This window comes from Artemia sp. Qi Xiang Cuo, chromosome 4 (assembly GCF_049724085.1).
Source record: "Artemia sp. Qi Xiang Cuo chromosome 4, ASM4972408v1, whole genome shotgun sequence".
Lineage (NCBI taxonomy): Eukaryota > Metazoa > Arthropoda > Branchiopoda > Anostraca > Artemiidae > Artemia > Artemia sp. Qi Xiang Cuo.
Window position 1 is genome coordinate 15,755,542 of NC_142797.1, and position 72,089 is coordinate 15,827,630.

At 33.7% G+C, this 72,089-nt stretch overlaps 1 protein-coding gene across 1 annotated transcript; it reads left to right on the forward strand.

Annotated features, from left to right (window-relative positions):
• Positions 1-16,837: 16,837 nt before the first annotated feature.
• On the forward strand, positions 16,838-43,713 carry LOC148952815 (transmembrane protein 230-like). Its single transcript, XM_089087433.1, has 3 exons — positions 16,838-16,966; positions 31,365-31,487; positions 43,466-43,713. The coding sequence occupies exons 1-3, from the start codon at positions 16,901-16,903 to the stop codon at positions 43,601-43,603; spliced, it is 327 nt and encodes a 108-aa protein (XP_088943559.1). The 5' UTR covers positions 16,838-16,900; the 3' UTR covers positions 43,604-43,713.
• Positions 43,714-72,089: the final 28,376 nt, after the last annotated feature.

Below are 72,089 nucleotides of genomic sequence, written 5' to 3' on the forward strand. Positions count from 1 at the left end.
TTTCTAAGGGATTGGTATCGTCGTAGATTTAAATTGTTTGGCAAAAAAGAATTTGGAACACGTTTCAATTGTAAAAGCATCAATAGAGTTTGGTTTGTACATCATAGTTGTGAGGACAATGGTAGCTATGATGATAAACCTACTGATTTTTATTTGGCTGTTACAGAAAGTGATTCTTCGTATGAGAATATCGTGTATACTTCAAATAGTTAGATAGAAACAAGTGAATTGTACAATATGAATCAAAATATTATGATTGACTACACAAAGAGGTTTAATAAAAATGAAGTTACATTATATTTTGAAAAGTGAGAACCTGACTTGACACGCCAGGATCAATAAAAGTTGAATCCCAATGATCTGCCATCACTATTCGTTGTCGACGACGACGACCTGAACAACTATGAAGTAGAAGAAATCTAAACGATGATGACAAAAGATTTTTTTATTGTACATATACACACTATATATATATATATATATATATATATATATATATATATATATATATATATATATATATATATATATATATATATATATATATATATATATATATATATATATATATATATATATATATATATATATATATATATATATATATATATATATATATATATATATATATATATATATATATATATATATATATATATATATATATATTTTCTATTATGAATTCACTTAATCATAAATTGTCTACATAAATGTTGAGATATTCACTACAAGTATAGTCACAACATCGAAAAATAAAATATTGTAATGCATGAAAACCACAGCTTTTGGTTGATAAATCTTATAATTGTTTTCCCGCTTCAATGAACAATTGTTTTCTCACTTCTTTCAAGGAAATTATGGTGTGAGGTATATAGAATGCATATGGTAGACGAAGAAGATCAAAAATTTATAGTTTTTCCGTTATTTGAAAGGTGCATAGCTAATGCCCCGTCTGCACCAGTCGATGGACTACTACTAACAATGATAATGGTATTTTTAGCTCAATAAATATGTTCAAGGAAATCCGAGGGCATGCAATAGGGTATGCAATATGTATATATATATATATATATATATATATATATATATATATATATATATATATATATATATATATATATATATATATATATATATATATATATATATATATATATATACAAGTGAATTGTACAATATGAATCAAAATATTATGATTGACTACACAAAGAGTAGTGACTACACTACTTCAACTTTGACAAGAGTGATGTCTTTCGTTCCAGACCTGAGTAAAGACTGATGAGTGATGAGGTGTTTCTCGACCTTTTTAAACTTTTTCCACTTTTTCGTGATTTCAGTTGCTCACCAAGGGATCGTGCGCTGGACCTGAGATTTTGTGAAACACTTTTTAAACCTTTGCCAGTCCCTCCATTCGTGTAGTGTAGAGGGTACAAAATCCTTTACAACCGGATCAATTTAGCCAGAGGTAGTGCAGAGCGAAACAGCTTAGCAAATCAACTGCCAAGACCATCACCCAACATTGACGAGGGACCTTTGTAATAGTCTATCTCATGACCAAATTTTCGTGGTTGGAGAGTAGTAACATTGCAGTCAATATCAGGACAAACAAATATATTTTTCAATTAGCCAATTTGTTGTTGTCGAATGGTTCAAAAATGACTTGTAATCCCAGCCAAACCTTTTTTTATTGCTACAGGATCACCGAATTCACTTCTTAGTATTAACTGACAGAGTTCCAAATATAATGGTCTACAGGAACATACTGAAGATGCTTTATATTATAGTAATGAACGTATTATAGTGATGGGTGGTTTTTCGTTCAAGAACACGTAGGAGGGGGACATTTTAATTACCAAATCTCGATGTTTCAAAAAAGGACGCATAAGAGACTATAAATCTGTCCGAGGCCAAACCGGGTCAATAGTCTGCAAAAATAACACGATTCATCCCACTGATAGTTCCAGCGTTTTTACCACTAATTATATTCTGTTTAAAGCCAAGAACATCTCTTAGATTATCATTGAGATAAATCATTTCGTTTTCAACGGGTGAGCTAATGTAAATCTTGCCGTGTTCCATTGAATAATTAAATTGGAATGTACCTTTCTTACGAGCAGAGATTTTCTATTGATTGTACGACACAAATCAGTCATACTACCAAATTTTTTGTATTTCAATTTAGTATGGGGATATTCACTAGATTTAAGTTTTTATACCAATTCATACTCCACAAAGAGTAACAAATCGAATAGTATAACTTTTGTATCATGCGTACAACCTTTTCTCAGGATATCATATGTATTTTTGAGAATACAGTCTACAAGAGCAACTTCATACTTTCCATTTTTGAATTTGGCGGTGGGGGAGAGTTTTGTTCAAAAATCACTTGTTTTATTCAAACCATTGTAGAGAGGGTTGGAGACATTGGACATAAACGTCACATAGGAATCAATTGGCATTGTGTACTTCCTTAGTGGGTATCCACGAATAAAAATTAGAGTTGTACCCTAGCCAACGAACAAGCAGCTGTCCCTTGCCCTTGCGAGTAGGAGTCTTCAATATCTTTTCAATCTGATACATTCTGGTGTTTTTAACTTTTGTGATTCATAATCATAAAAACCTCCAAGAATCTCATCATCTTTCATGCCACGTAGAGGATACGTTATGGTCTGTAGTCTCTAAGATTCTGAAGATTTTAAAAAACTCAGTGGACCATAAGTAGTTACCCTTTTCCGAAACATTAGTAGTTCGATTCATTCGAACAATATCATTAACATTGAATTTCTTCTTCTTCTTCACTTCCTTCCCACCACCATTCTCATTGGAATATTGTTTGAGCAAAATGTCAAGTGTATTGTCGCCAATACCTCGATAAACTTCCATAGAGGTAGAGTTGGACAGGAATCTGCCAGTGATTGTTGATTATAAGTCAACAGTGATTGTTGATGACTTTGATTATAAGTCAACACGATTTTATAGAAATTATGAATAAAAGCAACAGTATTTTTCAATGTGCAATATCTTGAAATTAAAAGTTGAACAGTTCTTATCAATCTTTCAGCCTATGATGCCTTTATTGTACTATGACTATGATAGAGCATTGTATTACATTTTAATAGAACCTTCTTTACATGAGGATGAACAAATTCACTACCCTGATCCGTTTGAATATTTTTATAACAATCCTGTCCAACGATGATTTCAAGAGCTTTAAAAACTTCATCACCTCTCTTTGACCGCACTGGAGTGGCATAAGCGTAGCAACTAAAAACATTGATTGCAAATAGAATGTACTAGTATGACGCCAATGAATTTCATCTAGAGTCAAAAGATCTGCTTGTAATATTTGCAATTTGAAAAAGGCTTTAGTTTTTCGATAGTGACTACCACAAATTCTATGATTACGAAGTAGGTTATAAATTGATTCACTCTGTAAATACTCTGCCGCAAGCTTCTTTTCAAGTCCAGTGACTTTAGCAAGTGTTATGGGTGAACTTAAACTTCCCACTTCACCAATATTCTCATAAATATGTCTCAAAGCCTTAAGTGTCCACTGCTCTTTTGCATACTAACAGTTGATGGTGAGGGAGATGCTGATGGAGATGCTGAGAACGGTTGATGGTGAGGGGTGAGACTGATATTAAGACTGTCTTCACTTGAGTACCCCCTATTCTTTTCAAATTACCACTTGGCGGGCTAGTATTTTCCGAAAATAATTTATATACATCTTTCGATATTTTACTAAATTCCTTTAATCATTTTAAAATATCTTTATTTCCAGTAAGACTTTGGGGGAATTTGATGAGTTTAAAAATTTATGCAACTGACTGTCAAATTATACAAGTCTTTTACGATTTGTGATCAAATCTGATAATAAATCAAGCAGAATTTAGGTTTTACCATGGATTATAACTTGATTCCCACCAATAGCACCAACTTGAACATGTTCAATTTCAGTGAGATAAGTCAAGAGTCTTTTACACTGCTCATGATAGAAATGTGGCATAAGATCTGCAACACTTGTCAAAACTTTAGACAAATCTTCTTTCGGAAATGCTGGTGGTGGTGGAGAATTATGAGTCATTTCCTTTTTGTGATCAATGACATTTACACTGACATGTCTCTCGTGGTAGGGTTTATGTTTGTCGACTCGTTGAAGTGCATTTCGATACCAAATTAACTTTTCATCGTTGGCGATTGTCTCATTGTTAATGAATTTATTGAGATTATTCTCGAAATGCTCCTTGGCGAAAGTGCGAGTTCAATTGGAGTCAATTTGTAGGGTTTGTAAATCTAAAACAAACTTACGCAAAGTGCTGTCGTATTTAAGTCATGTTGAAGTAGTTAGTCTCTATTGAGAGTCCGCATTTGAGACCCCACTTAGGGAGTCTGTATTGACAAGCGGATATATTGCTTTGTGTCTTGGAAGAATACAAGTAAGTTATTTTCTACAACCGTGTAGACTATTTTTTCTAGGAACCCATACAGGGTAAGAAGAGACCTTGCAAGACATACCGTCATTTATTGTATCGACAGGGGGATGGTCCATTTAACTTTCAAGGAGATAGCTAGAGATATTAGTGGTGACCCAGGTTGCATGCACCCTTGGCCTAGAGTTTGGCCGTTTGACCGTTGGATCACCTTATCTTACCCTGGAGCAGGGTATACCGTAATAGTGTATTAAGATACTCTATATTTACGGTACAGTAGTGGGGACCGCGAGCCATTCCAATACAATATTTGATGCCATCGTTGGTGCCAATACAATATTTGGTAGCAGACGGCTTACCACACTAATAGGGCATCTCAAAATTCTTATCGGATGCATCGAAACGTGTTTAGCTTTTCCTAATAGCATCACAGAAGAGGCAGTGATTAATAAAGGTGGTAAGTTTTTCTCGTAGGAGCAAACTAGAGATTCGCATACGCTATTGAACGATTAGTTATAACTTACAATAAAAGTCTAGCGCATGACAGACGTCAATAATAGGAAAAGATATAATTATGGGCGATATGTTTGATATACTAAAGGCAACAACCACCATATCGGAATCCAAAGTGAAAATTAAGATATGTAGATCATCTAAGACCCCTCAAGATGCCATGACAGTATTAACTGTTCACGTCATAGAGTACTCTGAAAAGATTGAATCTATGATGAATGAGCTTAAGATTTCGACCCACTCGAAGGAGAAATTCCCCCCCCCCCTCTCACCCGTTAACGAGCTGAATCGTATAACCATTAATATTATAACTACTGATCTAATCGACTCCTGTGCAAAGCAAAAGGCTTTTGGACAGTAGAATGCACCCAGGACCAGGCACTTTGATTGAGCAACGTAAGTCTGTCCTAGTTGCTCACTTGCAGTCTGATATTGCTGCGCGTGCGCTAGTGTAATCTCTTAGAAAGCTATCGGAGTTAAAAGCTAGCTACATAAAAGAAAAATTTAGTGCGATTGCTAAGTTTTTTCCCTTGGGAACTTCGGAGGACGAAACTAAAAGTGGCCTGTAGCCAGATTACGAAAGCTTGGCATTATGGTTCAACTAGACCCGTAAACTTACTTTCAGCGATCCTGAGTCTCGCAATCAGACTATCAAGGCAGTTTTTTCATACGATATACTTATATCCGTGTCGTAGAACTTAAACAAGTACCCAAAAGATATTTCAAACGTCAGTCCTTTGATCAGCTCGCGAAAGATTGCCAGAATGATGCTAAATGTGCACGTTGTGCAGGCCCATTTAGTTCTACAAAATAAGTCCCATGTGACTCACAAATTTTAAAGTGTACTCTGTGTCTAAACGGCAAGAATTCTCATTCTTCATATAGCCTGCAGTGTCCAGCAGTTTACAAAGCTATAGCCAAGCCTCGTGGCGGTGCCTATATCTTTACACTTCGAACGATCTTTCTATATTTGCAGAAACATTTGTGGCCACTTGTATTGATTATCAGATCTTGTGTCTACAAGAACATTTGTGAACAGCAGACGACACAGGTATGTTTATATTCCCAGGAAAGACTGTGCACCTTCATCCATCAAAGAGGTTTTACGCTCGCTACCGATCAAGCGGTGGACTAGCAGTAATAGTTGATCAGGCGATTGAGTAGTGAAAATTAGAATTGTGTGAATATTATTTAGCTGTGGAATTTTCAGGTCCAATCGTCCTCACACAGATTAATGTATACCTGCCGGCAAACCTCAATACCGAACATCCCAAAAAGCGTTAATACTGAAGCGTGCGGCCGTCTCTCTCGCTTATTGCAACACCTTTGTAGTAAATACCCGCCACAAATGTTGAGATGACCTTAGATTTACCCCAGCCAATCCGCTAAATAAAACTCCAAATCCCTGGCTTCTTTTGAATAGTATTATCTTTCAATGGCCCTGACCCGGAGACAAAAAATAGAATTTAACTCCAAAGCGAACTTATTGCGAGCGAATCTAGCTTACCAACCAGAGTTTAACTTATGATTGAAAATTATCCTATAGGCAAATTTAATAACAGGAAATAAAACAGGTCATTTATCTGAAAAGAAAATACAAGGAATGACCAACCAAATGCCAAACTGGTCCACCGGTACAAACATAAACACTGAACTTCAACTTCAACAAAATCCATTTGCCTTCTTCCTTCCACCAGCGCCGCTGCTACTGCTTCCACCGCTTGGCTCTGGATCTTTCGCTATCCACACGTCTCTACTGCAGAACCCCCTTGGACTATATTGTAAGGCATCAACGTGAGGTTTTGAAAGTTGAAGTCTCCAAGATTAGTAGAAAATAATCATGCTTAGTATGATTGACAAAAATTAATAGCCCTCACGAATTTACATTTGAAAGAGAGTAAAATCGGGCTCTGGCGCATTCGACGGTGCTACTCATCATGAAAAACTGCCTGAACTAGCCTCTTAATTTGCATCGGTGGAAAAAAAACACCATATCTCAATTAAAATGTAAATTGCCCCTTGACATAATATCAAATGATCTAAGGCAAAAAACACAGGCCTGTGATAACGATAGAGGCACAGGGAAATCAGCTAAAATTTTGAGTGAATCATCAGTTCCTTTTGGGCTCCCTTCCCTGGGACAATCAAACGAAGGATAGGCGTTAATACTAACTGAAGATGAAACTTGGATACTGAATAAGGTTTGCCGGAAATAATTTTCGATTCAAATGAACAGTAAAAACTTCGAATAGGGTTACTGGACAAAGGTTTGGGTGAAGTATGAAGTTACTGGGAGAGACTATCCCCAAGGACTCCAGATCAGAGAGGCCAAATCTCGGTAACAGGGTCACAACTAGCCAACCAAATTTATCTTGAAGAAAACGGCCATCTTTCACATCTTCTCGCATGGGATCTTCCCCAAGGGATTCCTCCATCTCATAAAAGATCAAAACCTTCTTGAGTTTAGAAGATTAATCTCAGATTCCTTCCCAAATTTTTTCAACCCAATCAGAAATTCAGTACCTCCCAACCCTTCCTTAACTCGTTATAGACAATTTGGTTTTATTTCATGATTATCTGCACTTTCTCTTAATAGGTCATGGGCCTTGTCCCTTCTAATCTTTTTCATCTTACTGTAGTTTTGTAAATTTCTGGGTGACCTCTTTGTCCCCCTATTATTTATTTTATTGATGTTAGCTGGGCATAGCCATCTATTTTTTTTTATTTTTCGCCACTGCAGGCTGAATCCGTAAATACTGTCTCTTGTTTGCATTTATCTTTTTATTTATATTTTTCTCAAATTTGTCAATCGGGCAAAATAAATCATCATTAAATTTGAATTGGACCCCAGTGTCCACCATCTTTGACTGCATTTCTTCATCGTATTTCCCTGTAATTTTTCCTTTCTCCCTTTTAGATTTCTTTACTTTTGTCATAGTATCAGTAATTAATTCGTCGCCAAATGAAAAATGAAAACTTAAATTGTAGTTTCGATTTGCATCTCTTTACTCTCTTTTTGTCTTCTTTATTTTTACCGCAGAAATGAATAATTCGTCATTAAATGGGGATTGAATTCCGACATTTGGTTTTTCATATTGTACTAAAAGTTCTCGAACTTTACGAGGAAAAGCGCGTACAATAAATATTTTCTCATTTTTCTCTGGCACGGTGAGTATTTCACCTTGATATGTACTTGTCAGCGTCTCATACTCGGTACAAGTGTTCTGAAGTTTTCTATTTTCTGAAAAATCTTCCGAAAAACAATTTTCGCCTGTCTTATTTTCAATATTATGTGGTTTCCACATCCCATTTTTCCGGATTCTCAACATTCGAACTAGAGTATCAAGCATTTCGTTTTTTTTTACAGGGTGGCTTAGTCTCCCCTTTTGTTTTATGAGCTGGTCCGCCTCCCCGCATAGTCAACGAAGTAAAAATGTTTTAAGTCTTAGTATATAATGTCTGATAATTCTTATTTTCTGGCAATCGATCCTTAGAGAAATTTAGCTGGCGATCCGACGGCCTATAAGTTACTAGTGGTAAAATATTACTATCCGAAATTCCCCAGCGTGCTTCTTTTAGAATTTTTACGGTTTTGGCGAAACTTCTTGGCGGTCTCTCTGAGAGGCCTCCATATTGGCCGTTCTAAGGGTTTCATTACTCCTTTCTAACTCCTCTCTATCTCTTTTAATTTCATCTATTTCAGCCTGTATATTTTCCATATACTCTCGGTGCTTTCTATTGGCTACATTTTCTTTGGCTATTAATTTGGGTTAGTTTAGGTTAACTTGGGCGACCAAGTTAACCTAAACTAAAGTAAAAGCAAACTAGACTAAAACTAAACTAAAAACTAAACTTAAAAGTGTTAAACCTAAGCTATGTTGCAAGCGGTAAACTTGAGTTAAAAGTGGTAAAAAAAAATGCTAACCAAGACTAACCTAGCTTAAAAAGAGGTAAACCTAACCTTAGTTTAAAAGCTCTAAACCTAAGATAACTTAACTGAGTCAGGGGTGTTAAAGGAGTGTACGAAAATGCACGCAAACTACCGTAAACCTAAGCTAAAACCAGTAAATGTTTCTTAAAATAGCCTAAAGTTAACACAAGAAAGCCTTTTGACTAATATAGCTTGGTGTATGACAGTAGGCAAGGCTGAAATTCTAATGTTAATTTTTAAAAAGAGCATTCGAAAATTTAAAAACAAAGTTAAAGATAAATAAAAGGATAAAAATATTTGAAGTTAATATAAGAAAGTCTTATGGCTAATATAGCTTGGCGTAGAAGAGTAGACAAAGCTGAAAATCTAAGTTTAGGGGTGTTAAAGGAGTGTATGAAAATGTAAAAATAAAGTTAAAGAGTAAAAAAAAAAACTTGTTTGAACTCAATATAATAAAGGATTTGGCAAATATAGCTTGGTGTAGGAGTGTAGTCAAATTTGGAAATCTAAGGTCAGGAGTGTTAAAGGAGCGTACGTAAATGTAAAATAAACAAGGATAAAGAGCATTAAAAGAAACAAAAACTTGATTGAAGTTAATAAAACAAACCCTTTTGACTAATTTAGCTTGTTTTAGGAGTGTAGGCGAAGTTGAAGATCAAAACTTCATTGTGTTAAAGGAGCCTAGGAAAATTTAATAAAAACAAAGTTAAAGAGAACTAAAAGAAAATGTAGGTAAAGTGTAGGCAAAGTTGAATATCGAAAGTTAATTGTTTTAAAGGAGCGTATGAAAACTACTACTACTACTACTAACAACTCATCGCAGCACCAAGCCGCCTGAGGCCAACACGGCTACGCACGCTCCTCCTCCACCCCAATCTATTCAAAGCCTCCCTTTTTACACCCGCCCACGAAGTTCCCATTTCCTTTAAATATTTCTTTATGACGTCCTCCCCACCCAGACGGGGACGACCTGCCTTCCGTTTAGCCCCAGATGGCTGGCCGAAAAGGCCAAAGCGTATGAAAAGCCAAAGAAAAAACACAGTTAAAGAGAAATAAAAGAAAATAAACTTGTTTGAAGTCAATATAACAAAGTCTTTTGACGAATATAGCTTGTGTAGGAGTGTAGGCAAAGCTGAAAATCCAATTTTAGGGATGTTATAGGAGTGTGCAGAACTGTTAAAACAAGGTTAAAGTAGAATTAAAGAAAACAAAACTTGTTTGAAATTAATTCTACTTGTAAGAGCGACTTGTAAGAGTGAGGCAAGGCTGGAAATCTAATGATAGGCGTGTTAAAGAAGTGTGCAAAAATGTGAAAGCAAGGTTGGAGACTAATAAAAGAAACGAAAAAAACTTGTTTAAAGTAAATACAACAAAGTCATTTGACTAGTATAGTTTGATGTAGAAGTGAAGACAAAGATAAAAATTTAAAGTGATGGGTGCTAAAAGATTGTACGAAAATGTTAAAACAAGGTTAAAGAGCAATTAAGAGAAAAGTAAAACTTGTTTGAAGTTAATATAACCAAGTCTGTTGACTAAAATAGTTTGGTGTAGGATTATATCCAAATGTCAAAATCTAAGGATAGGGGTTTTAAGGAGTGTAGAAAATGTAAAAACAAGTTTAAACAGAAATAAAAGAAAAAACTTTTTTTACGCTAACTTAACAAAGAGTTTTGACTAATATAGCTTGGATTAAGAGAGTATGCAAAGCTGAAAATTTAAACTTAGTGGTTTTAAATGAGTGTACAAAAATGTAAAAAAAAATAACATTAAGGAAGAACAAAAGAAAAATTGTTTTTACTTAATATAACAAAGTCTTTTTACTAAAATAGCTTGGTGCAGGAGTTTAGGCAAAGCTAAAAATCCAAGGTTATGGGTGTCAAAGGATTGTACAAAAATGTAAAAATAAAGTTAAAGAGCAGTAAAAAAATGTCTTTGAAATTAACATAACAAAGTCTTTTGACTAATATAACTTGGTGCGTGAGTGCGGGCAAGCCTGAAAATCTAATGTTAAGGGATGTTAAAGGAGTGTACTAAAGGCCAAAAACAATATTAAACCCAAATAAAAGAAATAAAAAGTGTTTGAAGTGGATATAACAAAGTCTTTTGACTAATATATCTTGGTTTAGGAGTTTGAAAATCTAAAGTTAGGGGGGTTACAGGAGTGTACGAGAAAGTTAAAAAAAAGTTAAAGAGGAATAAAAGAAACAAAAACTTGTTTGAAGTTAAAATAACAAAGTCTTTTGACTAATATAGCTTAGTGTAGGAGTTTAGAAAGCTGAAATCTAAGCATAGGGGTGTTAAAGATATGTACGAAATGGAAAAAACACAGATAATGAGAATACATAGATACTTGGTGTAGAAGTATAGGCAAAGTTGAAACTTGTCTAATATAACTTGATGTTGAAGTGTAGGTTAAGCTAAAAGCTAATGTTAGGAGCGATAAAGGAGTCTACGAAATGTATAAAAAAAAACATAATGAGCAATAAAAAAAAATGTTTGAAGTTAATATAGCAAAGTCTTTTGACTAATATAGTGTCGTGTAGGCACTGGTGTCGTTTAGGGAAGGGGACAAGAGGGGCAGCTGTGCCCCCAAAAATGTGTAAAAAATATTAAGTAACTTTAAAACTATTGCACGTTATTAGTTGATGCTTCGTTTTTTACTTTGAGCACATAAATGTTTTTTTAATTAATCCAACCTCGTTTTTAATATATAAACAACACGAAAAACAGGTGTTCAATACACTTCATAATATGTTCCAAAATAATAATTATACAAATATACCGCCTTCGAAACCTTATCATCATGTAAATAGGTGAGCCTAGTTAATGGCAAAGTTTCAATAATGTACTATACTTCCTGTTTTGCCATGTTTGCTCAGATCAAACTTTTTCCCCTCTTTAATAAAGGTGTTCTACTAAATAAAATCTATCATTTCAAGATTACATTTTCTTGTTTTAAAAGTTAGAAAAATGGACATGAATACACCCTCACCATCTGCGAATACAAAGAAATGGAACCACTAAAAAACAAGGAATCCTTGAAAAAACGGAATTTTTTCATTGAACAACAGGAAAAATAAATTATCTAAAAAGAAAAAAAAACTCAGTGTTTTTTACAATAATATTCTTACTGCAGCTTGATAGGTCAAATCGGTTCGAGTTAAATAGTCGCATTTCACGCAACACCAGCGTTACTTGTGTGACACTTATCTCTGCATCAGCATGCCACGCGAAGTGTATGCTGCAAGTAGGATAGAGTGAACCTGAAGAATATATGTATATTTTTCTCACACTTTAGAAATTTGATGCTCGTATATAAGTGGTACCAACCCGTACTTTTTATCTATTGTTATCAGAATGTTAGACATAAAACAATATTCAGTGCCCTCCCCAGCCCCCTATAACCTGATATGCAACAAAAAAAAAATTGTGTAATTTTTCTAGATTTCGACTTTTAACACAGATGCAAAGGGGAAGATAATTTTTAAACTCTATTTATCAATTTTTTCCACCAATCTCTGGAAAGTTTTAATTAATGTAAGGTTTCTACCACAATGCTGTCAAGAATTGTTCAGATTTTATGGATATTCTTAATCAAACAATGCTCAACGAGTTAGTTAATAATTCAGAATTTTGTTTTATTATTTTAAATTAAAATACTGTAACTATTTCAAATGCAAGGAAAATATCCAGGGGGCATTCTCCATGGAGGAAAATATCCGCAGTGGTGGTGGGAAATTTGTTCGGTGAGTTTTTTTATCAAATAATACTCTATTGTATTATTTTTTTGTTGAAAGAAACAACCCAAAGTAAACTTTTTGGGCACGATATAGCGCTTTATGATTGCCTTATTAAGTAAAATTTGTAGAGGAATTAAATATAAAATTAGTTCATAAACGAGCCCATAATTAGCTCTTTATGATGTCTGTGTATCCGGCCTAGCTTTTCCAATTCACAAGTTTCGCCCAAAATGCGCTTTTAGTGTACCATATGGTGCATTAGAACGGCCTTATCAAGTCTAATATACGAAAAGAAAACATAATAAAAAAGAATTAGCTTTTATGAGTCCTTAAAGCGCTCTCTAAAATGATCCAGTGCATCAATACAAAGAAAAATAAGAGGACATGTCACTGCTGCCCATGTAAAAAAGTGATTTATTGTTGTGGCTCAATGAGGGGGGGGTTGTAATTCTCCTGTATATGGTTCCTACAAAGGTAATTTAAAGAGTATACTTTTTGATTTGCTAAGGAGTAACTTTCAAATCAGATGCAACTGAATGACGCAATACATGGGGCTGTTGGAATAACACGTAGTTCAACTAAAAAAATTTAGTCTCCTATGATGGGTGCTGGTGTGGAAGGAAGTTGAAGGGGGATATGTACTTAATATTAGCGGTAAGGCTGGCAAAAAAGCAGAGCATACTAAATTCACCATCGCCCACCCGAAGTGCTTACAGTACACTACTGTCGTTTGCAACAACTAATTGCTGACAACCTTTGCAAAAGCTGAGACCACTGCTTAATTTATGTTTGTTCGATGCATGTGCATTGTTTATTTATGTATTCTGTAATGTTTTTGGATTTACCCGAGTGACGTCTTTGCTAAATAATTACTTTTCTGCGTAATCGCTTGAAGAAACGTGTCCTATTGAAGGGCTTAGGAAAGGAACGAGCTATCTTTACATTTTAGCCGCTTAGAACATATCTTCCCCCAATCATGTGGAAGAGAGCATGCACATGTTGTCCCAGGAATAGGACAGCTGAGCTGCTACATATTCTCTAAATTATTAAGTCCGAAAAAGCACCTCATCGGGTCAGCGATGTTTGATGGTCAAGCTTCCAGTTCCTTGACCAGTTCCTTAAAAACCAGCTTTGTCCAGCTTTCAACTTTGAAGTGTTTTATAATGTTAATAAAAATATAATCTGTATCAATTTTATTTGGTTATAAATGGCTAATAAAATCAATAAAGGGCAGAGCTCCTTACTTTCTTTTTTTGTCTCACAATCAACTTTAAAAAAGCACCAAAAAGTAGAATCAGAAGACGATGGTATTGAAAAGAAATTTGATTCCCATCTACGTCGTCTCATAGTAACAGAATCACAGAAAATGAATAAAATCTTAAAAGTGAAAGCAGCTCAACTTCGACCAAATTAATTAACAAGCCTTATCCAATTAATGGCCCAGCCTCAGCTTTGGCTCGTATTTGTGATAGCCCCTTTCAGCAAAGAGACTTGATTTTCCCTTAGACTTAGACTAACGGGAGAAAATTCGGAACAGAATCATCATAATTTTCAGCCATCTTTAAAACACATTTAGGTTGCTGTTTTTCACAAGTTTTCCAACACTCCTTTCCCCACAGATGGTTTTAGAGGAGAGGAGTTAAGAGAGCACTCCCATTGGTTGCAGCAATTTCAGGAGCGCAAATCTTAAATAAATATTCTAACATTTATAATCCTTTTGCAGCTTTTGAAATTTATCTTTATTAAAGTAAAGTAAAAGTCGTGGTTGGCAATAAGTTAGTTGTTTCCTGTAATACTTGAATAATAATACTTAATTCTTACTGTAAGTATAAGCAAATTGAAGAGGACAGAACCGCCACTGCTTCTCCTTGAAAGATAGCCCATGCCCATTGACTATCCAGATGTGGATCCCATACCCCCCCCCCCCAAATAATAATGTTGTAGCTACGTCCCTGGGCGTAGGAATATACATAAAACTAAAAATGTAAGGTTATGAGTATTAAGGATGTATACGAAAATGAAAAAAAAGATAATGAGCAGCAAAGGGAAAAATGTTAGAAAATAATAAAATAAAGTCGGGAGACGGGGGAAAGTATCTCGTATGTGTTGGAAAGTCAGAGGGAACGGCAGCGTCCCCTAGCCCTCTATAAAGCCCCCTGAAGTAAAGTGAGGAGAAAGGCCCGTAGGTCTGGAAAACTTAGAGAAGGTGACGGTGTCTCCCAAAGCCACCTTGAAGTAGAGGGATAGGAGAAAGAGTCCCATATGGGTGAAACGCTCAGGGGTGCGAGATGCAAAAATGTCAGTTTATGAAAAATGGTAAAAAAGAAATATGAAAAAGGTTTATAATAAAAAAAAAAGAAAGCACGGTCAAAACCTAAAAGGATTAGCACCCTTAAGAGGAAGTCATATTGTACAAGCTTGATCTGAAAAAAGGCTAAGGTGGACAAAGTAAAATGAACAGGTGGCATTAAATTTTCGAACTTAACAAAATAATTTGTTTTGACTAATATAGCTCAGTGAAGGACCATACGTAAAGCTGAAAAACTAATGTTAGGATTGTTAAAGATGCGTACGAAAATGTTTAGAAAAACAAAGATAATGAGCAATAAAAGAAAGAAAAATGTTATAAAATAATAAATGAGGTCTAGTGACGGGAGAAGAGATCTCGTTTGTGCGAAAAAGTCATTGGAGATGGCTCTGTCCCTCAAAGCCCCGACCAACACAATTTTACCCTTTCGATCCGAAAAATAACGAAAAATGGAAAAAGGTTTATATTAAAAAAAAACTTGAAAAGAACAGCCGACTTCAAACCCGCTAATTCCTTCGAGCCTAATTCCAGCTGTAATTTACCCCTTTTTGAAATTGAGACAAATTTTCCCAGGCTCGTAGCCTTTGAAGGGTACCATCAAACTTAATTAACTTTATATATTTGTGATTAGCATATAAATTGCTTGTCTCACGCATCTCATGTTATCATAATTCAGTTTATATTAGAGCTTCGGTTGCTGTTGGTCAGAGTCACTCCTTACTTACAATTTCTTATCACTAACTCTTTGATAGTTTTCCGAAACGGTGGGTTTATAGCCTTTTATTTGGTATTGTAAACGCTTGCGTTTCAAAGTTATTAAAAGAAGTTATAAGAAATAGTCTAAAGGAAATTTTTAAGTTAATGGGTGCCTACATAAAAAATATACCCAGTTATATATTATTTGTAAGTAACTGAGTCATGTTTAACCACAAAACTGAGTATAAAATTTTTCATTTAGGTCATGCTGGGTTATAAGTGGTATCTAAGGATATTGAAATAATTCTGAATAATGAATTTAAATAGAGGTTTCCAGTTCCGGCAAAACGAAAAGCAAAAACCTAAAATTTTAAAGCAAAAAAAGAAAATTTATTAGGAAAGGTTAAAATCGATATTTAAAGAAAAATAAATTATTTTTCAATTACAGATTAAATTTTTTTTGCATTACCACTTTCTGTCTGGGTGTCGTTTTTTTTCTTTCTTTATATATTTGGTGGACATTTAGACTAGTGACTCATATACAAAGCTTACTGATTAATTTGGTCTCAAAGGGACGATAAGGATTTTAAAGTACAAGTTTTTTTACAAGTTCTATTTATTCCATTTTAAAACGGCGTGTTTCTGGCTTTTATTTTCGATTTCATCTCTCTTTCAGCTAATTTGAGAGATAAGAGCAAAAACGCCCAAGAACTAGCTAGTCTTTGCTATTTATATCGATTCTAAACTTAAAAACCCTACTTATGTAGCTTTTTTCGGCACTGATTTCAGCAGCTCAGTGGGTAAACGATAAGGATACATAAAATTTACCCTTTCCGGGAATTTTCCAAGATTAAACATCATGGAAAACATGATCAACTACAGGTTATCAATAGCTGTATGATTCATCTCAACTTGTTTTTTTTCTTTCATTTTTATCATTAAGTTCTATAATTAATTTCATTAAGTATTATCAATTTCATTAGAAATAATTACTTTAAGTTCTTTCAATATTAAATTATGCAGTAATTTCATTATTAAATGTTTAATTGTTTTTATTATTAATCAGACCTTTTGTTTTCCTGCTCAAGAAAAGGAAACAATTGACGATTTTTTTTATAATCCCAACGAAATTTGGTGCCTTTTCTAAATCGGCACCGAAAACAAGAAAATTTTTCAAGCTCAAATCGGCACCGTTTATGTGAGTACAGCGTCTAGTCCTCTAGCTTCCAAATTCACAGTCAAGATAATTTAGCAACGATTTTGAAATTTCAAAACATGTAAAATGCAGAGAAGGCTGAATCATAACAATATGGAAGATAAAACTGACGGATCTTTTACTGATGCTCAGGTGCTAAAAATGAACGTATCTAGTTTTAATTGGCATAATTCTAGCTTAGGGGATCTATGCTAGCTGATCTTGGAAAGTAGCCTATTGGCATGAAACTTTTAGGAACTGAATTGCCACCATTGGTTACTTATCACTAAATTAGCAGTTTTTTTTATTTCCTGGTGATTTTTGCTCTGGTGTTTCTAAAAAAAAAATTGATGGCATTCAGTGTGTGATTGGTTTTGCTGATATAGGCAACTGAGGTGAAATATCCAAGGCTAGGTTTCTCCAAAGAACTTAACAGCCTCTCAGGGGAAGAACAGAAAAGAGCAAAATAGGTGCTAGGTTATGAACACAACTTTTTTACTCCTTGTATTTTAAAGACACTAAACAGAAGAAATTGTCCTTACCTATTCTGGTTGTTTAGGTTTTTGATTTTACCATACCCACTTGGCTATGACATATGCCTACACTATACAAATCTGCATAGATCTCCTGTAACTTGACTAATATTTGGCTTAGCCTAATTATGTTTCTAATGAGATTGGCTCAAAAGTTAAACTCAAATTAAAAAAAAATAATCTGACTAGATAAGTTGAACTGTCTAATTATCAGAACTTAGCAAATGCTGAGTAGAGGAAAGTCTTGTCAATTACACTTCAGCTCAATGTTTATAAAAGAATAAGGTGCTCTGTAGAGAGAAAGAGTAGATATAGGTACTTAAAAATACCTTCCCAAGCAGTTTTAGGCACTGGATCTTTTTCTTGGATCCTGTTCCTAATGCAAATACTACACAAAAGCCCCTAATCTACAATTTTATCCACCTTTCATATGCCTAGGGCTAATAAGGAGCGGATGTTTGAAATAGATAAAATGTTTTATCAGTTTACTTGCTGAAAGATAATGATTAGGATATTGCTTTGCAGCCACCAAAGAGTGTAGAATCCTTCTGGTAGATCTTTCCTATATGTATCAGAATATTTTATTTGGATTTTCCTATATTACAAAGGTTAGTTTCCTGAAAACATACTTTTTCTACTTCAGATCAAAAAGTTAATGGTATTACCCTCTTTGGTTTCATATTGCTTAGAGAAACTACATTCTATTACAGTATAATTATTTTAGAGAGGTTCATTTTAACTGTCTGACCTACTTGTTGAGAATTGCAGTTCCAAGCACTGTAGTCAACATTGCAGTTACAAGTATTTATATTCATAAGTAGTTGCTGCAGTCACTAGTAGTTGGAGTCACATTTGCAAGTATTTGCAGTTGGAAGGAGATGCAGCAACTAGTAGTTAACTTTGCAGGCACAAGTAGTTGCTGTAGCAATAGCCCCAAAAGTTTCAATTTCATACCCTCAGATATTCCTGAGATTTTACTAGTACAACCTTTTGATAGCCTGCAGGTGCATAGTGCCTTTTGATTTTTGTTTATATCCCCATAAGCTTTCCTTGAAAGTTTCAGCATAATATGCTATTCTGCCATTTTGAGAACCTTGATGCACATAGACTCTTATAATCTAGTTCCAATATAGTACTAGCAAAAGTAATAGTAGTAGTAGTAGCTTTGAAAGTTCCAGCTTAATACCCTCAGCTTTTTGTGAATACTGCTGATGTACCCTTTTCACAACCTGCATCCACAAACTGCCTTTTAGTTTAGGTTCATATCCCCCTGAACTTTTCCTGAATTTTCATCAATACCCTATTCTGTGCCTGATGCACTTAAACTCTTTTATTTACTTAGTTAGTTGTAGTAGCAGTAGCACACTTGAGAGTTTCAACATAATACCCTCAGCTGCTCCTTGGATATTGCTGACATTATCTTTTGACAACAAGCATGCATATAGTACCTTTTGACTTAGTTTTACATCCCTGTCAATTTTTCCTAAAAGTTGCAACTTAGTACCTTATTCCAATCCTGAGATATTGTATATATGCCATTTTGACAACTCTGATACACTTAGACACTTTTGATTTAGTTCAATAGTAGTGGTAGTGATTCTGAGATACCTGCTTATACACTCTTTTGACAGCCTGCATCTACATACTGTGTTTTGATTTAGTCCCATAGTAGTATTTACAGTAATAGCTCTCAGAGTTCTGACTTAATATCCTCAGCTGCTCCTGGGATATTGCTGATATTGCTGCCCTTTTGACAACCAACATGCATATAGTGCCTTTTGACTAATTTTTACATCCCTGTCAACTTTTCCTGAAAGTTTCAACTTAACACCCTATTCCCATCCTGAAATATTGTATCTATGTCATATTGACAACTCTAATATGCTTAAACTCTTTTGATTTAGTTCAATAGTAGTGGTAGTGGTTCTGAGATAGTGCTTATATGCCCTGTTGGCAGCCTGCATCCTTATACTGTGTTTTGATTTCATTCAATTTACCCTTAAAATTTCTCTTTTATACCCTTAGCCTTTTTCAAAACCCAAGTATAAACATGCCTCCTTTCCTAGTAGCAAAACCTATATGTAAACAATCAGCAACTTGCATAACTGAAAATACTTACCCGAGAGCTTTGAGGGGGAGCATATCATCCTTGGAGTCATAGTTATTTGACCTTTCAACCATTTAGAAAAAACAGCTGTGTCAAAATTTGCATTGTCTTTTTTTGTGGGGTGGGTAGCTAAGAGAAGTGTGGGAGGGGGACTTGTGGCCCTCCAATAAGTTTTGGCTCATAAAAGAGTCCCAGTCACTTTCAATTTCTAATTGAATGAGCCCCTTCTGAAGTTCCCAAAACCATTGGTTTGTTAGAATCACCTATAAGGAAAAAAAATTCAAATAAATAATGCATGGAATCCATTTTTGTTCTTTACCTACCTTAGCTATTGTTCTACATATGATAGTTCCACTTATCCCACTTATTTAAGTTACTCATCAGTTGCTAAATCTTAGCTAGTTTTCTTTGGAATCTGTGCTTGCAAGTGTCTGTGAAGTTTGGGTCTTTTGTGACCCTATTGAATCTGACCACTTTCCTCAGTCATGTTTTGAATACAAGATGTGTATCTGTCTGAATTGATGATTCTACTAGTCTCATGGTAAAATAATTCCAGTGGAATGCTGCATCTCAGGTGCAGCTGCATGAGCATAATAGGCCTTCTGCCATGTCATAATGCCTTATGAATTTAATACAAATAGAGATATTATCAGCTGCTGTGATTGTATGGGCTCTTGTGAATCTTGCAAATTAAACATTCTTGAGCTATTTGTACCATTGTGATCTCTGTTTTGTTAGCTACTATTCCTTCTGTGTGCTATTGGGCTGCACTCAGGTGGGTACTGTCACAAGAATTGCTGATGCTTGCTAATTAGATCCCTGCATATTTTTTTAATAATAATTTTGGTGGATTTTGTTTGTTTATTTGTGCTTCAAATCACAACAGCAATTCCCTTCATCTGATGCCAAGGGAGATTCTCCACCTTTGTCAATGTTTCTGTTCTGGATAGATCTTTTGAGCTAATTTTCCATTATGTTGAAGATGCAGTGTGTTATTTTTTGATGCTAAATAGGCTATGGGTGACTTGAGTGTAGTGAATTTGTTGTTGCAAACGTTTTATTTGCCGTTCGAAAATTCAGTTGGTATATCTGATAATCTTCTAACCAGTTAAGAAATGGTGTGGCAATTAGGTTTCTGTTGCTAGCTTTTTATGACTGTTAGTCATGGACTACTGAATTTTATTGGTGGTTACCCTGGCTACTATGCAGAAGAAATATATGCACCATTTGAAGAAAAATCTGCTACTGTGGATGATTTTTGGACAATAGCCAATAAATTTCTGTCTTTTAAGTACAGCTCTGTAATATCTCTAGGTCTGTGTAATATCTCAATTGTTACAATAGTAATTATTATATTTTGTCTACAATCTAATTGTCTTTGCCTCCACTAAATGGTTATGAAACCACTATTATAAATATCAGACCTTGATTTTTGGCATGTGCCTCGCAGGTCCTTCTTATCAGCAAGATGTAAGGCTCATCGAAAATGTTCAGAGGCAAGCAACAAAATGCGTGAAAAGCCTAAAATCAACTTCATATGAGGACCGCCTCAAGCAACTTAAGCTATCTACCCTCCTCTACAGACGCATGCGTAGCAATATGATGCTGACTTACAAACTTCGAGAAGAAAACTACCATCTTTAGCAGCAGTCATAGCACAAGCCATCATTACACAAGAGGACACTCCAAGAAGCTGCAAAAGTTAAGTTCCCGATCGAGAACCCGTCAAATGTACTTTTCAAGAAGAGTCATAAACCACTGGAATCAATTAAAGGACTCAACTGTCAGTGCTCCCTCAATCCAGTCATTCAAATGCCACCTTGACAAGGAGTGGGAGAAGAGGCAGTGGAGGTTCAATTGGGAGTTGTCAACTCAAGAGCACTACAGGTCTGGCGGACCTTAAAGCTCTCAAATGGATTAAGGTGATAAGGATTTTGGATGGATTTTAAGCTATATTAGGGTTTTTTATTTCTAATTTAAGACACATTTTTACAAATTCTTCAAAACTCTATAAGTCAGGATTTAGCATAGGCTTGAGACTAAATAAAATATAAATATCCTTTCACCTTCCTTAGGCCATAGAGTTATTTTTAAAAGTTTTCTAATAAGAATTTATGCATGAGTTTTAATAATTTCAAAGCTTTGAAATTGAAACCTAGACAAAATTCTAGATGAAGGACTTTTCATTACTTCATTACAAAGGAAAGTAGTTGCCTTTGAAGAATTGAATGTACAAGAATGGAATCTGAGCCTAAATTACACTCATGGAAGGTATTTTTAAGGTCCAGGAAGAAACCTTTGGTAACAGTTGTGTTTTTGTCCTGTTCTGAACGAAATAACATAAAAACGAACTCTTACTCTAGTACATCCATACAATTTCTATTCATTTGATTTTCAGAGTTTTTTCCAGTTTGATTGAGCCCCTGCTCCTCCTAATGCCTGAGACTAAACAGTAAGTTTGCTCATTGTGTTGTTGTTTTTTTTTTTCATTTAACATTCATATGGTTTAGCATATAACTACATCCTGATAAGAAATAAGGGCAAAAAATAATTTGATGGTCAGAACACTGAGCATTTATCCATACATCAATGAAGGAGGGGGGAGACTGGTACTCAATTGAATCAGAAGTAACTCTAAAAATTCTATGCAATTACATTTTCTTAATTGTATCAGGTAAGAATTTTGATACTACTGTGGCTATCTACACTATCACAAAAACATCTTCTTTCATCTGTATTTTTATATTATTTTGAATAGTTTTATTTTCATTTATACTATCTTTATAAACGAGCAATAATTGTATTTATATTTATGTATGTATTTATATTTCCTCAAAAACGGCTCCATATTTTTTTGGGAAAATTGGTATTTTGGGATATTCTTGCATAAAAAAGCAATCTAGATAGGCAGAAGTCTGAGAAAATTCATTAAGAGCTTTAATTTTGGAAAAAAGATTCATGTCAGTGATGTTGTTGCACTGATGTGGAAAAATTGAAGATTTCCATGTATGGTAAAGTTTATTTTAAATTATTTGAAAAAAACTACGTTTTCTAAAGAGTTAAAGAGGCTGAGTCACAAGTTCGAACCTTAAAACGTACAGGGATTAGGAGGTACAGTTGGTTTTGCAGCCTCTTTTGTTAAGATTTTTATTTTGGGGGTATACCGCCCCCCCCCCGCAACCCCTGCGTTTTCCTTGCAAAGAAATGCTTTGCAACACGAACGAAGTCTCCTTGAATTTTTTACAGTAAGAACATCCTATTGCATCTATTTGATTAGAAACAGTACTGAGCCTGTTTTACAGGAGATTTTTCCCTAACCAATAACAAGCTATAATGTGATGAACTTGGTACGACCAACTGATTGCAGGCTACAGGACTTAAAAAACCTTTACAAAAGAGGCTGCAAAAGCTGGCGGTTTGGGGGGCGGCAGCCCATCAACTGTACCTCCTAATCCCTGTACGTTTTAAGGTTCGAACTTGTGACTCAGCCTCTTTAACTCTTTAGAAAACATAGTTTTTTTTCAAATAATTTCTGCACGTTTTTGTACAGTTTGTTACTTATTATTGCTTGACTAACTGTAAGCTGATCGTGTCAGGGGTTAAAGTTTGGGGCTGCCCCCCCCCCCCCAAACCCCTCGCTTTTGAAGACTTGTGTTAAGTCTTTTAATTCCTGAATACTCAAATCAAATGCACAGTAAGATTTTCTTTGAGCATGTGGGTATATGGCATGTTATCAAAGTAGTGGAGACTTACCTGTAAGCTGAACGCTGACTGTGATATTCTTCTGGAGACGCCTGTTGAGCCAAAGGATTTAATAGATTGGATTTAAAAAAGAAACTGAGTTTCTTTTTTAAACTTTAAATTTAAGAGATACTACTTTAAATTCAATCTATAAAAAACTTACTCTGAGACGGGGAATCGAACCCCGGTGTTCCGCATGACAGACAGGAATAGTGACCACTGTACTATCAGAGACATGTTAAATTATTTTTAGTCTCTGCAATCTATTTTTGACGCAAGCAAATACAAAGTAAGATTTTCGTTTTTCGACAAAAAAACTTCTGGGAAAGAGCTGGAAAGAGCTTTTGGAAGCTTGCAGTCGGTCTTGTCAGGTTAAGAGGACTATTTTGATCTAATTTAATAATGAAATACTGTGCTTTTAGGAACTTCAAAAATTAACATGGGCTCTTATAGGAAAACGAGGTTTTTCGTAAATATAAATTCGGGGGATAATTTTTTCGGTCTGAAAATATCAAAAGGCCCTAACAGGTCAAATTCCGGTTCGAATGAGTCCTCATTCACCCGGATCCGTTGCCAACTGTGGCCTGTAGGCGTGGCTGATAAAAAAAACTTGATATTTGGTTTTTGGAAAACAGGGAAGGAGTGATCGGATTGAGCTGAAATTTTGAGGATAAGTTCCCAGGCCCTAGGAAAGCTTATCCTCTAAATTTCAGCCCGATCGGACAACGTTAAAGGGGGCTGTGGTGGGAAAAATTAACATGGGCTCTTATAGGAAAACGAGGTTTTTCGTAAATGTAAATTCGGGGGATAATTTTTTCGGTCTGAAAATATCAAAAGGCCCTAACAGGTCGAATTCGGGTTCGAATGAGTTCTCATTCACCCGGATCCGTTGCCAACTGTGGCCTGTAGGCGTGGCTGATAAAAAAAAATTTATGAACATTTGGAAAACAGGGAAGGAGTGATTGGATTGAGCTGAAATTTTGAGGATAAGCTCCCAGGCCCTAGAAAAGCTTATGCTCTAAATTTGTCCCGATCGGATTGTCCCGATCGGACAACGTTAAAGGGGGCTGTGGTGGGAGGGTCGAAACTTCCGGCTCACTTTCCCCCATGAAGATAAAGTCGGAGGGGGGTGAAATTTTGCATGCTTCTTAGTTTGAGCTTATGCTACAAAATGCGATCACCGCCGTCTCTCTACGACCGCTAGGACGGGAAATCGCTTAACATTGTGGTGGATCGCCTCTTTAAAGAGGCACAAGTGTGCCTCCTTGATTGCTTAAACAGCAAAAAAACGGGTAATTGAAAAAATATTTGTATGAATTTTGACTAGAGATTACAACAATTCAACAACCATAAAAAAATAAAACCAAAAGTTTGGGGCTTAGTAGAAATCGGACTTGCTTGGATGATAAAATATCTTTGTGAATTAAAATGATGATTCTTTGGAACCACCTGAACTATCCAACATGATAATACCAAGAGAAAACCCTTAAAGATTAAATTCAGAATGGGTGAGAGTCAACAACCTTATAAAAAAAATTTTAAGTGTATAAATGATAATTTGTTGGAAGAAAAAAAGTTTTTGTCCTGCCACCTAACAATTAACAAATCTACAACCTGGACCGTCATGTAAAACTAGACCAATAAGGTTAGCTAAAGTAAAGGGCATTGTCAAATTGTCTGAAGTAATGCAAATCTAAAATGAAGAAGAAATAAAAAGGGGTTTAGAAGATAAGCGACAGTGGAGCTAACACGTGCCAAAATTGAGAATGATAGCCATGATAATTGGATTTGGAATTTTGACATGATAAGATCCTCAATGCTTGCCATGCCCTTGTTAAAAAAATTAAGTTTCTCCAATATGTATTTCATAATGACAAAAAACAAACTGGGGCAAAGGTTGACGTTCAACACTTTATAAAAGCTCCAAGCAATGAAATAGCTACACATTGAGAGTTCATACTGAAAACACCTCTTTTTGGATATAATCTCATTCATGCAGTAAAACTGTCAATACAGTAAGACATTTGTGATTCCCTATGGTTTTTATTGAATTAATTTCATAATCGGATTTGGACTTGAAAATAGTTCACCTTGAACTTGGATTACATTATTTGACCTACATATTAATTGACCTACTACATAAATATTTTGATTGGAATACTCGACTGTCCCTGGCTATGATAATTACATTGCGCAGTGACCGATCAAAATAGGAAAATTATTTTAAACTCATTACTGAACTTTGTCACCAGATCTATGCTTGATGGTGCGAAAATTCATCTGATTATCGGAAAAGCTGTGAGTTTTCTTGATCATAGTACTATTATCAGTGCTAAAGAGTTTCTGTATAAGGAGCTGAATATTCAGAGCCGGTGTGTGAAACATGCAAAGAATGAAGATAATGTATTTGACATTCGTAAACAGTTAAATCAGGCGGCAAAGGATAATTTGCCTGTTCCCACTTCTGTTATATTCTCACCTTCTGAAACACCAACAATCGGGGAGGCAGTCTTGGCTACTTTAATCTCGAAAGTTAATGGACTCTCTCGAAAAATTCACGACTTTTTAGAGAGTGTAACGCATTTGGGCCCTGTTTGGCCAGCTAGAATTGATACCAACCTAACAACTAACCCTACCCCAGCTCCTACGTTTGCTGTTGTACTAAAGAACTATCCTGCAAACCTGACCTCACCTAATGCTCGTAAGGACTTTGTCGATAAATTTTGCCCTGAGGCCTCAGGTGAAATAACTGAACTTAAAAACTTGGCTTCAGAATGGAAACTTGTTGTTAAGTTAAAACGTGCACCGAATAAAATTGCCGAGAATGCTAAAAACAGTACCTCAGGTATCTCGGTGAATGTGAAATCCCCACTGTTTATAGGGATCCTGAAACGCGTACCGATCGAATACGATGAGAATCAAGTAAAATCTCTTGTACCAAATTGCGTGAAAGTTTCACAGTGCGGAAAGTCCCGAGTGTTCAAGGTCTACTTTGAGTCAAAACAAAACCTGGATCAGTTCTTAAGAGTTTATGTGAAAGTTGGCTACGAAAAGCTTTCTGCACAAGCATTTGTATATCTCCCAAAGCGTTGTTTCTCGCGTCATAAGACTGGGCATCTGGCCTCGCATTGCTCTAATCGGGCTCTCTGCTCTCGCTGTGGATCATGCGATCACACCTCTAACAGTGCCTCTCCGTGTTCGAAAAAAATGTTCTGTCTAGAATGTAAAGTTACCGGCCATACTTGTTACAGTGTAAAGTGTCCTAATAACAACAGTCAACTAGCAAAGCCCATGGTATGACATGGATGTGTCTATTACTACGCAAGCTGTACTTTCGTGGAATATTAATGGTGGACTTTTAGTTAAAATTCCTGTGATAAAAGGTTTGCTTTCGAATTGTGACGTATTGTGCTTGCAAGAGCATTTTTTGACGAGTCATAGTTTAGGCCTTCTGAAAATTGACAATAATTTTGCTAGCTATTCGGTGCCCGCTAAACGATCCGCTTCTAGTAGCCGCCCCTCGGGTGGTATTGCGATGCTTGTTAGGACCTCGTGCCGGTCGAGTATTTTTGTTTCATGTGATTTTTTTCTTGCTGCCCGTGTAAAAGAGTATGTTATTGTAAACGTCTATCTCCCAACAGATTATCGCAATGACCGATTTGAATTTTTATTTACTTCTGCGTGTGAGAAACTAGGGTCTTGCCTTTCAAAGATTCGCCTGTTAGGTAAGTGTTGTATTATTATAGGAGGTTTTAACTGTAATTTAACTGACGCCTCGTTATTGCGTACTTCTATTTTGTCTTGTATTTTTGACGATTGGCTTAGGATATTGCCGAAAGATCTTGACTACACTTACACAAACCATTAAAGTTACATATCGAACCTTGACCATCCAGTTTCTTATGTAAATCTCCAAGTTTCTCCTGTTCACGTCGTTACTGATTTCCATCTATCAGACCACCTTCCAATATCTGCATCTATTTATTGTTCCTCTGCTGAGTCTACTCCCACTACACAACCATCTCAGCCCCACGCCCAATTTTACAGGGATTGGGAAAATATTCAAGATGACCTTTTTGCTGCAGTAGCTAATTCTGTCCTTCATAAAATTCATGTTCCGTTCCAGCTGCTCAAGGATAATCCCCAAGTTGATGCAAATGAAATACGGGTGTTGCTAGATATCTATCTTGCACAAATTTACCATGCTCTGCGATGCACAGAAAAAGCCAGTATACCTCTTAAACGTATACGTCGGGGTGTCACAAAGCACTGGTCCAGTAATGCGAGCCTAGTTGAAGCTTGGAGAAAATCCAAATTTTGGTACCATTTGTGGCTCCAGTGCGACCGTCCTCGCTCTGGCTGGGTTTTTAACATTCGTCTTTCTACCAAAAGAAAGTTTGCAAGAGAACTATGTATCCACATGAACCAGATAGTTTAAGAGACATCTCAGCAAGCTTCTCTGTCCCAACCTTCCTTCTGGAGAAATGTATCAAGAGATCCTCCTAGGGCCCACCTATCTGCTCAAGTTATTCCTGATTCCGAATGGAATTCATACTTCTCTGCTGAATTCTCCCCACCAGATGCCGCCCTACAGTCCGAATGTGAAGATAAGCTTGATAAATTTCTGTCTAGGGCTCCTACCGACAATTATGTTGTTTCAGCTGATTCTGTACTGCGAGCAATCCAACGCCTAAAGCGTAAGAAATCTTCTGGCATCGATAAAATAAGCGCTCTTCACATTCTGCATGGAAGTGTGCTGCTGGTAAACCATATTCCTCTTTTGATGCAGGTGATTGTTACCCAAGGAGTTGTACCGTCTTCTTTCTCAATCGGAGATCTCACTCCAATTCCAAAGAAAGGTAAACTCGCTACCCAGTGCTCGTCCCTCCGCCCTATAACAGTGTCTACTACCTTCTGTAAGCTTTTTGAACTTCTGTTCATTGACCGACTGAACGCAAAATGCTATGTTCCACCTAACCAATATGGATTCCAGCCACTTCTCAGTTGTGCCCACGCTTTGTCCGTTGTGACGAACGCATTGATCGATGCTGATGCATTAAGTGAAACTCTCGTGTTGGCTGGGCATAATGTTCGTAAAGCGTTCGACTCTCTCAATCACGCCGCTATGCTACTCCATGCAGCAAAACGTGGAGTGAGCCCCTCATACATCAGAGCCCTTCGAGACATGTATTATCGTCTTAAAGTTTGCCTAATACTTCACCCATTAGCTAAAGTTGACGGCTCTCAAGTCTACGCACCAACCCCTAATATTTTTGTCAATGTTGAAAAAGGTACCCTCAAGGTGCTGTTTTTTCCCCTTCACCCTTCAATAATGGAGTTCTTGATGCACAGTCAGCTGTTCCCACATTATTCATCTTTGCTGGTCTTGATTTATCTCTCGTATGTTATGCAGACGGCATTCTGAATGTGAGCCGCACTATCCAGCGCATAAGCGAGATTTTCGCTACGCTACAATCTGAGTATGCAAAACTAGGTCTTCAGTTCAATGCTGAAAAGTCCGAAGTTGTATTCTTCAATTGGAAGCAAGCGTCGCCTAGGTATATTGCTCTCGGAAATAGTAGGATTAAGCCAGTAGATCATATCACCTACCTCGGTCTTCCCATTGGTTCGTCAGTAATGCACACGCGACAACTATTAATTGCTCACATTGAGTGTAGAGTTGTGTTATCATATGCTTCTTTTGTAACTAATAAGTTATGGTTCAATCGCCATCTTCTCTCGAAACTTTTAAAATCTGTTGCTCTACCGCATTATCTATATATATTGCCATTTTGGAAAAGGCTCAGAAATTCTGACAAGTCAAAAATTTGTTCAGTTTTCTTCCGATTCGCAAAACATCTTTTACGTTTTCCCTCATGGACGCCATTCTTATCTGATTAGAAAATTCAGCATTGCTGACCACATTATAGCTGTGGAAAAGCAAATTCGTGCTTATAATTCCCGTTTAATGAAGTTGAATCATCCCTGGTCGTCAGTATCGGCCCATTAGTTAAGATTTTTTTGTTGTGTTTTTTTTGTTTTTTTTTTTTTTTTAAGTGTTTTTTTTCGTGCTTATTGTTATTGTTGCATTTTTTAAAATGACTTATTATTTAGTCTCTTTTCGTATGAGTCCAATTTAAGTGACGCTGGTTATTCTCAATTTTTGTGTCATTTTTTTTTTTTTTTTTTTTTTTTTATAATATATTGCGTATATTACTAATAATAGAGTTGTTTTTTAATTATAGGTTCTTTTAAGCACATTGCTTTAAGTAAAGTTGTAAAAGGACCCGTGATTGAATAATTGCCTTGTTTCTGTTATTTATGTATATTGGACTAAATGAATCATTTGTTGAGAGTGATCTGAGTTCAAGACCAGCGGGCGCAGGTGTCGTTTAACTGTTTTTACCGTTTCTTGTCATATTTACACTAGTTAATATGATTATCTACTGTATATCTTTTTTTTTATTAAATTTTTATAGTTTTTTTTTTTTTTTTTTTTTTTACAAATTACGGCTTGATGCAATGATTTTAATATTATTTATTTTTGTTCATTATTTAGGAGCCTAAAAAAAAAAGAAAAGAAACATTTCGCGTACCTACAGAGTAGTGAATAATTGTGTTTTTCTTTCTCGCTTTATGTAATTTGTTCCAGGAGCTGATTTAGATCTTAGCTCCAGCGGTCGTCACCAAAAACAAAACGTATAGCTCCTAAGTTTATGTGTATTGCTTTTTTTTTGTTTTGCTTATTGCTCCGTCTTTTCCTTTTTTGTATGACGGGTTTTCCAATAAATAATAATAATAATAAAGGTTTGGCGTTACGTTTTTTATAATGACAAAAGATAAGCCAAAACAAAAAATCGTAATTTTACAAAGGCGCCAATTCTAATTTAAGGTCAGTTGAAATGTATGAGGGATTGATTAATGGAAATGAACCACGGATAAATGTGATTAGAAAAATAGTGAAAGGGGGAATCGCAAAAGCTAAAGAAACAGGTATGGAGCAAACGACATTGAGAATCACATTGAATTTTAAACGAAATTTTGAACAGTATTCTGTGGTTGGAAACGGGAAAAGACGTAATTTTTATCTGTAACGCGTTAAGAAATTAAATGAGATAATCTATGAATCTAAACTGCTAAAGAAAAAGGTATGGAAGAAACTTTCTGAGGTAAAGATGAACGAAAATGGACAAAGAAATCTATGGTTGGAAAACAATTTTTGAAGTAGCCTATATCAAATTTTTATGATGGGAATTTATATTTGTGAGAAATTTAAATAGGGGTATTCATATATGAAAAGTTTGGGAAACACTAGTCTACAATTTCAAGATCTAATGAAAAATACTTGGTTAAAATTTGTTCTAAGCAAAAGCAGAAATTACTTAGTTTGCAATATTTTTTCTAAAAAGTTCACTCTATAAGTCAAAATGTGACTATTTAGGCTTAGGCTAGACTGTTTAATATATATAAATTAAATTAAAAAAAAAAAAAATTCCAATTGAGAGCTGTCCTTTTAAAGCTAGACATCAGAAAACTTAGACCTCATCAGAAAAGAAAAACAACTAATGATAAAGAAAAAAAGCGATGTTAAAAGGACGTATGGAATAATACTGTAACAGAATTAAGCAAATTTAAACCATTTAAAAAAACAATTTTTGGTCAAAATTTTATTTTGATTTTTTATTGTTTAAAAAACCTTCTCCATTGCTATGACCATAGGTCTATATAGTCCTTTTACAAATGTTCTAGTACCATATCTCATATACTCATACAGCTATTTCATATTGCAGCCTGAATTCTCTTTAAAAATTATTCAATCATGGCTACCTTTGTAAAATTTGATGAAAATATGAGATGGTCAAGCAACAATATTCCACAGAATTAGCTCATTACTAAAATCGGGGTGAGACTTACAATAAAGAACTAATCTTACTTCTACCCAATATACACAAATTTATTTTACTTAGTATATTATTATTTAATTCTATGACTGCTAAGGTTTTCAAAGCTTCGCTTTTAATTTGTCCTAGATCTGTGAGCCTAATTTCAAATGATTACAAATATAGACTACCTGGAGATTTACAAAAATGGAAGAGGAGTGGGCTGTTCCCTTCTATGTTACATTAGTAGGCTCTTTTATCTATTTTGACGTAAATTTAATCCTTTTTAGTTTGAAAAACCTCCTACTCCAATACCATGGAAGGCTATAGTCTTTGCTATAATTCTATTTGTTGCTGGTACCATAGCATTAATAGTTGGCTCTCTTTTAGTCTCAGACCAGATTGATGTAAAGGTAAGGCATAGTATATCCTTATTTTGCAAATTGAACCTGTGTGTTATTCACTATTTTTGCTTTCTTTTCATTTTTTTCTGTGTTTTACTTTCTTTAATTTGTTTTCTGTTGTACGTAAATACATTATTCAGTCTTTCTTTAAAAGGCTTAGAACCATTTTTGGCAATCAATCTTAACTGAAGCTGATGGAGCTGTGTATGAAATAGGCACAGAGTTTATCATAAGATGAATAAGAGAGTATTTCAAACAACCAAGGGTCAAAACGTTGACAAATCTCTTTTTTCTGTGCTTCTACAAACAATTAAGAGGATAACACAATACGGAATTTTTTTACGGACAGTGAACTGCAGATGAAAACTAATTGAATATTTTGACGGTATAATTGAAAGTTGTCTTCAGTGAAACAAAAAGTGGAATAAACATAAAATTCAACTTGCAATAAAAATCCTCGTTTCTATTGTAAGTTAAGTATTAGCTTCGTTTTACTTTTTTGTCTCAATGAAGATGGCTGTTAGTTATGCAGCCGATATAGCCAGTTAGTTTTTTTTCTAGAATTTATTTTCTTAAAAAATAAAATCTTCATTGTCTTGTCATTTTCATTTTTTGTCTGGCCGAAAGGCAGTCGTTTTCATTATATATATGTATTTCTAAAAGAAATATTATAAAATTCTGATGACATATTGCTAGTCTGGCATAATTTTAATGCTACGCTTGTTTTTACATGTGGTCTTTCAAGAATTTATCAGGAGAAGGAGGCCGGAATTATGTTATAAGTTTTTGAGACCATCCCAGTTGTCACATTGTCGGGTGACAGGCATGATGCCCATAAAAAAGACCCAGCAGCTGAAACATCAACAATTGCTGAAGCCCTGTGTACCATCAGTAACGTAAAGACCCTTATGGGTCTTTACCATAAGTAATGCAATACGACTTCCTCTGATTAAACAGGAGAGTAGAAATTTCAATTTCCCTCCTAATGAAAATCTGAAATTATCCAAGGAGAAAATCGCGGGCAATTTTTGCGCTTGAGGGGATATTCCGGGGGGGGGAATTTTCTAGGGGATGGGGTAAACGTCGGCTTCCGAAGAAAAGACGGCATGAATACAAGATTTCTCTGAGATGTACAATTTACAATAGAAATGAGGATATTGATTCTGGTTTGGCCCTTTGAGGGGATATTCCGCGGGGGGGGGGGGGGGTTCCTAGGGGGTGGGGTAAACGTCGGCTTCTGAAGAAAAGACGGCATGAATACAAGATTTCTCTGAGATGTAAAATTTAAGATAAAAATGAGAATATTGATTTTGCTTTGGCCCTCCACTTTGTTGAAAATCTGGATCATGTAGCTCTTTTTGATGAGGTAACTTCAATATGTGAAGCGAATGGCTTCCCATATTCTTTTAGGAAGGCAATTGAAATTAAGAAAAATCAATAAATAGACCTTGCTTTAATTATATATACTGGAGATATTCCTATAAACCCAATATACTATAACTTAAAATTAAATGATTCAAATAACATTTTTCTTCAGTTTAAGTTAATATCAGCTGAACCCACTTTTAATGAAAATTAGGTCAGTAGACAAGCTAAGTCAATGACTAAGCAGAGAATTCTTGCCCAATCTAATCAGTGAATAGTTTTTCATTTATTCTGGCTTGGTTTTTTGGTTTGTTTGATTCAGTCTTTCTTCTGCTCAGTTAGAGTTAATTCAAAAGGTTAGTCCCTTCTTTTTATGACCACTGAAGACGGCTGGACGGAAACCCCTGACGAAATATCTACCTCTATCATTTTCGCTTCTGTTTTGTCTGCTGGCTGACATTGCCCTCATTTTTCTCGGCTATTTAGTTTTATTGTTTTTTCTTGTTTGTCATATGTCAATCCTGCTTGTAGCCCTTTCTGTCTTTAACACTTCACAGAACTAATTTAATTTTATTTTAAACACAAAATTAACACAGCTAATATTTCTCCATTTCAAGATTATAATTACCTGTACTATAATACACTTTATCGTTTGATAATAAGAGACCAAAGTCAGACAGACCGCCTTTTAAACAGGGGAATGCAGCTATACAAAAACAAAATCACATTCAATCCTTTTCTGCCTGCCTCTTTGCGCTTTTGTGCTCTGAAAATTACAAGGCGTCGTAAAATATGTCAGTAAAATATGTAAAATACGAATAATACCGGTAAAACACGTAAATTGCGTAAAATAAATAAAAAAGGCTACTAATTCTACCGGGGTCCGTAAAATTACGGTAAAATACGTAAAATGCCCAATTTTACCGTGACCAATTTTACCAGTTACAGCACTATTTTCTCGGCTATTTAATTATATTATTTCTTTTCTTGTTTGTCATGCCCTCTGAATTCTTTTTTTTTTAACTCAAGCCATGCAAGGATTTTTTTTACTCTTTGTAAACTGAGGACCCAAGTAGGACCTTGGCGTCTGTGCTGCATAAGACTGGTCCTTCAAAGTTTTAGAAAACCTTTGCTTCAACTAATTGTGTTTTAAGAACGTCCTAATTACTTCTTATTTAAATGCATTTAAATAACTTTATTTTCAAAACAAAAAAATTCCACTTGCTTTATTTTGATAACTGTTCATACTCTATGAAATTGCTGTCATTCCATTTGTAGCGTATCCTTGGCATCACTTCAACTGCCTTAGACTCCATTTCTTATGAATCTAACCTCCTAGCAAAAAGGGAGAAACATTTATGGCTAGGTAGGAACAAGATTGCGGAAAATGTTTCCTCCAAAAATAACTTATTTAGGTGTCTATTTCAAGAAATTACTATAAGATTTTCTAGTTTTCATGGACCTATGGACCTGACTTATTATGAAATGTACACACGTTTTAACTATCAGTACCGGTAATTCAAAATTACCCCACGTTCAACACACTCATTGCATTTTTTTTTTTTTTTTTTTTTTTTTTTTTTTTTTTTTTTTTTTTAATTAATTATACAGTGTTCAATAGGAAATTACAATTATTGAATAATTCTCAGTAAGGCTCATTGATACCTATTAATTCAATTATTTGTTTATTGTACATCTAAGCTCAACAAGCTACAATTTTATCTTTTCTAGATAGAAAATTCTTGGTGTTTCTATCTATCAGAGTAGATTAAAAATCTTTGTGTTAGAACCATTGGGGACAGGTGCTATAGAGGTGCAGTATTTTTAACTCGTATGATTTTGTTTTTTCATGTAAACTAAAATATCTTGTGTGATAGCAAGAACATAGGCGTATAGAAGGGGAAGTTAAAACACTAGACTTGAACCATGTCTTCCAATTTTCAAATTATTTGTGTAAAATAATTTTGCAGTGGAGAAAAATAATTTTTGGTGTTCAATGGAGCATAATAATTGCGCCTATTCAATAATAACTACAATTGATTACTATAAGCTCTTTGAACGCAGGGAGAGACTCATTACTTCTGTTTATTTTTAGCGTCCTCTATTTCACTAAAAATCATCAATCAAATATATGGCAGAAGTGGTGAGCGATTTAAACTTTTATTTCTGCATACGAATTTATTGGAATTTGGGCTGATTTGCAACTTAATTGAATAAAAAATGCTGTCAAATAATAATCCAGTGCATGACTTAACATTTAAAAGCTGAAATCCTATTGCTAATATATTATGTTATGTATACTAGTTTACCTATCGCGCGTTATTGCGATCCCAAAAGAAAAGAAGTTCAAGGAAAGTTCTTGGTACTTATCTGTTACAGCGACCCCACTCAAGAAGTGAAGTTAGGTTAATCATAATGAAATATACCAAATCATGATGAAAATAGTTTAGAAACAAATTTGGGTTATATATTTGCACATTAGGGGGGTGGGGTGGGGTAAAGTATAGTAGGCCTGCATGCAAAATGTGTTAACTACTCTTATTCTGCATATTATGAACTAAGAATTGTTTCTAACTTAACGCTGTCCAAATACTTTACCCCTACCCCCACACCTAATGTGCAAATATATAGACTAAATTGTGTTAGTGTAATGTATTCTGTCGCCCGCCACTTGTTTTCCACTGAGCGTAAGCTAATTGTCTCTTAATACAGACAGATGAAACCGGTTTGTTCCCGAGTTTACACATCGTAATTCTTGAGTGGGGTCGTATAACAGATAAGTACCAAATTCTTTTCTGTAGAAAACTCCTCCTTCACTGGAAAATCCCCCCTGAAAATTCTTCACCGCGGAAAATATTTTACTTTAAAAGATCTCCCGTGGACAACTCTACCTCCCCCCTAGAGCATTACTCCCTATGGAAAACTCCCTCCCTCTCTGGAAATTCCCGCCCAACAATTCCTTTAATTGGAGAATTAAGTCATAAATTAAAAAAACAACGATAATGCACTGAATCGATAAACATGAACAATCTTTTCTTTTTTTCTTTTTTTTTCAGTTTTGTGCTTCCCACAATAGAGTAAATGCCAGACTGAATAAAGTTGTGATTTACCCTATATACATATGAATTACCTAATTAAACTATTGTGATTACATATGCAAAGACTTGGAAAAAGATACGCAAATCAAATTCGTTTTAATATGGATATCCCCGTGGGGGGGGGGGGGTGGAATTCACCTTAGAAAATTCCCTCCCTCCCCCCGAGGATTCTTTTCCTGGAAAATTCCCCTCCCCATGATAAAATAATGATAATATCTTAAAATTTCAAAATATTTAAGAATTATGTTGAATACGAAGAAAATTTTCCTTTAGTCTCTTCTCTTTTGAGATCGAAACAACGCGCGGTGGGTAAACTAGTATACATGGTATAATATATTAGCAATAGGATTCCAACTTTTAAGTGTGTAGTCATGCACTGGGTTATTAGTTGACAGCATATTTTTATTTTTATTTTATTCAATTAAGGTGTAAATCGGCCCAAATTCCAATAAATTCTACACAACTGACGTACAAAGCCCGTGTGTAGACATAAAAGTTTAAATTGATCACCACTTGTGCCATCTGTTTTATTAATAGTATTTAATGAAGTAGAAGACGCTAAAAATTAAAAAGAAGCGATCAATCGCTTTCCCTGGGTTCAAAGAGCTAGTTAAAATCAATTGTAGTTATTAATGACTAGGTGCAATTATTATGTTCCATTGAACAGTAAAAATAATTTGTCTGCAGTGTAAAATTATTTTACATAAGTAATTTATGATAAGATATCAATTTACACCCGAATCTCCTTCCATCGGAGTTTGTTGTTCATTACTTTGCTCTGGTCCATTACAACTACCATGATTTATATAATTTAAATTAAATTTATATATGCATTTTTTTTTTTTTCACAATGTTTTTATTCTTATCAATATTTGGAGTTGATTAAGTCTGGTCATACAGTTGTTTAATTAACCCATATCAGGTCAATCAATGATAGTCACGCGCGAATTCTATATTGAAATTCACACCATAAAGCTCAATATAAAAAAAAAAGTCTTATGAGTTAAGAATACTGCACCTGTATCTGTTCCGAATGGTTCTAACACGAAGATTTTTAATCTATCCTGATGATATCCGTCGTCAGTAATAACAGAATATTGGTTGATAAATAAGATACTTTAATATATGCTATATAGTTTAGCACAAATTAATGCAATGGACTGGCCAGGGTGAATATATTTCTTGTCATCTGTCAAACGTATTCTTAAAGGCAAGATCTTGTCATGGTTGTCATAAGTCAAACGTATTCTTAGACGTAGGATACTTGTCATAGTTATCATTAGTCGTTGTTGTTATTAGTCATTAGTCAAACGTATTTTTAAAGGCAAGATCTTGTCATAGTTGTCATTAGTCAATCGTATTCTTAGAGGCAAAATATTTGTCATGATTGTCGTTAGCCGTAGTTGTCATTAGTCTAACGTATTCTTACAGGCAAGATGCTTGCCATGGTTGTGATTAGTCACAGTTGTATATGCCCTATGAGAAACCAATTGACGGAGACGGTGGATTTTGTATGCAGTAACGGGAGTAAATAGATAGGATCTGAATTGGAAGATACAGGTGCCAGTAGCCAGTAGCTGCCAGTAGTAGAATTCGATAGAATTGCAAAAACTGCCGACAATTTAGCAGCGCAACTTGTTTTTGCCAACTTTTCTTTGAGCAAAAAGTATTTATCATAAACATGGTATTTTTAGACGAAAAGTGCGAGTAAATTTGGCAACTGCCAAATAGCATTGCTACTTTGCTACCCCACTTTTTGCACGGCGGGAAAGATGGTGTTTTATAAACAGGGTTCAATGCCCAGGCTGTTACAGATAGGGATGGATAATATTCTAGGTTAGATAAATGCGGTTATGGAAAGGAAAATAGCATTAGTAATAGACTGCTATAACTTGTGGAAACAGTAATCTAGTTATAATGCGGTATTTGGTCGTAAAATGCGCCACAAGGTAGCGTGGTACTTACATGATGGTAAGCCGACCAATCTTATTGATTATGTTATTATTGATCGAAAACTAGCTGGTTTGGTTTAAGGCGCAAAGCTATTAAGGAGTGTTGTTATTGATCAAACAGTTCGTAGTAACGAACGGTAAGTAAGGAGCGGTGCGGTTTAATACTAACCGAAACTCTAAAAAATAGAGTTTCGATAGCAATAGATACATCAAAAGGATTGAAATTTTATGTTGACTCTAAATAAATAAAGTTCATGAAGTTTAATGTTACCCATCAAAAGTTACGAGCCTGAGAAAATTTGCCCAATTTTTGAAAAGGGGGGAAAAGGCCCCCAAATATCAAGTGGCCTTAATGAAAATCATACCATCATATTCAGCATATCAGAGAACCCTACTGTAGATGTTTCATGCTCTATATACAAAAATGTGGAATTTTGCATTTTTTGCTAACACAAACATCACGGATGGGTGTTTATTTGTCTTTGTTTTTTTTCCCATGGGTGATCGTATCGAACTAGTGAGCTTAGATGATCTGAAGAGGGGTCATTTGATTGGAAATCGAAACTTTTATTCCCCTTTTTAAGTGACAAAAGATATTGGTAGGCAGCTAGCCCCTCTCCCACGCCCCTTTTTTCCCAAAGATGTCAGATCAAAATTTTGAGATAGCCATTTTGTTCAGGATAGTCGAAAGATCTAATATCCATATCTTTGAGGATGACGTGACGTCCACAGCCTGGTAGGGAAGAGCTGCAAGCTACGAACTTTGCCAATTGTTCATATATAGTATCGGCTATTGGAAAGGATGCGGATATTTCTAGGGGAGATTTTCTGTCGGGAGGAAGGTTACGTAGGAGGATCTTTCCTTGATAGAATTTTCCGTGGGGGAGCGAATTTTCTATGGAGGAGGAGTGGGGTTTCCCGGCATTAATTAAAAAACGATCAGAAATTAAATTTAAAAGAACAAGTTTTTTTAACTGAAAGTAAGTAGCAACATTAAAACTTAAAACTCATAGAAATTATTACGTACATGAAGGGTTTCTCCCTCCTCCGTACCTTGCTCTTTATGCTAAAGTTTTTTTAGAACTTTTAAAAAGGCTTCTTATTCTAATTTTATGGCCCTTGTGTTTCAGTAATCATTCTTAAATAATTGGGACACAAATTTAAACTTTAGTGTAAAGAGCTAGGTATAGAGGAGGGACCAATCCCCTCATATACTTAGTAATTTCTGTTCATTTCAAGTTTGAATGTTGCTCCTTACTTTTAGTTTTAAAAACTTTTTTTTTTTAATGTTAACAGAAGGGATCTCCATCTAGAAATGCTTAAAGTTATTTAAAGCTGAAATTTGGGAAGACTAACTACCTTTCGGGTAGTTATGACATATGTAGATTCCAGAATGAGGATTAGAACGGAAGTTTACTAGAACTTTTGGCTATGAAACTGGAGAGTTTAGACCTCAGGAGAGTTTAGAACCGGAAATATTCACCTCAATATTCTTTCCTTAGGGCTATTTGACTGGGGACACAGCGACAGAGAGTGAGAGACAAAAAACGCACAATTAAACGAAAATACGCACCAAAACAAAAAGAATGGTGAACCGTCGCGCATAAAACATTACCCATGCACATGCGCAATAAATATTACCAGCATATATGGCTCAGAGATATCTATCCTTTTGGGACATAAAAGAATAATGATAATAGAAAATCGATAATAGAAATAGAAAATCGAAAATAATAGATAATAGAAAATAATAGATAATAGAAAATCAAAAATAAGACGAACAGTAAGAAAAGAAAAGACTGTCACAAAAAAAGGTAATATGTTCAAAGGCATCAAAGGAGTGAACTCTTGCGAACTTCGGCAGAGTATTCCAGGCAGAATAACAAACAGTCGGGGATCAAAGGCCGATTTGGATATTCGGGCGGTATAAATTTTGCCCGAAATAACAAAATGATGTGGAGGACTGATCAGAGACAGGCGATAGAACAGAGATTGGTAATAAGGACAAGGCTGAGACAATGGGATATGATTTTTAGAATCAAACCGATGAAAATGTGTTTAGGTTTTTAAGAACTTTAATACTCCTCGACACCTCTATTTAATTAGACTGCTCTAATATATGGAAGAGAGATTTTCATCAGGAAGAATACCCCAAAATCGGATATACCGATTTTTAGGTCTTGCGAGTTTATTCAAGTAAAGATCATGAATCCAGTGAAGGTGTAAATTGTAGAATGGTCAAAGAGCACGGCTTTTTTGCTGTATTTTTTTTCTGCACTTGAAGCAAAAATTGGAAAATAAAAGGATAAGTCTGCAAATTAAGATTTGAATGTTGGATGCCACAATTGTGACAGTGGTCAAGTATGGCTATGAAACGTGGCCACTTCAAAAGGCTGAGGAAGTCAATAGGTAAGGTGTGCGAGAAATGTTATTGGATCCCACTTTCTGGAGCTACAGCGAAAGACAGGTTGATAAAGCGTGGCTATGCCACTTTTTCTGGATAAAGAATGACAGATTGCTGAAGATTATGCTTTTTAAGCATTCATCTGGGGCCAATTGAAAATTAGATCGTTCCCGAATACGGGGTGAGAAGATGTTACGCGAAGATATCGAAGGGTCAAGAATGAAGAGTAAAGTTTTGAATAGATTGAGTGGGAGAGGAATGGGCTCAACTGTTTCTGCCTCAAGAGGCTTGATGTTGCAGTGAGTTGTTAGTAATAATAATAATAGTTGGTAAATACTCCCATTACTTTGACTTTCAGCAAGACTAAATGAAACATGGTTCTAATATTATGCAGTCGAAAATAATAATTATCTTAAGATGTTTGTAAACAGTTCCAGCTGTACTCGGTTTCAAATTCGCTAATGCCTTTAAAATCGACGTTAATTTCTAAGAAGAACTTTAACTTGTTGTGCTCTGAAATTTAAAATTAATATTAGGCCACCTGGATGCATTGGAGCTAAGTAATGAGACTACTGTTCTTCAAAAACCGACAAAATTTCTTTTATTAGCATTCAATTGAAGTAAAATCGAATGTTAGTTAGGACTTTCAAGTATTTCCTAGGTCAGTTTGACAAGAATTTATGATGCGAGAGTATGGGAATAGTTTATTGAAAATGCGAAGGACGTTTATTTTTATATGGGCACAGGCTTATTTGCGATTTCACAATATTATGGAGGGAAAACAATTGAAAATCCACATCAGAACTCTAGCCCTTATAATTTTAGGCTTTGAAACTTAGATTTTAATTACAATTGGAAGGGAAAGCCACAGATGCTGGTCTTATACCACGAATGGTGTCCGAGGGAAATCCAGTGTGGGCTGAATTCAAAACTCATAAAATCTTTGTCAAGGAAGTTCTTCTATTTAAATTGTGTAATAAATTTAGGAAATTCTCAGCCCTTGTGTAAGTTTTTTCTGCGATCATTTGTAATTTTACTGGAGAAACCACATAGCTATATATGTCTTAAAAGACTGGGAAAATGGGAGATTTAATTTTTCGTGGTAATAAAGACCTTTATATGCAGTTATGGAGTTTTTATGTGTAACTGGCACCAAATTAAAAAAAAATTGTATTATATATGTCAAAAGAGATTAGAAAAATTGAGATTCAAATTTTCATGGTAAATATCTCCATATGCACTTATGGAGTTTTCTATTGAAGCAGGCACCAAATGAAAAAAGTAAAAAAAAAAACATACATGTCTTAAAAGATTAGGAAATTGGAGATTCAGTTTTTTATGGTAAATACCACCGTATGCAGTTAGAGGCAACAAATTCAAAAAAAAAATATTAAAATAGAAATCATGTCTTAAAAGGTCTTAAAATTAAATTTGGATATTAGAATCTCCATGGTAAAGACCACCATATGCATTTATGGAGTTTTTCTGGGAAGCAGACACCAAATTAAAAAAAAGTATATAAATAAAAAAAAAAATTGTTTTAAAAGATAGGAAAACTCGAGATTCAATTTATCGTTGTAAATACCTCCATATGCAGTAATGGAGTATTTCGTGGAAGCAGGCACCAAGTTAAAAAAAATGAATATATATCTAAAAAGATTAGGAAAATTGGTGATTCGAATTTTCATGGTAAATACATTCGTATGCAGTTATTGAGTTTTTTGGGAAGCAGGCACCAAATTAAAAACAAAGTAAAAAAACAATATATGTCTTAAAAGATTAGAAAATTAGAGATTCAATTTATCATGGTAGATACCTCCATATTCAGTTATGGAGTATTTTATGGAATCAGGCACCAAGTTAAATAAATATATATATATATATATATATATATATATATATATATATATATATATATATATATATATATATATATATATATATATATATATATATATATATATATATATATATATATGGATATGTCTTAAAAGATTAGGAAAATTAGAGATTCAGGTTATCGTGGTAAATACCTACATATGCAGTCGTGGAGTTTTTGTTGAAGAAGGCATCAAATTAAAAAAAAAAAGTAAAAAAATATATATATTAAAAGATTAGAAAAATTGGATGTTCAAATTTCCATGGTAAAGACCACAGTTATGGAGTTTTTGTTGCGATAGGCATCAAATTAAAAAAGTAAAAAAAATATATATGTCTCAAACGATTAGGAAAATTAGAGATCCAATTTATCGTGATAAATACCTCCATATGCAGTTATGGAATGTTTTGTGGAAGCAGGCACCAAGTTAAAAAAAAAAATTAAAAAAAAAATTAATTTATGTCTTAAAAGATTAGGAAAATTGGTGATTCAAATTTTCATGGTAAATACCTCCATATACAGTTAATGAGTTTTTTTTTTGTGGAAGCAGGCACCACATTGGAAAACAAAGTAAAAATAATAAATGTCTTAAAAAGTTAGCAAAAATGGAGATTGAAATTTCCATGGTAAAGACCACTTTGTGCAGTTATGGAGCTTTTCGTGGAAGCTTAAAAAAAGTATAAAAAAAATGATAAAACCTATGTGGAAAATCAGCAGAAAGCAGGTGACACCAAACAAATTACGAAGGTATAGTCTTCCTCTGAAGTCCCTGAAAATATACAAATTGCTTATGTTTTAATTTTTAAAGACAAACAGCGTTGTCTAATTTAACTAATTAGTTTTGCTTATTTATTTTCACGGCTCACCGTGGCAATACTGACAAAATGGGGTACAATCCTAGAAATTTCATAATTTTCAAACAAACAAAAGACGATTAGAAAATGACGATTGAGAAAATGTTTTCAAGCATTATTAAGCCTAAGACGAGTCCTAGGGACAAAAAATATTTTTATTTTGATTGCCTCGGTATTTAAAGAAATGTGAAGTGACTTTAGTACAGAATATATGTCCTTGCATTACAGTTGTTAGGGCATTTCTTTTTCTGTATCGACAGTGTTTCTGTAAATCATTAGCGTTTATACATTTTTTTTTGTTATTATCTGATTTAATCTAGAAAATGTGTTTGACGTTGGATAATCTTTTTCTCTCTCTCGCACAATTTATGCTGCAAAATTCGTACCTATCCAGAATAGGGCAGGTGGATTTTTTATGTTGTTTTTTTTTTTAAGTATAATGACCGCGCTTGGCCTTTAATTATAATCGGAATTTTGATGTTTATTCCTGGCGCGTACCATGTCTACATTGCCTGTAAAGCCTATAAAGGCTGCCCTGGTTATTCGTTTGAAGACATCCCACAATTTGATTAGCCACTGTTGTGATCTAAAATAAATGGGCATTTTTTTTTTGTTTCGAAACTTATTTCTTATGATTTTTGTGCTATTTTTGTGATAAACTTTTGTATTGTTGTAAACTATAAGTGCAGTCGTGTATTATTCAGCAGAATTAGAAAAAAATCATACAAAATTTTTATCACGTTAATTTAGATTTTAACTAAAGGTTAAGTATCTTCAAGTAATTTAGATCCTACTGGCTAAACGAGAAAACGGAGAACAAGGAAGAACAACGGAATAACTCACTGCCAGTAAAAGAAGAAACAGACTATAAATATTTCGGCCGAGAGGTCAGTTCAGCCGTTCTGAGTGCTGAAAGAAGAATAAAAAATGGATAAAAGTCATCGGGTTAAAGACAAACCTTAGAAACATACCGTAAGAAACAAAGAGGCCTGTAAGCCCGATTTCAAAAGGCAGAGATAAATTTTTAATTGAAGCTTTTTTGTAAAACTTTTCTGAATGCTAATCTTTGTTCAGGTTTGGAAGTATCGCGATTCTCATTGACTGCAAGGTATGGTAATGTGAAAAATACAAAAATCAGAACTGGTAAGAGCGTTGTAAATGGAACGGAAATATATTTCTCTGGTATCTCTATTAAAGGCGACTTTTGTGGGCCTGCTTATAGATTTCAAATGCCTTCCTAAATTACGCGAGATCTTTGACGGGGCAATGGTGGAGGTGTTATTAAACAGAATAAAGTGGCCTGGATTGTTATAGATATGCTGGGCCAGGGCGGAGTCAACATTCTCGGGCCTTTGATACAACTCCATGTTTTTTTATTGAATGTTTATGTTTGGATAACCTCTTTCGTGAAATGAAGAAAAGGCCTAGTCACCTCACTTCGTAGCGAATCTGGATCTTTTAGAACCTCCAGAACCGAATATACCAGTAGATGGACCCACTAGTAATTAGGAGAGAGGTTATCAGAACATAAATCTTAAATCGACAAAGCCATAAAGTTGCAAGAAAGACCCAAGAATAGTGACTCATCCTTGGCCTAACACTTGTGACAACACAGACCACTTTGTTCTGTTCGACGACATTTCCATTACTACCCTTTTAAGGGTCAACATATGTCTTATTCAGTACTCGAATATGATTTTGAAGGGCCCCTAGGCTATCAAAATGCTAGGGCCTGACAGATAAAATGGAAGTAATTAACTGTTTATGCATAATCCTCGATATTTTTGTTTGGGATAATCTAAATCGAAATATGGTTGAAAGTTTGTGAAGTAGTGCCTAATATTGAGATTAATTACCTTTATATATAGGAAGGGTGCTTCTGAATCATTATTCATTTATTGTGTGCTACAGTAAATTGCAGTCTCAAGTAATTCAAGATACCCCCTTTGAAAATGACTGATTTACGATTTTTCCTGCGATCTTTTGTATTTTCCGCATAATTCACGCATTTTTGGTGTTGAGATGTAAAGTGTTTCTTTAATTTAGCTTCAGAGTCTTTGGTCTTGTAAAAATATTGTTTTAGTCATAGTAGAGGAGTCTTCTCTGGTTTAAGGAGTGGGTCTTTATCCAATTTTATACAAAAGACTTAGCCTTTTTATTAACTCGTTTTCCTGAACTGGCTTAATTTTTGTCGCTTTTATTTGTTTGTCAACTTAATTTGTTAAAATTCGCGCGTCATTTTTTGAGCATTCCGAATGTTTCCAAATTGTATTTTTATATTCACTTCCGCTGACTGTGCTTCAGCATTCCCTCCTCTCTATCAAATTGTGCTTCAGTATTCCCTCCTCTAATATCAAAATTCCCTCCTCTTGTATACTTCCCCGTTGTATAAATAAAATACCATAAATGGACAATTGGTTACTGCAATAATTATAAAACAAACCCTATTATAGAAGACTTGATAGCGCAGTGGTAAGAATACTTGCCTTGACAGTGGTAATTCAGGTTTAGTTTTTATATAAGACTATTTTTTTTTGTCTTAGAGATGACTAAGAAGTCGGAAATATTAAGCATAAAAAAAAATTAAACTCGTTTCTAAAATGGACTAAAAAGTAGAGTTTTTCTCTCGAGAATTAGTGAATATAAATGAAAACGAAGGGCATAAAACAGATTAGGCTTTGCACAAATTGATCTTTTTAACTCGTTTTTCTCAACTCACCGACTTTTTGTTTATAAGTTTGTAACTTAGGTCAATCTGATATCTATGTTGTATAAAGCCTAATCCGTTTTGCACCCCTCGCTTTTACTGATATTCATAGATCTTCCAGAACAAAATGTTTTCTACTTTTTACTCCATTTTGAAAACGTGTTTAAAAAGCTATTGAGTTGTATGAATGAATGGTTTTATTCAGTTTTCATGGACATGGGAGTTTTGTTGGAAGAGGGTCCAGCTTTAAGATAATATAGCGAGAATTTACTCTATTTAAAATATGGAAGATAATAGAGAAAATCATTACCATAATTGAAAATGGGGATACTACCCCCATAAAGCATCAAAAGCCTAGAGTCTCGTTTATGTTCTAGCCTATAGTAAAATAATTTTTAGTTCGAATTGTGTGTTTTTACGTAGTATCATATTTGCTGATTTTAGATTCTAATTTTGGTCTATTCTTTACTTGGAAAAAAAACTTTCTGGAAAAGTTTTTTTTATTCATGGTTGCTGCTATTGCTGCAGCCTTGTAAAGGGCGAGCCCCAGTCCATATCAACCGGAAATTAAAAAAAATAGTTTTTGGAAAAAAAATTGTCTAGTGAGAAAAAGTTGTCATTTGAAGCTGATTCGGGAATAGTATCTACAATTTCTATTTATATTAATAGTGAAAGATTGTTATTTATTTGTTCATTTATTTTCTAACCCCTCACTACAAAAAAGCAAGAAGACGGAGTATAACATAATACAAAAGATAAAAGAAGAATAAAATACAAGACAATGAAGGAAAATACAGGACAATATAGGACAAAAACTTAAAGAAACTACATCAAGACTCCTGCCGCAGAAGGGTCGACCACTCGTGCAACAGCCTTGCGTTAAAATTGTCAATCTGTTTTCGAACGGCCTGACATGGTCCTGTAACTTTATAACGAAGGCTAATATGTGAATTACGCGCCCACAAAGGAAATCTTAAGCCACACCAAAGTCACATTTGTTGGTAAAATGCCAATATTTATGAATTGGTTTGGGTTTTTCTTGATTTTAGCGCCACACTTGTATTTCAGAAGCACAAAATTAAGATTGCAAGAAATTGGTTTAAAAAGTTTCATCCAATATTAATTTGTTTCTAACTGCTCTCTACTGATACTAAGTTTTCTTAATTTTTGTCTGATATCTTTTACAAATATAAAAATTACTTTTCCAAGCTTCCATGTTTTCTAGCTTCAAAAAATCATGCCGCTAATTCCGACTCTGATTGGTCAACCAAGAGTTTTATGCTTTAAAGTTAAAGTGCTTTAAACTCGAGAAATTACAAACGTTGCACATAATTGGCGCTGTAGTCGTACGTAATTTTGATTTTATCAACAAAGGTGACTATAATTTGGCCTGGGCAGAAGTCTCAACGGATTCTTTACATAACGAAAGTAGTAATATCGGATGTTTTCAGCCCACTATACTGAGAAAATCACGTTTTTGCTTGTGTATCACTGATGTGTCTTTTTTGGTGTCTTAAAGGGACGAATATATGTACACCCAAAACGCTATGTTTATTTGTCACAAGTTTTAGGAAGGGCAGTATTCGCTAATCCATAGTTAGAATATACTACCCACTACTAAAAAATAAAAATTAAAACTTTGACTGTGCCCCCAAACTTGAAGGCCCTTGAAACTGTAACTTATATTAGTTGTGTAATATGAATCTGATCGTATCCAGGTTTTTTGCTAGCGTACCTTGTATTTACCTTGCTTCGAGTAAATTTAACTCGGAACGTTCAAATGGCTACAGCAGGAAGAATAAAATTTTTTCCCAAATTGATTTAAATCAAAACCTCTTAGTTATTTTGAGTATATTCTTATTGTATAATGTTCTAGGGATGTTGCTAAATATTTTAATTATCCTCTGGCGGGTCTTGAGGTGAGAATTGTGCCGCTCCAAGTGAATTCATTGTGTTTCCTTAAAACATTTCAAACTTGACAAGGACATTTTCTTATTCCAATATACAGTTTTTAAGGATTTGACTTTTAATACTTTACAAAACATCCTCCATATTCTGGACAAGCGGGATATTCATTTTGTTAGCCAAAATGTGTTGATAAGGATTTCTTAAAAAACAAAATTACTAAAAAAAAAACATTTCAGATAACGGTATGTTTTACCGGCATGCTATTTTTTCAGCTGTACTATCTTATTGAAGGCTACCTGCCCCAAGGACATACATATTTTTTTTCGAAGATAATCTTATCAGCGGCTACCTGTCCTAAATAGCAATGCCAATGCGGTACAGTTATGCCGTTTCTGGAACAATTTGGATGAATTTTTGGCACCATCAAAAATTTTCCTACGTTACGGTCATTCGTTTGCCCAGCCCATTTCTGATTCAGAAATCTATTAGTAGTGTCCCAATAACGAATTTAAATAGAGCCATAGGGAGTATAATATTGGAGTTAGTAACCCCTCAAGACGTTATTACGCACACCTGGGTCTTACTCAATACTAAAGCGCAACTTTAATGGTAGAGTACACCTGTATGTCAAGTAATAGGGTTTGTTTTCTTCAGGATTTCTTCGGTTGTTACGTAATAGGGTTTGTTTACTTCAAAATGTTCATGCTTTTTACGTAATAGGGTATTGTTTACTTATGCAACTGGATGCAGGTTTATGTTACGTAATAGGATTTGTTTACTTTAGGTTTTTACGTAATAAGACATGTTAGGGTCCGCTAATCAAGATGCAAACGTATGTGTTATGTAATAGTTTCTTTGATTGTTTAAAGACCTAGACATGTAGGGGAGAAAATCTTCAGGAACCGCTAGTCAAGCGGGGGGTCCCGGTAACGCAGACATTACATCATAGTTTCCCTGATTGTTTAAAAACCCCTTGAGGGAAAGGGAAAAACCTTCACTGTCTCCTCAAGTAGGGAACCTTCAAGACACCGGGCCCTAGCAAGCAATTCCCCTAACCAAACCACTGGGACCCTAGCATCCAATTTCACTGTGGGCCTTAGCGTTCAATTCCAACAGGGACCCTGGCGAGTAATTCCATCAGGAACCCCTAGAATTCAATTCCAACAGGCCCCTAGCAACAAATTCCAACGGGGCCCTAGCATTCAATTCAACTGGAGCCCTAGCAACCAATTCCAAAGGGGTGCCTATCAACGAATTCCACTGGGACCTTAGCATCCAATTCCAACAAGGGCCCTAGCATCCAATTCCACCCGAGTCCCTAAAATTCAATTCCACCGGGTCCCTAGCAACCAATTCCAACGGGGCCCTAGCATTCAATTCAACCGGGGCCCTAGCATCTAATTCCACTGGGGCCCTAGCATCTATTTCCACCGGGGCCCTAACAACCAATTTCACTGGGGACCTAGCATTCATTTCCACTGGGGGCCCTAGCGAGTAATTTCAATGGGGGCCCTAGCAGTCAATTCCAGGGGGGCCTAGCAACCAATTCAAATGGGGCCCTCGCATCCAATTCCACGGAGGGCTCTAGTATTCAATCTCACCGGGGCTCTATCATCCAGCTTCACCAGGCCCTAGCAACCAGTTCCAACGGAGGGCCCACTTGAGGGTGTTACATAAGTAGAAAGGCCTCATGAGCTCCGACGATTCACCCCTGCTGCCACCTACAACTTTTTTTTAACACCAAATATGGGCATAGAGTCATTAGGGAGAACACGTGGTTAATGGGGTCAATGACCTAAAATCAGTCATTAATCAAATTGTTTCCGGGCAAAGTTTAATAATGTCTGACAGGTACTGTCAATCATTAATCAAATTGTTTCCGGGCAAAGTTAAATAATGTCTGACAGGTACTGTCAAGATTGATTGATATGTCACGAAAAGGGAATTAATTTGTTGTTTCTAAGGGGAATTATTGATTCAAGAAAGGGGAATTAATTTGTTGTTTCTAAGGGGAAATATTGATTCACGAAAGGGGAATTAATTGTTGTTTCTAAGGGGAATTATTGATTCATGAAAGGGGAATTAATTTGATGTTTCTAAGGGGAAGGTGGGGAAGAGATATATTGATTGCGTAATCGAAGGGAGAGAATTCCCGAGAAATTGATTACATAATCAGTAGAACCCTATAAGGAGCTCGTGACGGGAATCCATTTATGGGCATAGAATGACGTAATCAACTAGGACAAACGGATTTCCGAGAAAATGATTACATAATCGGTAGAACCCTATCAGAAGATCATGACGGGAGTCCATTTATGAGCATACAATGACGTAATCAACAAAGACAAGCAAGTTACTTTCTTAATGTCCCTCTTAAACCCATTTTCCAACTTGAAGTACTTATCTTTTTCACCCGCAACTATACTTTACAGCTATTGGGATACCTCAACACCAAGAAATACATTTTAAAGACCTTTTCAGAGCAAGTTACTTTCTTAATGTTCCTCCTAAGCCCATTTTCGAACTTGAAGTACGTATCTTTTTCACCTACAATTATACTTTATAGAATTTTGGATACCTCGACACCAAGAAATACTTTTCAAAGACCATTACAGAGCAAGTTACATTCTTAATGTCCCTCCTAAACCCATTTTCCAACTTCAAGTACTTATCTTTTTCTCTCACAACTATGCTTTACAGCTTTTTGGATACCTCAACACCAAGAAATACGTTTCAAAGACCATTTCAGAGCAAGTTACTTTCTTAATGTTCCTCCTAAACCCATTTTCCAACTTGAAGTACTTATCTTTTTCACATCCACATATACATTAACGCTCTTTGGATACCTCGACACCATGATATACTTTTCAAAGACCATTTCAGAGCAAGCTACATTCTTATTATCCATTCTAAACATATTTTAAAATTTGAAATACTATTATTTTTAACCCAATGAAATACTTTAAATCTTTTTGGATGCCTCAAAACCAAGAAATACTTTTCAAAGACCTTTTCAGATCAAGTTACTATCTTAATGTTCCTCCTAAACCTATTTTACAACCTGAAATACATATTTTTTTCCCCCACAACTATACGTTACAGCTATTTGTGTGTCCCAACACCAAGAAATACCTTTCAAAGACCATTTCAGAACAAGTTACTTTCTTAATGTTCCTCCTAAACCCATTTTGCAACTTGAAGTACTTATCTTTTTCACCCACAACTATACTTTAAAGCTTTTTGATACCACAACACCAAGAAAAACCTTTAAAAAGGCATTTCAGAGCAAGTTACTTTCTGAATGTCCCTCTTAAACCCATTTTCCAACTTGAAGTACTTATCTTTTTCATCCACAACTATACTTTATAGCTTTTTGGATACCTCAACACCAAGAAATACCTTTCAATGACCATTTCAGAGCAAGTTACTTTCTTAATGTCCATCCTAAACCCATTTTGCAACTGGAAGTACTTACCTTTTTCACCCACAACTATACTTTACAGCTTTTTGAGTGTCCCAACACCAAGAAATACTTTTCAAAGACCATTTCAGAGCAAGTTACTTTCTTAATGTGCCTCCTAAACCCATTTTCCAACTTGAAGTACAGATCTTTTTAACCCACAACTATAATTAACAGCTTTTTGGATGCCTCAACACCAAGAAATACTTTTCAAAGACCATTTCAGAGCCAAGTTATTATCTTTTTCACCCACAACTATACTTTACAGCTTTTTGGATACTTCAACACCAAGAAATACTTTTCAAAGACCATTTCAGAACAAGTTACTTTCTTAATGTCCCTCCTAAACTCATTTTCCAACTTGAAGTACTTATCTTTTTCACACACAACTATACTTTACAGCTTTTTGTATAACTCAACACCAAGAAATACATTTCAAAGTCCATTTCAGAGCAAGTTACTTTCTTACTGTCCCTCCAAAACCCATTTTGCAACTTGACGTACTTATCTTTTTCACCCACAACTATACTTTACAGCTTTTTGGATACCTCAACACCAAGAAATACTTTTCAAAGACCATTTCAGAGCAAGTTACTTTCTTAATGTCCCTCCTAAACCCATTTTCCAACTTGAAGTACTTATCTTTTTCACCCAAAACTATACTTTACAGCTTTTTGAATGCTCCAACACCAAGCAATACTTTTCAAAGGCATTTCAGAACAAGTACTTTTCTTAATATGCTTCTTAAACCAATTTTACGAATTCTAAATTTTTCCATAGTAGATAGAAAAAGCTATATCATAGCTGTGAATATTTTCTCGAAAGATAAGCAGTTCTATTTCAATTTTAAATTTTCTCAACGAAGTGAAGAAAAGTTCAAGTTCTCTTCTGAATTTTCTCAATGAAAAAGAAATTTGTTTTTATTCAATTCTATTTTTCCAAATAATATAAAAAATTTCCACTTTACTTCAGATTTTTCTCAAAGGGTTGAAAAATTTAAAATACTGTTCCAAATTTTCTCAACGAAGTCAAGAAAAGTTCAAGTTCTCTTCTGAACTTTACCTAAGACCACACTACAATTCTAATTTCTCCAGAGAAAACAAAAATCTTCCACTTCAGTTCTTTATTTCACAATGACAAAAAGAAATTTAAAGTTCAATTCTAATTTTTCGGTGGAAGATAGAAAAAGTAATACCATACTTGTGAATATTTTCATGAAAGATGAAAAGTTCAAGTCCAATTTAAAATTTTCTCAACGAAGTCAAGGAAAGTTCAAGTTCTCTTCCGAATTTTCTCAATGAAAAAGAAATTAGTCATTGATCATTTCTATTTTTCCAAATAATATAAAAATTTTCCACTTTAGTTCAGATCTGTCTCGAAGAGATGAAAAATTTTAAATACTGTTCCAAATTTTTCAGAGAAGATAAAAAAGTTCAAGTTCTCTTCGGAATTTTACCAAAGAACACAATTGAATTCTAATTTCTCCAGAGAAAATAAAAATATTCCACTTCAGTTCTTTATTTCACAAAGACATAAAGAAATTTAAAGCTCAATTCTAAATTTTTCGGTGGAAAATAGAAAAAGTAATACCATATTTGTGAATATTTTCCCGAAAGATAAAAAGTTCTAGTCCATTTTAAAATTTTCTCAACGAAGTGAAGAAAAGTTCAAGTTCTCTTCTGAACTTTACCAAAGAACACACTTCAATTCTAATTTCTCCAGAGAAAACAAAAATCTTCCACTTCAGTTCTTTATTTCACAAATACATAAATAAATTTAAAGTTCAATTCTAATTTTTCGGTGGGAAATAGAAAAAGTAATACCATACTTGTGACTATTTTCACGGAAGATAAAAAGTTCTAGTTCAATTTAAATTTTCTCAACGATGTCAAGGAAAGTTCAAGTTCTCTTCTGAACTCTACCAAAGAACACACTTCAATTCTAATTTCTCCAGAGAAAACAAAAATCTTCCACTTCAGTTCTGTATTTCACAAAGACATAAAGAAATTTAAAGTTTAATTCTAATTTTTCGATGGAAGATAGAAAACGTAATACCATACTAGTGAATATTTTCACGGAAGATAAAAAGTTCTAGTTCAATTTAAAATTTTCTCAACGAAGTCAAGGAAAGTTCAAGTTCTCTTCTGAATTTTCTCAATGAAAAAGAAAATAGTCATTGATCATTTCTATTTTTCCAAATAATATAAAAATTTTCCACTTTAGTTCAGATCTGTCTCGAAGAGATGAAAAATCTAAAATACTGTTCCAAATTTTCTCAACGAAGCGAAGAAAAGTTCAAGTTCTCTTCTGAACTTTACCAAAGAAAACACTTCAATTCTAATTTCTCCAGAGAAAACAAAAATCTTCCACTTCAGTTCCTTATTTCACAAAGACATAAAGAAATTTAAAGTTCAATTCTAATTTTTCGGTGGAAGATCGAAAAAGTAATACCATACTTGTGAATATTTTCATGGAAGATAAAAAGTTCTAGTTCAATTTTAAATTTTCTCAACGAAGTGAAGAAAAGTTCAAGTTCTCTTCTGAACTTTACCAAAGAACACACTTCAATTCTAATTTCTCCAGAGAAAACAAAAATCTTCCACTTCAGTTCTTTATTTCACAAAGACATAAAGAAATTTAAAGTTCAATTCTAATTTTTCGGTGGAAGACAGAAATAGTAATACCATACTTGTGAATATTTTCACGGAAGATAAAAAGTTCTAGTTAAATTTAAATTTTATCAACGAAGTGAAGAATAGTTCAAGTTCTCTTCTGAACTTTACCAAAGAACACACTTCAATTCTAATTTCTCCAGAGAAAACAAAAATCTTCCACTTCAGTTCTTTATTTCACAAAGACATAAAGAAATTTAAAGTTCAATTCTAATTTTTCGGTGGAAGATAGAAAACGTAATACAATACTTGTGAATATTTTCACGGAAGATAAAAAGTTCTAGTTCAATTTAAAATTTTCTCAACGAAGTCAAGGAAAGTTCAAGTTCTCTTCTGAATTTTCTCAATGAAAGAGAAATTAGTCATTGATCATTTCTATTTTTCCAAATAATATAAAAATTTTCCACTTTAGTTCAGATCTGTCTCGAAGAGATGAAAAATCTAAAATTCTGTTCCAAATTTTCTCAACGAAGCGAAGGAAAGTTCAAATTCTCTTCTGAACTTTACCAAAGAACACACTTCAATTCTAATTTCTCCAGAGAAAACAAAAATCTTCCACTTCAGTTCTTTATTTCACAAAGACATAAAGAAATTTAAAGTTCAATTCTAATTTTTCGGTGGAAGATAGAAGCAGTAATACCATACTTGTGAATATTTTCATGGAAGATAAAAAGTTCTAGTTCAATTTTAAATTTTCTCAACGAAGTGAAGAAAAGTTCAAGTTCTCTTCTGAACTTTACCAAAGAACACACCTCAATTCTATTTTCTCCAGAGAAAACAAAAATCTTCGACTTCAGTTATTTATTTCACAAAGACAAAGAAATTTTAAGTTCAATTCTAATTTTTCTGAGGAAGATAAAAAAAGTAATATCATACTTGTGAATATTTTCATGGACGATAAACAGTTCTAGTTCAATTTTAAATTTTGTCAACGAAGTTAAGGAAACTTCAAGTTTTCTTCTGAATTTTCTCAATGAAAAAGAAATTAGTCATTAATCATTTCTATTTTTCCAAATAATATAAAAAATTTTCACTTTAGTTTAGATCTATCTTGGAGCGATAAATATTTTTAAATACTGTTCCAAATTTTTCACAGAAGATAAAATAGTTGAAGCTCTCTTTAGAATTTTACCAAACAACACAATTGAATTCTAATTTCTCCAGAGAAAGCAAAAATATACCACTTCAGTTCTATATTTCGCCAACACATAAGGAAATGTAAAGTTCAATTCTAATTTTTCGATGGAAGATAGAAAAAGTAATACCATACTAGTGAATATTTTCACGGAAGATAAAAAGTTCTAGTTCAATTTAAAATTTTCTCAACGAAGTCAAGGAAAGTTCAAGTTCTCTTCTGAATTTTCTCAATGAAAAAGATAATAGTCATTGATCATTTCTATTTTTCCAAATAATATAAAATTTTCAACTTTAGTTCAGATCTGTCTCGAAGAGATGAAAAATCTAAAATACTGTTCAAAATATTATCAACGAAGTGAAAAAAAGTTAAAGTTCTCTTCTGAACTTTACCAAAGAACACACTACAATTATAATTTCTCCTGAGAAAACAAAAATTTTCCATTTCAGTTCTTTATTTCACAAATACATAAATAAATTTAAAGTTCAATTCTTATTTTTTCGGTGGAAGATAGAAAAAGCAATACCAGACTTGTGAATATTTTCACGGACGATAAATAGTTCTAGTTCAATTTTAAATTTTCTCAAGGAAGTGAAGAAAAGTTAAAGTTCTCTTCTGAACTTTACCAAAGAACACACTTCAATTCTAATTTCTCCAGAGAAAACAAAAATCTTCCACTTCAGCTCTTTATTTCACAAAGACATAAAGAAATTTAAAGTTCAATTCTAATTTTTCGGTGGAAAATAGAAAAAGTAATACCATACTTGTGAATATTTTCACGGAAGATAAAAAGTTATAGTTCAATTTAAATTTTCTCAACGAAGTGAAGAATAGTTCAAGTTCTCTTCTGAACTTTACCAAAGAACACACTTCAATTCTAATTTCTCCAGAGAAAACAAAAATCTTCCACTTCAGTTCTTTATTTCACAAAGACATAAAGAAATTTAAAGTTTAATTCTAATTTTTCGATGGAAGATAGAAAACGTAATACCATACTTGTGAATATTTTCAGGGAAGATAAAAATTTCTAGTTCAATTTAAAATTTTCTCAACGAAGTCAAGGAAAGTTCAAGTTCTCTTCTGAATTTTCTCAATGAAAGAGATATTAGTCATTGATCATTTCTATTTTTCCAAATAATATAAAAATTTTCCACTTTAGTTCATATCTGTCTCGAAGAGATGAAAAATCTAAAATTCTGTTCCAAATTTTCTCAACGAAGCGAAGAAAAGTTCAAATTCTCTTCTGAACTTTACCAAAGAACACACTTCAATTCTAATTTCTCCAGAGAAAACAAAAATCTTCCACTTCAGTTCTTTATTTCACAAAGACATAAAGAAATTTAAAGTTCAATTCTAATTTTTCGGTGGAAGATAGAAACAGTAATACCATACTTGTGAATATTTTCATGGAAGATAAAAAGTTCTAGTTCAATTTTAAATTTTCTCAACGAAGTGAAGAAAAGTTCAAGTTCTCTTCTGAACTTTACCAAAGAACACACTTCAATTCTAATTTCTCCAGAGAAAACAAAAATCTTCCACTTCAGTTCTCTATTTCACAAAGACAAAGAAATTTAAAGTTCAATTCTAATTTTTCGGTGGAAGATAGAAAAAGTAATACCATACGTGTGAATATTTTCACGGAAGATAAAAAATTCTAGTTCAATTTAAAATTTTCTCAACGAAGTCGAGGAAAGTTCAAGTTCTCTTCTGAATTTTCTCAATGAAAAAGAAATTAGTCATTGCTCATTTCTATTTTTCCAAATAATATAAAAATTTTTCTCTTTAATTCAGATCTGTCTCGAAGAGATGAAAAATTTAAAATACTGTTCCAAATTTTTCACAGAAGATAAAAAAGTTCAAGTTCTCTTCGGAATTTTACCAAAGAACACAATTGAATTCTAATTTCTCCAGAGAAAATAAAAATCTTCCACTTCAGTTCTTTATTTCACAAAGACAAAAAAGAAATTTAAAGTTCAATTCTAAATTTTTCGGTGGAAGATAGAAAAAGTAATACCATACTTGTGAATATTTTCCCGGAAGATAAAAAGTTCTAGTTCAATTTAAAATTTTCTCAACGAAGTGAAGAAAAGTTCAAGTTCTCTTCTGAAATTTACCAAAGAACACACTTCAATTCTAATTTCTCCAGAGAAAACAAAAATCTTCCACTTCAGTTCTTTATTTCACAAACACATAAAGAAATTTAAAGTTCAATTCTAATTTTTCGGTGGAAGATAGAAAAAGTAATACCATACTTGTGAATATTTTCACGGAAGATAAAAAGTTCTAGTTCAATTTAAAATTTTCTCAACGAAGTCAAGGAAAGTTCAAGTTCTCTTCTGAACTTTACGAAAGAACACACTTCAATTCTAATTTCTCCAGAGAAAACAAAAATCTTCCACTTCAGTTCTTTATTTCACAAAGACATAAAGAAATTTAGAGTTCAATTCTAAATTTTTCGGTGGGAGATAGAAAAATTAATACCATACTTGTGATTATTTTCACGGAAGATAAAAGTTCTAGTTCAATTTAAAATTTTCTCAATGAAGTGAAGAAAAGTTCATGTTCTCTACTGAATTTTACCAAAGAACACAATTCAATTCTAATTTCTACAGAGAAAATAAAAATCTTCCAATTAAGTTCTTTATTTCACAAAGAAATTTAAAGTTCAATTCTAAATTTTTCGGTGGAAGATAGAAAAAGTAATACCATACTTGTGAATATTTTCCCGGAAGATAAAAAGTTCTAGTTCAATTTAAAATTTTCTCAACGAAGTGAAGAAAAAATCAAGTTCTCTTCTGAATTTTACTAAAGAACATAATTCATTTCTAATTTCTCCAGAGAAAATAAAAATCTTCCACTTCAGTTTTAAGTTACCCAAAGAAATAAAGAAATTTAAAGTTCTATTCTAAATTTTTAGATGGAAGATAGAAAAAGTAATACTATGACTGTGATTGTTTTCCATGAAGATCAAAAGTTTCACTTTATTTATAATTTTTATTAAATTCAGTTCTGATTTTTCTCAAAGAGATGAAAAATTTAAAGTTCTGTTCCAAATTTTTCATAGAAGATAGAAAAAGTTATACATTGATTGTGAATATTCAACATGAAGATAAGGAACTCTACTTTAATTCTGAGTTTTCTCGAAGAAGTGCAAATTGTTCAAGTTCTCTTCTGAATTTTCTTAAAGAAGAGAAAAAAGTTAACTCAATTCTCAATTTTACCAATGAAAATGAAAAAACCTTCCACTCCAGTTCTTAATTTCTCAAAGACATAAAAAATTTAAAGTTCAGTTCTAAATTTTTCTGTAGAAGATAGGAAAAGTTATACTATGATTGTGATTATTTTCCAGTGAAGATAAAAAGTTTCACTTTAATTCAAATTTTCTTAAGTTCACTTCCGATTTTTTGCAAAGAGATGAAAAATTTAAAGTTCTGTTCCAAATTTTTCATAGAAGATAGAAAAAGTTATACATTGATTTGAACATTCGACATGAAGATAAGGAGCATCACTTTAATTCTGAGTTTTCTCGAAGAAGTGCAAAATGTTCAAGTTCTCTTCTGCAAAGAAGTTCTCTTCTCTTCTTAAAGAAGTGAAAAAAGTTAGCTCAATTCTGAATTTTACCAATGAAAATGAAAAAAGCTTCCACTTCATTTCTTAATTCCTCAAAGACATAAAAAATTCAAAGTTCTCTTCTAATTTTTCCAAGAAAATAAAAAGGCTCCACTTCAGTTCTGGTTTTTTCTCAAAGAGATGAAAAATTTAAAGTTCTATTCTAATTTGCAATTAAATTTTAGCTCCTTTGTCTTATGGATTTACCCATCAAATTTTTAAATTAGAAAATGAGTGACTCGTTCTATTATTAAAGACAATCGTTCAAACTCGTTCATCTAACCTCCAAAACAATAGGTTAGGTTAGGTATAAGTAAATATTAATAAATAAATAGAAACATTTCTACATGTTTAAGTTAGGTTAGGTTAGGTTAACTTATCATGAGCGCTCATGATAAGTTAACCTAACCTTTTCCGACGAGTATGGTTAGGTTAGGTTAGGCTAGGTTAAGTTAGGTTAGATTAGGTTAGGTTAAGTTAGGTTAGGTTAGCCCACGTACGCTTCACTTAGGTTAGCTTAGGTTAGGTGAGAGACAGGCAAAACGTTAGGTTTATGATTAGGTTAGGTTTGGTTAGATTAAGTTAGGTTAGGTTAAGTTAGGTTAGGCTAGGTTAGCCTACGTACGCGCGCGTACGTAGGCTAACCTAGCCTAACTTAACCTAACTTAATCTAACCTAATCATACACCTAACTTTTTGCCTGTCTCTCACCTAACCTAAGCTAACCTAAGTGAAGCGTACGTAGGCTAACCTAACCTAATCTAACCTAACTTAATCTAACCTAACCTAACCATACTCGCCGGAAAAGGTTAGGTTATCTTATCATGAGCGCTCATGATAAGTTAACCTAACCTAACCTAACTTAAACATGTAGAAATGTTTCTATTTATTTATTAATATTTATTTATACCTAACCTAACCTATTGTTTTGGAGGTTAGATGAACGAGTTTGAACGATTGTCTTTAATAGTAGAACGAGTCACTCATTTTCTAATTTAAAAATTTGATGGGTAAATCCATAAGACAAAGGAGCTAAAATTTAATTTAAAATTAGAATAGAACTTTAAATTTTTCAACTCATTGAGAAAAAACCAGAACTGAAGTGGAGCCTTTTTATTTTCTTGGAAAAATTAGAAGAGAACTTTGAATTTTTTACGTCTTTGAGGAATTAAGAATTGAAGTGGAGGCTTTGTTCATTTTCATTGGTAAAATTCAGAATTGAGCTAACTTTTTTCACTTCTTTAAGAAAATTCAGAAGAGAACTTGAACATTTTGCACTTCTTCGAGAAAACTCAGAATTAAAGTGATGCTCCTTATCTTCATGTCGAATGTTCAAATCAATGTATAACTTTTTCTATCTTCTATGAAAAATTTCGAACAGAACTTTAAATTTTTACATCTCTTTGCAAAAAATCGGAAGTGAACTTAAGAAAATTAGAATTAAAGTGAAACTTTTTATCTTCACTGGAAAATAATCACAATCATAGTATAACTTTTCCTATCTTCTACAGAAAAATTTAGAACTGAACTTTAAATTTCTTATGTCTTTGAGAAATTAAGAACTGAGGTGGAAGGTTTTTCAATTTTCATTGGTAAAATTCAGAATTGAGTTAACTTTTTCTCTTCTTTAAGAAAATTCAGAAGAGAACTTGAACAATTTGCACTTCTTCGAGAAAACTCAGAATTAAATTGGAGTTCCTTATCTTCATGTTGAATATTCACAATCAATGTATAACTTTTTCTATCTTCTATGAAAAATTTGGAACAGAACTTTAAATTTGTCATCTCTGAGAAAAATCAGAACTGAATTTAATAAAAATTATAAATAAAGTGAAACTTTTGATCTTCATGGAAAACAATCACAGTCATAGTATTACTTTTTCTATCTTGTATCTAAAAATTTAGAATAGAACTTTAAATTTCTTTATTTCTTTGGGGAACATAAAACTGAAGTGGAAGATTTTTATTTTCTTTGGAGAAATTAGAATTGAAGTGTGTTCTTTGGTAAAGTTCAGAAGAGAACTTGAACTAGAACTTTTTATCTTCTGGGAAAATATTCACAAGTATGGTATTACTTTTTCTATCTTCCACCGAAAAATTTAGAATTGAACTTTAAATTTCTTTATGTCTTTTGTGAAATAAAGAACTGAAGCGGAAGATTTTTATTTTCTCTGGTGAAATTAGAAATGAATTGTGTTCTTTAGTAAAATCCAGAAGAGAACTTGAACTTTTCTTCACTTCGTTGAGAAAATTTTAAATTGAACTAGAACTTTTTATCTTCCGGGAAAATATTCACAAGTATGGTATTACTTTTTCTATCTTCCACCGAAAAATTTTAAATTGAACTTTAAATTTCTTTATGCCTTTGTGAAATAAAGAACTTAAGTGGAAGATTTTTATTTTCTCTGTAGAAATTAGAATTGAATTGTGCTCTTTGGTAAAGTTCAGAAGAGAACATGAACTTTTCTTCACTTCATTGAGAAAATTTTAAATTGAACTAAAACTTTATCTTCCGTGAAAATAATCACAAGTATGGTATTAATTTTTCTATCTCCCACCGAAAAATTTAGAATTGAACTTTAAATTTCTTTATGTCTTTGTGAAATAAAGAACTGAAGTGGAAGATTTTTGTTTTCTCTGGAGAAATTAGAATTGAAGTGTATTCTTTGGTAAAGTTCAGAAGAGAACTTGGACTTTCCTTGACTTCGTTGAGAAAATTTTAAATGGAACTAGAACTTTTTATCTACCATGAAAATATTCACAAGTATGGTATTACTTTTTCTATCTTCCACCCAAAAATTTGAATTGAACTTTAAATTTCTTTATGTTTTTCTGAAATAAAGAACTGAAGTGGAAGATTTTTGTTTTTTCTGGAGAAATTAGAATTGAAGTGTGTTCTTTGGTAAAGTTCAGAAGAGAACTTGAACTTTTCTTCACTTCGTTGAGAAAATTTAAAATTGAACTAGAACTTTTTATCTTCCGTGAAAATATACACAAGTATGGTATTACTTTTTCTATCTTTCTTTGAAAAATTTGGAATTTAACTTTAAATTTCTTTATTTCTTGTTAAAATGGATAACATACTCGGAAGATTTTTATTTTCTCTGGTTAAATTATAATTGAATTGGTTTCTTCGGTAAATTCCGACGATAGCTTTAACTTTTTTATCTTTTGTGAAAAATATTGATCAGTATTTAAGAGTTGTCATCTCTTCGAGAAAGATCTGAACTAAAGTGGAAAATTTTTATATTATTTGGAAAAATAGAAATGATCAATGACTAATTTCTTATTCATTGAGAAAATTCAGAAGAGAACTTGAACTTTCCTTGACTTCGTTGAGAAAATTTTAAATTGAACTAGAACTTTTTATCTTCCGTGAAAATATTCACAAGTATTGTATTACTTTTTCTATCTTCTACCGAAAAATTAGAATTGAACTTTAAATTTATTTATGTCTTTGTGAAATAAAGAACTGAAGTGGAAGATTTTTGTTTTCTCTGGAGAAATTATAATTGAAGTGTGTTCTTTGGTAAAGTTCAGAAGAGAACTTGAACTATTCTTCACTTCGTTGAGAAAATTTAAATTGAACTAGAACTTTTTATCTTCCGTGAAAATATTCACAAGTATGGTATTACTTTTTCCATCTTCCCCCGAAAAATTAGAATTGAACTTTAAGTTTCTTTATGTCTTTGTGAAATACAGAACTTAAGTGGAAGATTTTTTTTCTCTGGAGAAATTAGAATTGAAGTGTGTTCTTTGGTAAAGTTCAGAAGAGAACTTGAACTTTTCTTCACTTCATTGAGGAAATTTTAAATTGAACTAGAACTTTTTATCTTCCGGGAAAATATTCACAAGTATGGTATTACTTTTTCTATTTTCTACCGAAAAATTTAGAATTGAACTTTAAATTTTTATGTCTTTGTGAAATAAAGAACTGAAGTGGTAGATTTTTGTTTTCTCTGGAGAAATTAGAATTCAATTGTGTTCTTTGGTAAAATTCCGAAGAGAACTTGAGCTTTTTTATCTTCTGTGAAAAATTTGTAACAGTATTTTAAATTTTTCATCTCTTTGAGACAGATCTGAACTAACGTGGAAAATTTTTATATTATTTGGAAAAATAGAAATGATCAATGACTAATTTCTTTTTCATTGAGAAAATTCAGAAGAGAACTTGAACTTTCCTTGACTTCGTTGAGAAAATTTTAATTTAACTAGAACTTTTTATCTTCCGTGAAAATATTCACAAGTATGGTAGTACTTTTTCTAACTTCCACCTAAAAATTAGAATTGAACTTTAAATTTCTTTATGTCTTTTTGAAATAAAGAACTGAAGTTGAAGATTTTTGTTTTCTGTGGAGAAATTAGAATTGAAGTGTGTTCTTTGGTAAAGTTCAGAAGAGAACTTGAAGTTTTCTTCACTTCGTTGAGAAAATTTTAAATTGAACTAGAACTTTTTATCTTCCATGAAAATATTCACAAGTATGGTATTACTTTTTCTATCTTTCACCGAAAAATTAGAATTGAACTTTAAATTTCTTTATGTCTTTGTGAAATAAAGAACTGAAGTGGAAGATTTTAGTTTTCTCTGTAGAAATTAGAATTGAAGTGTGTTCTTTGGTAAAGTTTAGAAGAGAACTTGAACTTTTCTTCGCTTCGTTGAGAAAATTTGGAACAGTATTTTAGATTCTTCATCTCTTCGAGACAGATCTGAACTAAAGTGGAAAATTTTTATATTATTTGAAAAAATAGAAATGATCAATGACTAATTTCTTTTTCATTTAGAAAATTCAGAAGAGAACTTGAACTTTCCTTGACTTCGTTGAGAAAATTTTAAATTTAACTATAACTTTTTATCTTCCTTGAAAATATTCACAAGTATGGTATTACTTTTTATATCTTCAATCGAAAAATTAGAATTTAACTTTAAATTTCTTTATGTCTTTGTGAAATAAAGAACTGAAGTGGAAGATTTTTGTTTTCTCTGGAGAAATTAGAATTGAAATGTTTTCTTTGGTAAATTTCAGAAGAGAACTTGAACTATTCTTCACTTCGTTGAGAAAATTTAAATTGAACTAGAACTTTTTATCTTTCATGAAAATATTCACAAGTATGGTATTACTTTTTCCATCTTCCTCCGTAATATTAGAATTGATCTTTAAATTTATTTTTGTCTTTGTGAAATAAAGAACTGAAGTGGAAGATTTTTGTTTTCTCTGGAGAAATTAGAATTGAAGCGTGTTCTTTGGTAAAGTTCAGAAGAGAACTTGAACTTTTCTTCACTTCGTTGAGAAAATTTTAAATTGAACTAGAACTTTTTATCTTTCGTGAAAATATTCACAAGTATGATATTACTTTTTCTATCTTCCACCGAAAAATTTAGAATTGAACTTTAAATTTCTTTATGTCTTTGTGAAATAAAGAACTGAAGTGGAAGATTTTTGTTTTCTCTGGAGAAATTAGAATTCAATTGTGTTCTTTTGTAAAATTCCGAAAAGGACTTGAACTTCTTTATCTTCTGTGAAAAATTTGGAACAGTATTTTAAATTTTTCATCTCTTCGAGACAGATCTGAAATAAAGTAGAAAATTTTTATATTATTTGGAAAAATAGAAATGATCAATGACTAATTTTTTTTTTCATTGAGAAAATTCAGAAGAGAACTTGAACTTTCCTTGACTTCGTTGAGAAAATTTTAAATTGAACTAGAACTTTTTATCTTCCATGAAAATATTCACAAGAATGATATTACTTTTTCTATCTTACACCGAAAAATTAAAATTGAACATTAAATTTCTTTATGTCTTTGTGAAATAAAGAACTGAAGTGGAAGATTTTTTTTTTCTCTGGAGACATTAGAATTGAATTGTGTTATTTGGTAAAGTTCAGAAGAGAACTTGAACTTTTCTTCACTTCGTTGAGAAAATTTGGAACAGTATTTTAAATTTTTCATCCCTTTGAGAAAAATCTGAACTAAAGTGGAAAATTTTTATATTATTTGAAAAAATAGAATTGAATAAAAACTAATTTCTTTTTCATTGAGAAAATTCAGAAGAAAACTTGAACTTTTCTTCACTTCATTGAGAAAATTTAAAATTGAAATAGAACTGCTTATCTTTCGAGAAAATATTCACAGCTATGATATAGCTTTTTCTATCTACTATGGAAAAATTTAGAATATGTAAAATTGGTTTAAGAAGCATATTAAGAAAAGAAATTGTTCTGAAATGCCTTTGAAAAGTATTGTTTGGTGTTGGAGCATTCAAAAAGCTGTAAAGTATAGTTGTGGGTGAAAAAATAAGTACTTCAAGTTGGAAAATGGGTTTATGAGGGACATTAAGAAAGGAACTTGCTCTAAAATGTCTTTTGAAAAGTATTTATTGGTGTTGAGGCATTCAAAAAGCTGTAAAGTATAGTTTTGGGTGAAAAAGATAAGTACTTCAAGTTGGAAAATGGGTTTAGGAGGGACAATAAGAAAGTAACTTGCTCTTAAATGATCTTTGAAAAGTATTTCTTGATGTTGAGGTATCCAAAAAGCTGTAAAGTATAGTTGTGAGTGAAAAAGATACGTACTTCAAGTTGGAAAATAGGTTTAGGAGGGAAATTAAGAAAGTAAATTAGTCTGTAATTGTCTTTGAAAGGTATTTCTTGGTGTTGAGGGATCCGAAAAGCTGTAAAGTAATAGTTGTGGTTGAAAAACATATGTACTTCAAGTTGGAAAATGGGTTTAGGAGGGACATTAAGAAAGTAATTTTTGCTATCAAACGGTCTTAGAAAAGTATTTCTTGGTGTTATGGTATCCAAAAAGCTGTAAAGTATATTTGAGGGTGAAAAACATAAGTACTTCAAGTTGAAAAATGGGTTTAGGAGGAACATTAAGAAAGTAACTTGCTCTGAAATGGTCATTGAAAGGTATTTCTTGGTGTTGGGACACTCAAAAAGCTGTAAAGTATAGTTGTGGATGAAAAATATAAGTACTTCAAGTTGCAAAATGGGTTTAGGAGGGACATTAAGAAAGTAACTTGCTATGAAATGGTCTTCGAAAAGTATTTCTTGGTGTTGGGGTATCAAAAAAGCTGTAAAGTATAGTTTTGGGTGAAAAATATAAGTACTTCAAGTTGGAAAATGGGTTTAAAAGGGACATTAAGAAAGTAACTTGCTCTGAAATGCCTTTTGAAATGTATTTCTTGGTGTTGAGGTAACCAAAAAGCTGTACAGTATAGTTGTGGGTGAAAAAGATATGTACTTCAAGTTGCAAAATGGGTTTAGGAGGGACATTAAGAAAGTAACTTGCTCTGAAATGGTATTTGAAAAGTATTTCTTGGTGTTGAGGTATCCAAAAAGCTGTAAAGTATAGTTGTGGGTGATAAAGATAAGTACTTCAAGTTGGAAAATGGTTTAGGAGGGACATTAAGAAAGTAACTTGCTCTGAAATGGTCTTTGAAAGGTATTTCTTGGTGTTGAGGTAACCAAAAAGCTGTAAAGTATAGTTGTGGTGAAAAAAATAAGTACTTCAAGTTGGAAAATGGGTTTAGGAGGAAAATTAAGAAAGTAACTTGCTCTGAAATGGTCTTTGAAAAGTATTTCTTGGTGTTGTTGTATCCAAAAGCTGTAAAGTATAGTTGTGGGTGAAAAAGATAAGTACTTCAAGTTGCAAAATGGGTTTAGGAGGAACATTAAGAAAGTAACTTGCTTTGAAAAGGTCTTTGAAAAGTATTTCTTGGTGTTGGGACATTCAAAAAGCTGTAAAGTATAGTTGTGGGTGAAAAAGATAAGTACTTCAAGTTGCAAAATGGGTTTAGGAGGGACATTAAGAAATTAACTTGCTCTGAAATTGTCTTTTAAAAGTATTTCTGGGTGTTGAGGTATCACAAAAGCTGTAAAGTATAGTTGTGGGTGAAAAAGATAAGTACTTCAAGTTGGAAAATGGGTTTAGGAGGGACATTAAGAATGTAACTTGCTCTGAAATGGTCTTTGAAAAGTATTTCTTGGTGTTGAGGTATCCAAAAAGTTGTAAAGTATAGTTGTGGGTGAAAAAGATAAGTACTTCAAGTTGGAAAATGGGTGTAGGAGGAACATTAAGAAAGTAACTTGCTCTGAAATGGTCTTTAAAAAGTATTTCTTGGTGTTGAGGTATCCAAAAAGCTGTAAAGTATAGTTGTGGGTGAAAAAGATAAGTACATCATGTTGGAAAATGGTTTTAGGAGTGACATTTTTAATGTTAGTTGCTCTGTAATGGTCTTTGAAAAGTATTTCTTGTTATTTAGGTATCCATAGAGCTGTAAAGTATAGTTGTGGGTGAAAAAGATAAGTACTTCAAGTTGGAAAATGGGTTTAGGAGGGACATTAAGAAAGTAACTTGCTCTGAAATGGTCTTTGAAAATTATTTCTTGGTCTTGAGTTATCCAAAAAGCACTAAAGTATAGTTGTGGGTGAAAAAGATAAGTACTTCAAGTTGGAAAATGGGTTTAGGAGGGACATTAAGAAAGTAACTTGCTTGTCTTAGTCAATTATGTCATTCTATGTCCATAAATGGATTCCCCTCAGGACCTTCTGATAGTATTCTATATGTTAGGTAATCAATTTCACAGAAATCCCTCTGTCACACTTGCTTGCGTCATTCTATGCACATAAATGGATTCCTATCATGACCTCCTGATATGGATCTGCGGAGGATTTAATCAATTTCTAACAAATACAATTTTTCTTGTTGATTACGTCATTCTATGCCCATAAATGGATTCCCGTCACGAGCTCCTGATAGGGTTTTACCGATTATGTAATCAATTTCTCGGGAATTCTCTCCCTTCGATTACGCAATCAATATATCTCTTCCCCACCTTCCCCTTAGAAACATCAAATTAATTCCCCTTTCTTGAATCAATAATTCCCCTTAGAAACAACAATTAATTCCACTTTCGTGAATCAATAATTCCCCTTAGAAACAATAAATTAATTCCCCTCTCTTGAATCAATAATTCCCCTTAGAAACAATAAATTAATTCCCCTTTCGTGACATATCAATCAATCTTGACATTACCTGTCAGACATTATTAAACTTTGCCCGGAAACAATTTGATTAATGATTGACAGTACCTGTCAGACATTATTAAACTTTGCCCGGAAACAATTTGATTAATGACTGACTTTAGGTCATTGACCCCATTAACCACGTGTTCTCCCTAATGACTCTATGCCCATATTTGGTGTTAAAAAAAGTTGTAGGTGGCAGCAGGGGTGAATCGTCGGAGCTCATGAGGCCTTTCTACTTACATAATAACGATGCACGTGTGGTTGTTATGTTATGGCAGTGCACATGTGGGTATTAAGTAATGGCGGCGCACCCGTGACTGTTAAGTAATGGCTTCGCACACCTGATTGTTACGTAATAGGACCGTAACCCGACCGTAGGACGTCCGACGTCCGACCGTAGGACGACCGTAAGACTACGGTCCGACCGTAGGACGACCGTAAGACTACGGTCCGACCGTAGGACGGACCGTAATAGGACCGTAACCGTTTACCTATGTTAAGGATGACGCATTCTCCCCCGATATGTTATATTTCAGGGCCCGTCGGTCAAGTGGCGAACCCCCGGTAGTAACTAGGGGTAGCACATACATAGGGTGTTTTTTTTTTCTCAGAGAACCTTTATAATCCAAAGATTTGTGTCCCCTTTAGGAATCGAAAGGGATTTTTCCTCAACGGAATGGAGCGCTGGACAGCTGGAGCAAGAAGCAATCGATGTTATTTTTATTCAGGGAATACCTTCTATGTCATAATCTATTCTACGCACGGAGAATTACCTTTCCGCTTTCTAGAATGATTAAATGGATCGCATGTATCCAAACCTTTCCATATGAGAGCGCGCAAGCATCCCAATGCTATTGATTTTTGGTCGATTAACCGCACCTGCCTGTTTCATTCTATTAATTTAATTCTTGGTATTAGCAAAATCACATTTTGAATGGGCGCTGAGTATTACGCTTTATGCAGCAGAAGCCTCAATACTTACAATAGTAATAATAAGAAAAAGTTTCAACTTCACAATACGTTTTGTCGCTAGTAAATGAAATACGAAACGAAGAAAAAAGTGACATTTTTTTGCATTTGGTTATGTCTGAGAGGTTTTAATGAATATGCCATGTTTCTTTGAGCCAAGATTATGCTTTCACGCAACCGTGACAATTGTGGCTGGTCCACCTAAGCAAGTAATTCCAAGGGTGGAGGGCTGTTAATAGAGTTAAATTTAAGTCATATTAAGATATATTTCTGGGAGGTCTTAATGAAAATCCGCTTTCTAGAATGATTAAATGGATCGCATATATCCAACCCTTTCCATATGAGAGCGTGCAAGCATCCCAATGCTATTGATTTTTGGTCTGTTAAGCGCACCTGCCTGTTACATTCTATTAATTTAAATCTTGGTATTAGCAAAATCACATTTTGAATGAGCCGTAACCATTACGCTTTATGTAGCAGAAGCCTCATTATTTGCGATTAATTAAAAAAAAACTCCGAAAAGTAAGTTTTTCAAAAAAAAGTAAAGGCCATTTTAAATTTAAGCCCAGCAGATACAAATACCTGTTAAAATTCAAACTCAGAACGACCAGATATTACTATTAAAGAATAAATTAAACCCAAAACGAACAGAAATTAAATAAACAATCATAGGAAAAAACATACAACAAGTAATAGAAAGCGTTTTTTTATAGCCTATATATATATATATATATATATATATTATTGAACGGGGTAAAATTTCTTTTTAAAGCTCAGGGAAGGACAGTCCCTAAAAATAATCTAGTATACCTACTTGGAAACATTAAAAATCAGCTTAAACGTAGTCTCATTGAATAATTTGACAGCTTTTGAAGTTTCCCTTTGTGCTTACTGCCTTGATTGAAATATTGAGTGAAAAGAAGTATTGAATGTAAAACTTTGAACAGATAAAAATTGTCCAATATATAATTCCGTTAAGTTAACTTTAACTCTGTTAAGTTAAATTCTGTTTAGCTAAACTCAAATACATTTAAATTAGGATTAGATTATTTAATTAATTAATAATATTGAGTATTTCTGTTAAATTATTTGTGTAAATAGCAGTAGGAAAATTATTTAAGGTCAAAACCGTTTTTCGAAGTGCCGGTAGTAGCTGGTACATTAAATTAAATAAGATTGTCAAATTTACTGGATTTTGAAACAACAAACCCTCTTATATTCAAAGGTGGTTATCATTAATGGTTGATAGTATAACAGTTCCTCTGTTTTGTGGTTTAACGTTGACCGTTTATAATTAACAGACCACATTGATACGCATTATAAACTAACATAAACACGGTCCAGGTTTTATTATTGACATAAAACGGATTATATTGGTGGTGTATTGGTTGTATGACGTCGTAGTACTGTGTACTAGTAGTGTATTACTGGGCAATTGGTACTAATGCCCCCTTTTCCGAAAATGCAAGATAATAAGAAAAATCTTGACCAGTTGGCCTTGACCCTCGTGTGTATTTGCCCTCTTTTCCCTGAAATTTGGCTTTTCGGAGCTGGGGAAGCTTTCAAATAAATATAGTAGACGGGGTTAGAAATTAGTCTCTAATTCCCTTTCGTTGCTAGCAATGTTTTTGGACTAAGTGTGTAAAATGTTTGCTGCAGGGTGAGATCTTCCCTCTTATTACAGAAAAAAAATTTTTGTGCAACATGAAATGTTGCACTAATGCGCATACCGGCACATATGGTGGAGAGCGAGGCAGCATGAGCGCTACAAAAAAATTCCCAAGCAGTGGAAGGGGGCAAGTGTCACGTGGAGCTTCGTTTCCACGAATTTTAAAGGGAGATATGTGTCATTACTCTATTTATATACGTTTTTTCTTTCTTGAAGTGCGTTGAAATCCTGGTCCTCATGCCGGCGTCCATTGGAGATGTCGCTACAAAATGGCTTGGTCTGAAAAATGCACCTTGAAAACCGTGGAAAATGATAACCTTATAGTCAATTCTCTATATTTTAGACTCCTTCCATCTCCTAGTAAATATTTGAAGGAGTATACTTTTTCAGGAAGATTTTGTTTCTTGAAGCTTTGCTATGCGAAAAAAAGGGATAAAAATAGGGAATAGTAGCCTCCCTCATATTCAAAAGAGCCTTAAATCGAACAGTTGGCAGTAGTAAATTACGATTTAAGAGCGACAAAATATATTCTTCATGCTGGTTTTAAATAAGGAAAATGTCTTAATGGAAATGACGCGGTCTTAATGGAAATTATGCAATTCAATTCAACATATAATAGAACCCTAAAGTGATTATGGAAAAGAAGAAAATTTGCTTGCTTCTCCAGAGAAAGGATTGCCACGCATGTAACCACTCATAGTCTGTAGTGCTAGATTATTGAAAGAGGTTTCGTTCGAATGAGCACTTAAATATCTACTGCCCTTTTTAAGCAACAAAAGAGATCATGCCAAAGGAAATTACCACACTTCACCATTTTGCCCGTTAAACAGTTTTTTTCCTGAAAAGAGCCCAAATATAATCAATCGGAAATTCTTTAATCTATTGAAGGGGTACGGCCTCCCAGCCTCAGAGGTCATACTGAGATACAATATACCGCTTATTTTTGAAGATAAAGCCAGTCCGTAAAAACGAACTCTTATGATAGGCCATCCATTTAGACTAACAGCTATAGGGTGTCGCGTAGTTGCAAGTTATCTATTAGGGTATTGGGCAATGGGTTATCTTATGGCGAGGGGCCTTTCCATGAAAAATGGCTCTGGGAATTGAATGCGTATCATAAAATTATGGAATTAACCTCTGACCTATCTTCATCAGGAAGAATATATATATATATATTTTCTGGGGCATGTACCCAAAGAATCACTTCCTCGATCCGTCCCTGCTCACTCATTTGTATTTCCTTTCAACAGTACAATTTCCGGCATTCATGATTTTACCATAGTACTACAAATCTTTAGCGTAAACAGTGGGGGGTTGATGAGGGTATATCCCCCTTTGTATACGATATTATTTCTGTTAGTTTGAAGTTTTCAATTTCGCTCCTTTAATTTTACTTGAATTTTTTAAATGCCACCAAAATAAACCTTTTTTGGTTCCTTTTCCCGAGTTGAGCGGGCTAGGAAACAAAACACACAACACTGAAATTGATATCATTGGAGAGACTTGAGGACGACCCATAGTAACTTAAATTTTAAACCAGGTTTTCAAAAGATCAATTAAGTGAAAATAAATTTACTAATTGGAGCGGGTTCAAATATAGTGAATTTTTCAAGATTCAACTAAACAGTAAAAAGTAATTACGAAAAAAAATGTTTAATAATCGTGGTTGCAGTATTAACTGCAGCACAGAGAGTGAAGCTCAGGCCGCAGTGATTGAAAATAAAAAAAAACGCATTAAAAAAATTCTAAAGAACAATAAATTTTGATTCAAGAATGATAGCTATTATCAACACCAATTTGTTCCCAAATATTGCCTGCTAAGAAAAACGCAGTTCCGTCTTAAATCTGTGCATTGAATGGTGAGTCATAATTCTTATGCATAAAATTTGGACATTGTTTAAC

Excerpts from the sequence above, each read along its gene's own strand:
- LOC148952815 (XM_089087433.1), top strand. The coding sequence starts at position 16,901 with ATGCAGAGAAGGCTGAATCATAACAATATGGAAGATAAAACTGACGGA. Across the intron at positions 16,967-31,364 it reads GATCTTTTACTGATGCTCAG|TTTGAAAAACCTCCTACTCC; the intron begins GTGCTAAAAATG and ends AATCCTTTTTAG. Across the intron at positions 31,488-43,465 it reads CAGACCAGATTGATGTAAAG|TATAATGACCGCGCTTGGCC; the intron begins GTAAGGCATAGT and ends TTTTTTTTTAAG.